The sequence below is a fragment of the Pempheris klunzingeri genome, chromosome 11 (assembly GCF_042242105.1).
Source record: "Pempheris klunzingeri isolate RE-2024b chromosome 11, fPemKlu1.hap1, whole genome shotgun sequence".
Lineage (NCBI taxonomy): Eukaryota > Metazoa > Chordata > Actinopteri > Acropomatiformes > Pempheridae > Pempheris > Pempheris klunzingeri.
Genome location: NC_092022.1, coordinates 22,760,014 through 22,830,972, shown reverse-complemented (window position 1 = coordinate 22,830,972; position 70,959 = coordinate 22,760,014). Strand labels below are relative to the sequence as shown.

The 70,959-nt window shown below is 42.5% G+C and overlaps 6 protein-coding genes across 7 annotated transcripts; 3 read left to right on the top strand and 3 right to left on the bottom strand.

Moving 5' to 3' along the window:
• The first annotated feature begins 9,245 nt into the window (after positions 1 to 9,245).
• LOC139209330 (uncharacterized) lies at positions 9,246 to 14,140 on the top strand. Its single transcript, XM_070838979.1, has 3 exons — positions 9,246 to 9,252; positions 9,354 to 9,368; positions 13,449 to 14,140. The coding sequence occupies exons 1-3, from the start codon at positions 9,246 to 9,248 to the stop codon at positions 14,138 to 14,140; spliced, it is 714 nt and encodes a 237-aa protein (XP_070695080.1).
• Positions 14,141 to 19,026: 4,886 nt separating this feature from the next.
• On the top strand, positions 19,027 to 20,405 carry LOC139209329 (uncharacterized). Its single transcript, XM_070838978.1, has 2 exons — positions 19,027 to 19,060; positions 19,584 to 20,405. Exons 1-2 carry the CDS (start codon positions 19,027 to 19,029, stop codon positions 20,273 to 20,275), a joined length of 726 nt encoding a protein of 241 aa, XP_070695079.1. The 3' UTR covers positions 20,276 to 20,405.
• A 3,623-nt stretch (positions 20,406 to 24,028) lies between these two features.
• Positions 24,029 to 25,559, bottom strand: LOC139209328 (zinc finger protein 791-like). The gene is given in 2 exon segments (XM_070838977.1): positions 24,029 to 25,281; positions 25,388 to 25,559. Coding segments are annotated over 2 exon segments (1,425 nt in total).
• Positions 25,560 to 26,716: 1,157 nt separating this feature from the next.
• hsd17b10 (hydroxysteroid (17-beta) dehydrogenase 10) lies at positions 26,717 to 31,642 on the bottom strand. Of its 2 annotated transcripts, none has more exons than XM_070839742.1 (6): positions 31,567 to 31,642; positions 30,068 to 30,232; positions 29,252 to 29,416; positions 29,034 to 29,162; positions 28,519 to 28,627; positions 26,717 to 27,159 (listed from the first exon to the last, which is right to left on the bottom strand). In XM_070839742.1, the coding sequence occupies exons 1-6, from the start codon at positions 31,588 to 31,590 to the stop codon at positions 26,969 to 26,971; spliced, it is 783 nt and encodes a 260-aa protein (XP_070695843.1). In that variant the 5' UTR covers positions 31,591 to 31,642; the 3' UTR covers positions 26,717 to 26,968. The 2 variants fall into 2 exon arrangements, with proteins under 2 accessions (XP_070695843.1, XP_070695844.1); XM_070839743.1 differs by having other exon boundaries at positions 31,577 to 31,603.
• Positions 31,643 to 41,112: 9,470 nt separating this feature from the next.
• On the bottom strand, positions 41,113 to 63,002 carry fam120c (family with sequence similarity 120 member C). The gene is made up of 17 exons (XM_070838896.1): positions 61,476 to 63,002; positions 58,578 to 58,824; positions 58,298 to 58,380; positions 56,108 to 56,236; positions 53,986 to 54,088; positions 53,764 to 53,837; positions 53,142 to 53,416; positions 49,045 to 49,207; positions 48,833 to 48,916; positions 48,459 to 48,630; positions 46,505 to 46,754; positions 44,929 to 45,043; positions 43,920 to 44,129; positions 43,325 to 43,577; positions 42,824 to 42,959; positions 42,434 to 42,497; positions 41,113 to 42,277 (listed from the first exon to the last, which is right to left on the bottom strand). Exons 1-17 carry the CDS (start codon positions 61,989 to 61,991, stop codon positions 42,023 to 42,025), a joined length of 3,129 nt encoding a protein of 1,042 aa, XP_070694997.1. The 5' UTR covers positions 61,992 to 63,002; the 3' UTR covers positions 41,113 to 42,022.
• A 3,881-nt stretch (positions 63,003 to 66,883) lies between these two features.
• On the top strand, positions 66,884 to 69,908 carry LOC139209974 (isocitrate dehydrogenase [NAD] subunit gamma, mitochondrial-like). The gene is made up of 7 exons (XM_070839913.1): positions 66,884 to 66,941; positions 67,095 to 67,227; positions 67,337 to 67,470; positions 68,163 to 68,265; positions 68,443 to 68,589; positions 69,356 to 69,511; positions 69,627 to 69,908. Exons 2-7 carry the CDS (start codon positions 67,123 to 67,125, stop codon positions 69,726 to 69,728), a joined length of 747 nt encoding a protein of 248 aa, XP_070696014.1. The 5' UTR covers positions 66,884 to 66,941; positions 67,095 to 67,122; the 3' UTR covers positions 69,729 to 69,908.
• Positions 69,909 to 70,959: the final 1,051 nt, after the last annotated feature.

The following is a 70,959-nucleotide window of genomic DNA, read 5'->3' as shown; positions in this document are numbered from 1 at the left end:
TATCCTATTTTAAATATGTTTTTATGATGTATTTTACAAGTATTTTGAAGAAGTAAATTAGTAATCTTTATGTTTTTTTATTTAATAAATACACTCCACCTTGATTAAACCATTGATTTGTACTTTTCACACGTCTATTACATACACGTTTACATATTCACATATACATTTTCTACACAGCCATGTAAAATGCTTTTGATGGGCCTGGTTTAACCTGTAGTCTAATTCACAAATGTTCAGCACAAACATCTCTTCTTCTTTTTAAATGCACGTTAAGGTGCACTGACGAAACCTCGTGTGCCAGCCTGCAGTCTGGCCTTTGACTTCTATGTGAGATCGGTGCTAGAGGAGGTTCTAAAGAAGAAATACAAGTAGAGAGTAGAAATACTGTGATGCATTCAAACTTTTATTTGATGATCTTGAACAATTATATTTTCTTCAATTATTCAAAATGTCTTAGTGTTCACAGAAGAGCAGGATCTACTCTTAACCAATATAAGAAACCTGTGGAGTTATTTTAAATCTAAGTTCAATTGATGGCTTTATATTCTTTGTTATCTAAAATGCACACTTCAATGTCTTTTCAACATAAATGTGTATCCCCGGTGTCTCTAGAGACAAACAACATCCTCCCTGCTTTTCTCCTGCTCCATCGTTCAGCAAATCACAGAGGGATCTGTTGAACATGTGACCCCTTTCAGCCCTTCAGCAGCGTCCCCTCAAAGAGACTTGAGGGGGGAAAGAGCAGTATGCTGTAAGCACAGTATGAGAAAGAATAGCGTTTTACCCATTACGAATATTTAGATTTTTTTTAAAATGGCCCATTGCTCATAGTTTTGCTTTATAAAGCTTCTCTACCCTCCACACACACGTTCTGTTGTAGCACCACAATAAGGAAGCGACTAACTGTGACAGAGGCACCTGATGTCAGTTTGATCTCTTTTTAGATCTGAGTTTGTGGTAACAGCCTGTAAAAATCTGCTGAAGGAGACTACGTGAATATCTGTAAGATGTATTTTATTTAGTTAAACATAGCAGAATTTAGTTATAAGAAAAAAAGATATCAGTTTGTACAAGCCAGACATCTTCTATTTGTCTGGTAACAAAGTTTTAAATATAAACTGAATGAGCCTGTTGACTTTCACTGAACTTCAAAAGTGACAGGGGATTTGGGATTTAAAGACGTGAACATCGACATTAAACTTCTCCCCTTCATCATCATCATCATCATCATTATCATACAGTGGGTGTAGACGAGGCTACTAACTCACAGCTGCTCACATCTAGCAGCTTCCTGATTGGTCACACACTCTCACAGACTGGAGGGAGTGAAGTGATAAAAGCACTTCTCCTGCAGCTTCAAGAATTTTCTTCATCAGGATTAACTTCAGAATGAATATCCACCATGTTCTCCTCTTCTGCTTCTCATCAGGTGAGGACTGATTACCCGAATGTCCTTGAGTACATTTGTACATTCAAATGTTAATCACAACAGTTTTGTTCTGTGATGCATCACGTGGCTGCTGCAGCGTTTCCATGATTTCATATAATCATAATTATTATCCATCATGACTGAGTTGCTGCTCCAAGTCTCTCTTATACCTTTCCTCCAAGGTTACAGTGTTTTTGAGATGAAATTCCTTCTTTTTGTTACTATTTCCCTCTGCAGTTCAAAGAGGAAACATGAGGTGGGTTTCCTACTGCTTGTGTGCGCATTTTCAGTTAGCGCATAAACAAACCTGAGTGGAAATGCAGAAAATTTGAAACAACTGAAAAACATGCGACTTAAATGTCCAACGAAGAGAGAAAAACATCAGATCTCTGTGGAGCAAGCCCTAAAATCAGTGCATGAAACAAAGATAAATATCACATTTCCATCATGTTTCCTGCATATTTGAGCTATTTGAGGTTTTGGCCCTCTTTTAAAACTGCAACTTATTTTGGAAACACTTTTTGTTATATTGGTTTAAATTCTCACACCAACCCGACCACAATCAATAAATTAACTAGTTTGACATAAAAGAAAAAATCCGGTGTCTGTGGGTGTCACAGGACTAAAATAAAAGAACAAAGTGCACCCAAAATTTAAATCACGGCTCAGCGACAGACTGTCATTTAGTGAGCTAACAGCACACAGCTCATCCTCTGAGCCCAGTGAGCAGCTGCTATGAGCTGAAGGTAATGTTATCTATCCGATGGCTGAATTAAAAACCTGTTGATTTTAAAAATAAGGCAAGATCAACTGTACAAATCCAACACAATACATTGTTGCTGATGTCTGAATCATCTCTCCTCCTCTATAAAGCGGTTTTAATCCATGAAGTCCTCATCATCAGTATTCACTGTTCACCTTTTCAGCAGCACTGTATGATGGAAACACTGGGCTCGTCAAAGCAGAAACACTCATCCGTTCTGAAGGAAGTAGTGTCATCGTTGCATGCCACTTTAGTCTCTTTGGAAGAAAAAAGTTCCTCTGTAAGGACGAATGTAAAGACGAAGACATTCTCATTGAAACAGTGGGTGAGAGAGCTCAGAGGGGCAGGTACGGCATCAGCTACAGAGGAGGGACCTTTCCGGCATCTTCTACAGTCCTGTATGTGAGCATCACACAGCTGACCAAGTCTGACTCAGGACGGTACAGGTGTGGTTTGGAGAGACGTTTCTTACCCGATTCATACTGGGAGTTTGACATCAGAGTTACAGATGGTGAGTTTCTACTGAAAGTAATTTGTGCACATTTGGTCACATCCAGAATACAAAAACACAAAATGCAAAACAGTCAGTGACAAGGTATTTCAAATCCACTTTTTTTTGGTAGTGTGTAAGCCAAGATTTTTAGGTTTGGGATGAATCATGTTGGTCAGCCCATCACTTTGGCCCAAACTAAGATATCTCAACAACTACTGGATGGATTGCCATTAAATTTAGTTCAGATATTCATGGTTCCCAGAAGATGAAACCTAGTGACATTGGTGATCCCCTGACATTTCTAGAAGCATCTCCATGAGGTTGACATCTGAGGTTTTGACTTAAATATCAGAATTTTCAAAACATTTATGTACTTGCTAGCAGTCTTTACTCGTGCGTCGCTGCGTCTGCTGGTGCAATATTACCACCTGTAGATCAGTGGAATCATGGGAAATGACTGCATCACCTGTGCGACAACGCAAACAAAATGAGGACCCACTCTTAAAGTGGACTAACTACTGAGCCCACAGTCCGTTATTCCGAAACCCCAACAGTCTGAAAAATGTGTGTTATCCTGAAAATAAATGCCCCTTCCTCTGAAGGTTGTAGTGTCTGATATGTGCCTTTAGTGAGTATAAATATGAATGTAGTGTTTGGTATGTGCCTTTAGTGAGTATAAATATGAATGTAGTGTTTGGTATGTGCCTTTAGGGCATATGATGTTGGTAGTGGTCAGTGTTTCTCTGTTTTGGATCTGTGATCAATTACCTGGAGACGAGAGGCTGGGAATTGCTTGACCTGGCCAGGGGAGATCTGACCTTTGCTCCCCCTTACTAGATACTGGGGGATGGTGTCCTTCTAATATATCCTTGTACCCCTAAAACAAAGACTAGACCTGTCATATGGATGAAAACCAGATGTTGGGATGTATGGTCAAGGGGGTATAAAGAAGTGACCAGAGAGGTGGCTCGAGGAAGACGAGGACAGAGAGACAGCAGATTCGGCCGGGGGTTACACTGTCAGTTCCTACAATTGGCTGAACGTTTTCCCAGGCCTCCATGGTGCCTGTTAGACAACTGACCTTTTTGCAATAAACCTATTTTATTCACTAAGTCGTTGTCAGCGGAAGTTTCCTTTCATCAACTGCATATCATCATCATCAGAGAAGATACGACAAATTCCATTGCTCAGAAAATACACCTTCTCCCTGCAGTTGTCACTGGTGCAGTATTACAGGTTTCAGTGGAGGTTTTGCCCTTAACAGGCAATCATTCACTTACTCCAAATGACATTTCAAGTTATTTTACTGTCATGGACGAATGTCCAAAGTTGAAATGAAATCACTAGAGTTTTACCTCAGTTGCTGTGATAGGCTGCAAGGTAAGGCTGCATTGACACATTGCTGTTGATAGTGGTTAAGTCTCTGTGGGGTTTGGGGTTAGGACGGCTTTAGATAACAGGCTGTTATCTAATGCACTCTTGGTCCCCTGGGACACTTTTGGGATTTTCGATTTGGACCGCAAGGTAATTTCAAATGTAGTCACTGACATGCTGCTGAAACACCGGGTTTGGTTTCAACCAAATTTTAGCACAGTTTTAATCTAGATATTTTTTAACTTGCAAATTAACAAATCAGTGCTCACTGTGAAATGAAGCGAGTACAGGTGGCACATATGAGAACTGTGTGGTTTAAAGTGCATCTCATTTTCATTTCCCTTTTCTGGTGAAAGTTTTCACAGTTGACACACAGCTGCGTATGTTTTGAATATCCTGACATATCAGCAAACATATTTAGCGCTGCATAAATCATCAGTGCTAATGTCTATATATGACTAATTGATTTTCGATATGTCTTTGTTATTCACAGCTCCAAAGACCATGAAGGTGCCGGAACAGCAGCAGACTGAGAAAACAACAACTGCAGTTCACAGCGTTAAAGGTTCAAGATGAACAGAGAGACAAAACTCTGCCAATCAATGTCAGACAGCTCTATACGAGACAAAATTCAAATATTAGTAATATTCAAATCAGCAAATGTGTTAAGGTCATGTGCAGTGGGGCAAAAAAGTATTTAGTCAGCCACCAATTGTGCAAGTTCTCCCACTTAAAAAGATGAGAGAGGCCTGTAATTTTCATCATAGGTACACTTCAACTATGAGAGACAGAATGGGGGGAAAGAATCCAGGAAATCACACTGTAGGATTTTTAATGAATTAATTGGTAAATTCCTCGGTAAAATAAGTATTTGGTCACCTACAAACAAGCAAGATTTCTGTCTCTCACAGACCTGTAACTTCTTCTTTAAGAGGCTCCTCTGTCCTCCACTCGTTACCTGTATTAATGGCACCTGTTTGAACTCGTTATCAGTATAAAAGACACCTGTCCACAACCTCAAACAGCCACACTCCAAACTCCACTATGGCCAAGACCAAAGAGCTGTCAAAGGACACCAGAAACAAAATTGTAGACCTGCACCAGGCTGGGAAGACTGAATCTGCAATAGGTAAGCAGCTTGGTGTGAAGACATCAACTGTGGGAGCAATTATTAGAAAATGGAAGACATACAAGACCACTGATAATCTCCCTCCATCTGGGGCTCCACGCAAGATCTCACCCCGTGGGGTCAAAATGATCACAAGAACGGTGAGCAAAAATCCCAGAACCACACGGGGGGACCTAGTGAATGACCTGCAGAGAGCTGGGACCAAAGTAACAAAGACTACCATCAGTAACACACTACGCCGCCAGGGACTCAAATCCTGCAGTGCCAGACGTGTCCCCCTGCTTAAGCCAGTACATGTCCAGGCCCGTCTGAAGTTTGCTAGAGAGCATTTGGATGGTCCAGAAAAGGACTGGGAGAATGTCATATGGTCAGATGAAACCGAAATAGAACTTTTTGGTAAAAACTCAACTTGTCGTGTTTGGAGGAGAAAGAATGCGGAGTTGCATCCAAAGAACACCATACCTACTGTGAAGCATGGGGGTGGAAACATCATGCTTTGGGGCTGTTTTTCTGCAAAGGGACCAGGACGACTGATCCGTGTAAAGGAAAGAATGAATGGGGCCATGTATCGTGAGATTTTAAGTGAAAACCTCCTTCCATCAGCAAGGGCATTGAAGATGAAATGTGGCTGGGTCTTTCAGCATGACAATGATCCCAAACACACCGCCCGGGCAACGAAGGAGTGGCTTCGTAAGAAGCACTTCAAGGTCCTGGAGTGGCCTAGCCAGTCTCCAGATCTCAACCCCATAGAAAGTCTTTGGAGGGAGTTGAAAGTCCGTGTTGCCCAAAATTACAGGCCTCTCTCATCTTTGGGTGGGAGAACTTGCACAATTGGTGGCTGACTAAATACTTTTTTGCCCCACTGTATAAGGGTACAAACATTAACAAAACAGTTTCTTTTCACGTAATATAAACACAACAATATTCATCTGGACTCATATTTCAACATATGAAACCATTTCCTAGATGTTGTATTTATGCACTTCTAATTTGTACTAGTTCGTATAGTGAAGACATCATGCCACATGAGTTTAACACAATCATGAAACCAAACTGGCAAGTTGCAAAAAGTGAACATGTTAATAAGGTATTGAAATATTTGATTTATCTGAACTATCTGCTTATATCCACCAACTGATATTTACAAAGATCATTGTCTAGGTTTGATATTGAACAAGACTGAGAGTCTGCATGTGTGTGAGCGGCTCTGTGAGGCTGGTTTCTTTGGGAATGTGATTCATGTTGGACCACAGTGGTGGACCAGGCATTTCCACAATTCCCTCAAAATGTATTTGGAGAAACAAAAAAAGTAGCATATGCATGTCTGTTTTATAGGACACATTTATTATGTTGACCACAGTACAATACAAAGCTCAGGGAGCTCTTCGTTTATGCCTCCACATAACCTCTCTCTCTCTTCTTTCCCATTCTCTTTCTAAGTCTCTCACCCAGGTTACGTCCTGCCTCTGGTTGTTTGTGTCACTGTGGTCGTTGGTGTGTTGTTTGCTGTTGTTGTGTTGCTCCTCTACAAATTGAAGACAAGTGAGTTACCCTCCAGCTCTATTTACGCTGTCGGTAAATATTCATTCACAGAGATGAAGCGTCTGTGTTTTTATATGTGCACACTGTGCTGCACAGGTGTGACCACCAGAGGGCAGTCAGATGACAGAAACATGCAGGTGGCTGTTTTTACTTCATCAGGTTCTGAATGGTGATGACACCAATGCATTTGTATGTGTTTCGTGTTTTCGTGTACTGTCACCTCAGTAAAGGTCCTCTCTCGTTGCAGTCTGCCACCCATGAGAAGTGTTCTTCAGTCTTCAAATGTGTGGACTCCTCCTCCCCAGCTGTATATGAAACCAGCAGCGATCAGGACAAAATCTACTGTAACCTCTAATCTTTTATTTCATGTCATTATTCTGTTTGATTGTATTTGCTGTAATTACAAGGATGACATCATGTTCCCTGCTGAAAACAAGTGCACTTGTCATTATTGTTTTATTCTTCACTTCAATGTACTCAGTGGTGGAGGAAGTATTCGCAGCTTTAATTCAAGTAAAAGTAGCAGTAACTAATGTTACAAGTCCTACATTCAAGATTTGACTTTAAAAAGTAGTTAAGGTACTGAAGTATAAGGTCCCTTTCACAGAGTTATGGTATTCAGTTACATCACCACCACTATTACTATATAGTTTAATCTATAGCATCGTACAATATTTCATAAATCGATCATATCTGTAAACTCTTTCACTATGCTTTACATGTATGTTTACCAGCATGTTAGTGATTTTTCTTTAAAATGATTTCATTTCCTTATTTTATTGCAATTCTTTCTAAAATGTTCCCTCTTGAGATGCTCCCACTTGTGGCGTATCATAAATATGTTGTTGGGATTTATTTTTACTTTGAAGAAGATGATTTTTGCCTGAATCTTAAAGATGTTGAGTTTTTATTTTACTATTTTTATTTATTTTTTACTATTTATTTTACCATCTTGATTAAACCATTTATTTGTAAGTTTCACAGGTACATTATTATTATTGTTGTTGTTATTATCATTATTAAGTGCATGTTTTGAAATGCTTACATAAAAAAGCAGTGCTTGATGTAAAAAGTCTATTTTCTTCAGGCTAAACTAAAATAGTGTTTAACTTCAGTGTATTGCTAAACGTTATCTGTCAAGTACAGGTTATAATGAATTTGGACAAAACCACAAAAACAATTAGCAAACCCAATAATAACAATGAATAGCTGAACACTTCCATCTGTGTGCAACAAAATAAGATGTAAGATGCACAAAACATTTAGGTGAAGAGAAATGTTGTATTCTTTATGGGTCAGAGTCATTTTTAATGTTGCTGTTGATTTTGTAATGAAATTTTGTGGGTGATTAATTATTTTATATTAAACATTTATTAAAAAGAGGAAGGTAATAGATTTGATTTTAGTCTACTTTTCTAAGACAAGGAGTATTGTGGGGATGGTGATACGATTCATTTTTAAACTGACATACTGACTTTGTGTGGGAGATCAGCGTACACAGGTATTACAGTATCAGGACACACACAGACATTAAGACTAGAGACAAAATCTACCACTTCCTCCAGGTCTTTGTTTCAGCTCTCTGCATCAGAGGGGAAATCCGCAACTGAACCACAATGAAACAGAGTTCAAGCTGAGTTCAAGGTCGACGGTTCCTGTGTAGAACATACCTACACTGAGTTTGCATATACATGTTGCATAATGCTTGACAGACACTGAGACTGCTCAGTGCAGATGTAAATCTTTGCTTGTACTCCTTGCTTGCTGCAAGTAAAACTTTGAACTGAGATCTCTGTCTCTGGGAGTTTATCTTGTGTGTTGGGAAATTAATGGTACGAACTAACAGCGAAAATACAGTTCTTGTCTTACAGAAATAATTTCCTGACACACACACACACACACACACACACACACACACACAGAGACACAGTGACATGCAGGGAGGAATTCCTTGCAGTTTGGTGTTTACATAATGGGTCTGCAGCACTTACATTGAGCACACACAGCATACCACACATCCTATTCACCAGGCTACCTCAATCAGGTTAGTAATCAGTCATGTGAGCCTGTTAAATCAGTCTCTCCCGTATGTGACTGGGGGAGACGTTTGCTCGCAAGCAGTAAAGGATTCTTAGAAACTAAGACAGACATTGTGTTTGAGTAGAATGCATGAACACAGGACACTCACAGACAAGCTAACTCATTTCAGTGCAGTACACTAGTGCATGTGAGCATCTGCTGTTAGCTAGTTTCATACTTTCAGTTTTGCTTTCAATCCCCTCCTCCTCCCTGAGCTGGGTGTAGTCCAGCAGTAAGACTGAGTGCAAGCTGCAAGTAACATCTCCTGCGAACCAAGTCAGTAAGTGATCAGTCAATTAAATGCTATCTTCAATCTGCTGTGTCTCATTTTAATGTGGCAAATCTGATTCTCAGAGTACGGAGGAGCTTCTCATAAATTCTCATCTGCTGCAGACATTTCCTCTCTCTCTGTCTGGGTGTAACAGGCTCCATAATGTCAGGTAGGCAAACATCGTCTAGCAGGATAACATCCTGTGTGCTTTCCTCTGAGAAATATAGCAGTAGACTTCAAATAGCTAAGTTTCCCTTGTCTTTCTTTCAGACTTTGAAGGTGAAAGTAAGTAAATTAATTTTCACATCCTTTTTTTTGTTCTTTATCCAGCGGGACTGATTGTCATCTTTAGAGGAAAAAATATCATGAGATCATTAGAATAAAGTCACAATTTTGCAAAAATAAAATGTCATTTTGAAAATAAAATGTAATATTATGTGAGTAAAGAAAAGAGTTTTGGGTTTGAGAGTAAAAATGAAATGTTTTTTTTCTTTATGTTTTTTTTAATATGTATTTCACCAAAAAGAAATTACTGTTTAACACACCAGCACCTCAATATTATAAGATTTTATGCCTCTGAAACAAAGGGGCTGACCCACTCCAACCCAACAAACTATAATGAAATCCAGTATATCTGGATATGAGAAGATTGACAAAAATAGAGTGAAAAACAGGATTTTGCAGTAACAGAAACTTCCTTCAGACAGAGTTTATGGCAAGTCAGTGTGCCGTTGTCACATTGGAGATATTCTGAATGTGATATGTTTCATGTGACTTCACCAAAACGTCACCAAAATCAGCAAATAATAAAGCTCCCGTTTTCTTTCTCTCTCTCTCTTTCAGTCCTTAAAGCTGAGGGTAAGTAAGGAAGGTAAATTACTTTGATCGCTGATTTTTATTTTTTGCAATATTTTGAGAACAAATTAAATAATTGTGGGTTTGAGAGTTAACATGAAAACACGAGACATCCGCATTCATTCTTGTTTCACCAATAAAGAAAATACTGTTTGATGAATCAGCGCCACAGTAGAAGGTTTCATGGCAGTGAAACGATCTGACCCACCTCAACCCAACACGTCAGAATGAAATCCAGCATATCAGACGGTCTTTGTGGACTGATTTCTGTTTGGAAGTCCAAAAGAAGACTTTTTCTGTAAAATCATATTTTTGAAATGGAGCAAATCTTTGAATATATGAAATATGAAATGGCATTTTGCCATCTTCTAGTATATCTTTTTTTCAAAACATCACCTTTTACTTGTGACATCATTCTTTGAAATGTCTCTTTGCTTGCAGTTTTGAAAGCAGCTTCCAGGAAGCGGAGGCGCAGTCTGAGCGAAACCTACGACCGACCTTGTAAAGTTTTTGCTACTGATGGTTATTGCAGGACATTTGCAATTAGACATGATGATGAAGAGGGGAGAAGCAGTTACAGCTCAGGAGTGTATGCTACTGCAGGAGTGGGCCTTGCTCATATAGAATGGAGCCATTTTGAAGCTACTGCCAAAGGGCCCAACATCATTGCAGGAGCTGAAACCTCTCAGTCAGGTACCAGCGCCTTTGTCAAGGTAGAAGTGGCAAGTGCTTCAGCTTCTGCTGGTCCGGATTGTGAGGCTGAGGTCAAAGGTCCTAATGTTGGGGCGGAAGTCACAGCCTCCACGGACTCAGGCAGACTCGCTGTCAAAGCAGAAACAGTCAGCTGTTCAATCAGTGCTGGTCCATGTGCGGCTGAAGCCAAAGGACCCAACGCCACAGCAGAAATTGAAGCATCTGACAATTCTATCAAAGCTCTTGTTAAGGCAGAAGTGGCCAGTGTTTCAGCCACTGCTGGTCCCGTGACGGGTAAACTCGGTCTGTCAGCAGACACCGGCGCTTCCATCAGCCCAAAACATGTAGAGGTTAAGTTTCTGGGAACAGGCTTCTCCGCCAGTAATAAAAAAATAAGCCTCTCTGCGTTTGGCACTGGGCTTGAACTTAAATTCTGGTAGACGGTGGCTTCATGCCAAATACACTTCTTTGTGCCAAATACGCTTTTGAAATGACAGCATTCGAAATCTTCAGCATTTATAATTGAAACAGGATGTCTGTATGTCTTCACTGCCAATAATAAGTTTGAACTTGATAAGTGATTTGTCAGTGTGTACAGCTTTTAGGCTGCACAGAACGGACTGATGTACTCTGTCCAGCATTGCTTCATGTTCCTCCTATTGGCTTCCACTCAACTTTATCATGATTTACTGGCATTAACCTTCTTATTGTCTGTATTTCTTTTCTCTGTCTTCATGTAGTTGTTTTTAGCACAGCTGATCCTGGACAGTGCCAAAGGCTGATGTTTTAAACTGACCTTTCATACGAAGCAGCAGTAGATGTTTAACAGATGAACTCAAGTCTGCTTCGGACTTCATTTCACTTGGTGGTGTGGCTCAGGTCTGACCTGGGTTACACCAGCTGTTAGTAAATCCACTACCAACATTGTTTTAAAGTGGCTGATTAGTAGTAATTAATGCCTATATCTATGTATCCATTATTTGACTTATAATGCACTTGTCATTTATTGTATAAAATGCCAGATACCCATTAAAGACTACCTGGGCCAGAATGTTGTTAAGGTTTCTTAGTCTGCTCAGCAAACACAAATCCAAAACAAAATATTAATTGTGTGACATGAAACCAGCTTCACATAATGCAATCAAAGCTTCTACTATTTTTACCACGATTTATCAAGGTGAGAAAAGGAAGAACAATCATCATTTCTAAATAAGAAGAATAAGAATACGAGAGACTTCATTTATCCCACACCGGGGATATTCACCTGTTACAGTGGCAGAGACTCCACAGACAGAAAAGGTGAAGAAACAACATGTCAGTGACAGAAGTAGTGCAAAACCAAGGGATATAAAGAATTTAAAAATATAAAAAATCTAAGAAAAATATACACGTGTGTGTATTGCACAGGAGAAAAACAAGTGAGACCAGCAGACCACAGCATAGAAGATAGCTGAAGCTACCATAGAGCATGCAGGAGACTTTGGCCCCTCTTGAACAGGGCGTGTGTGCTGCCAGTCCAGCTTAATGTTCAGGTGAATGGCTGAATCATCAGAGAACCTCTAGGTGTGACCGTCTACAGTGTTGTGTCTGACGTCCGAGGTGTAGAGGGTGAGGGCATTTTCTCTGACATTGGGAGTCCTTTTGAAAGCAGATCCAGGCGGGTTATTGTAATATGAACCAGAAGTAGGAAGTGTGGCTTCAGCTCACTAAACAGTCAAAGGTGTCCCCTTGTGGCAAAAACACTGCACACAGTAAGTAACATTTCCACTGGAAATATCCTTCACTGTGGAAAAACCATATTCTGGGCGAGCGGCTGATCTGCCAGGATGCTGGGAATCTTTTTCATGATGTCAGCCACCGTTGCATCTGGGAAAAAAAAGGTTGCCACAGACTTTTTCTTAATGTTCCTCAAATCAGAGTCTCTGATAATGAGCGTGGTTGGGGAGGGAGTGATCTGTGTGGATAAAACAACCTGATCTAAAAGTGTAGCATAAAAAGTGAAAATGTCAATTTGTCACAGAGTTTGCAACAAACAGGCACCGACACGGAGGTGAAATGGACTTATTGAATGTAATATTACACAAGTAAAACAAAAGTACTGTTGCTAATAGTGTTATATGTCCTTTCATATGACTGCACTACTCACATTTCACAAGATACTGACTTCTCATCTTTCTGGCAAACACAACAATGAGACAAAAGAACATTCATTTAACAGCTCAAACACTTGTACAAAGAATATCATCATGTCTTCATAAAAATGTACAGATCGTACAGGAACGTGTGGGAACTTTGTAAGGTGTCGCTTTCAACTGGTGGCGTTAAATCAAAAGTCGTGTGTGTTTAAGTTCACTGGAAGATGTGTACATCTACCTCTGTTCACTCACCAAGGAAACTTCATACTCTTTTCTTATTGGCTATTTTAAACAAACAGCTGTCTTTGGCACCAAAAAAAGCAGTGATAACACCATACATTCGTTTGTAAGGTTTGTTTTGGGAATTAGTACTATCTTGACCTATGATCAATATCTCCGTCTTGTCATCATTTTGCTGTGGGAAACTGTGTGGCATCTACTTTTGTATGTCATGAAGCCAGGATAGCAGATTGACTGTGTTCTGATATGTTATTTGCAGGGTCACAGCTGCAGTCTGCATAAAAATGGAAACTGATATGTTTGCATATGAGGTGGCAGAGAGGGAGCATGTAAATGGAAAACAGGATTGGACCCAGCACTAAGCCTTGGGGCACCCCACAATGAACACCTGGTGCGGCTTTTACTTGTGACATCATTCTTTGAAATGTCTCTTTGCTTGCAGTTTTGAAAGCAGCTTCCAGGAAGCGGAAGCGCAGGCTGAGCGAAACCTACGACCGACCTTGTAAAGTTTTTGCTACTGATGATTATTCCAGGACATTTGCAATTAGACATGATGATGAAGAGGGGAGAAGCAGTTACAGCTCAGGAGTGTATGCTACTGCAGGAGTGGGCCTTGCTCACGTAGAATGGAGCCATTTTGAAGCTACTGCCAAAGGGCCCAACATCATTGCAGGAGCTGAAACCTCTCAGTCAGGTACCAGCGCCTTTGTCAAGGTAGAAGTGGCAAGTGCTTCAGCTTCTGCTGGTCCGGATTGTGAGGCTGAGGTCAAAGGTCCTAATGTTGGGGCGGAAGTCACAGCCTCCAGGGACACAGGCAGACTCGCTGTCAAAGCAGAAACAGTCAGCTGTTCAATCAGTGCTGGTCCATGTGTGGCTGAAGCCAAAGGACCCAACGCCACAGCAGAAATTGAAGCATCTGACAATTCTATCAAAGCTCTTGTTAAGGCAGAAGTGGCCAGTGTTTCAGCCACTGCTGGTCCCGTGACGGGTAAACTCGGTCTGTCAGCAGACACCGGTGCTTCCATCAGCCCAAAACATGTAGAGGTTAAGCTTCTGGGAACAGGCTTCTCCGCCAGTAATAAAAAAATAAGCCTCTCTGCGTTTGGCACTGGGCTTGAACTTAAATTCTGGTAGACGGTGGCTTCATGCCAAATACACTTCTTTGTGCCAAATACGCTTTTGAAATGACAGCATTCGAAATCTTCAGCATTTATAATTGAAACAGGATGTCTGTATGTCTTCACTGCCAATAATAAGTTTGAACTTGATAAGTGATTTGTCAGTGTGTACAGCTTTTAGGCTGCACAGAACGGACTGATGTACTCTGTCCAGCATTGCTTCATGTTCCTCCTATTGGCTTCCACTCAACTTTATCATGATTTACTGGCATTAACCTTCTTATTGTCTGTATTTCTTTTCTCTGTCTTCATGTAGTTGTTTTTAGCACAGCTGATCCTGGACAGTGCTAAAGGCTGATGTTTTAAACTGACCTTTCATACGAAGCAGCAGTAGATGTTTAACAGATGAACTCAAGTCTGCTTCGGACTTCATTTCACTTGGTGGTGTGGCTCAGGTCTGACCTGGGTTACACCAGCTGTTAGTAAATCCACTACCAACATTGTTTTAAAGTGGCTGATTAGTAATAATTAATGCCTATATCTATGTATCCATTATTTGACTTATAATGCACTTGTCATTTATTGTATAAAATGCCAGATACCCATTAAAGACTACCTGGGCCAGAATGTTGTTAAGGTTTCTTAGTCTGCTCAGCAAACACAAATCCAAAACAAAATATTAATTGTGTGACATGAAACCAGCTTCACATAATGCAATCAAAGCTTCTACTATTTTTACCACGATTTATCAAGGTGAGAAAAGGAAGAACAATCATCATTTCTAAATAAGAAGAATAAGAATACGAGAGACTTCATTTATCCCACACCGGGGATATTCACCTGTTACAGTGGCAGAGACTCCACAGACAGAAAAGGTGAAGAAACAACATGTCAGTGACAGAAGTAGTGCAAAACCAAGGGATATAAAGAATTTAAAAATATAAAAAATCTAAGAAAAATATACACGAGTGTGTATTGCACAGGAGAAAAACAAGTGAGACCAGCAGACCACAGCATAGAAGATAGCTGAAGCTACCATAGAGCATGCAGGAGACTTTGGCCCCTCTTGAACAGGGCGTGTGTGCTGCCAGTCCAGCTTAATGTTCAGGTGAATGGCTGAATCATCAGAGAACCTCTAGGTGTGACCGTCTACAGTGTTGTGTCTGACGTCCGAGTTGTAGAGGGTGAGGGCATTTTCTCTGACATTGGGAGTCCTTTTGAAAGCAGATCCAGGCGGGTTATTGTAATATGAACCAGAAGTAGGAAGTGTGGCTTCAGCTCACTAAACAGTCAAAGGTGTCCCCTTGTGGCAAAAACACTGCACACAGTAAGTAACATTTCCACTGGAAATATCCTTCACTGTGGAAAAACCATATTCTGGGCGAGCGGCTGATCTGCCAGGATGCTGGGAATCTTTTTCATGATGTCAGCCACCGTTGCATCTGGAAAAAAAAAGGTTGCCATAGACTTTTTCTTAATATTCCTCAAATCAGAGTCTCTGATAATGAGCGTGGTTGGGGAGGGAGTGATCTGTGTGGATAAAACAACCTGATCTAAAAGTGTAGCATAAAAAGTGAAAATGTCAATTTGTCACAGAGTTTGCAACAAACAGGCACCGACACGGAGGTGAAATGGACTTATTGAATGTAATATTACACAAGTAAAACAAAAGTACTGTTGCTAATAGTGTTATATGTCCTTTCATATGACTGCACTACTCACATTTCACAAGATACTGACTTCTCATCTTTCTGGCAAACACAACAATGAGACAAAAGAACATTCATTTAACAGCTCAAACACTTGTACAAAGAATATCATCATGTCTTCATAAAAATGTACAGATCGTACAGGAACGTGTGGGAACTTTGTAAGGTGTCGCTTTCAACTGGTGGCGTTAAATCAAAAGTCGTGTGTGTTTAAGTTCACTGGAAGATGTGTACATCTACCTCTGTTCACTCACCAAGGAAACTTCATACTCTTTTCTTATTGGCTATTTTAAACAAACAGCTGTCTTTGGCACCAAAAAAAGCAGTGATAACACCATACATTCGTTTGTAAGGTTTGTTTTGGGAATTAGTACTATCTTGACCTATGATCAATATCTCCGTCTTGTCATCATTTTGCTGTGGGAAACTGTGTGGCATCTACTTTTGTATGTCATGAAGCCAGGATAGCAGATTGACTGTGTTCTGATATGTTATTTGCAGGGTCACAGCTGCAGTCTGCATAAAAATGGAAACTGATATGTTTGCATATGAGGTGGCAGAGAGGGAGCATGTAAATGGAAAACAGGATTGGACCCAGCACTAAGCCTTGGGGCACCCCACAATGAACACCTGGTGCGGCTTTTACTTGTGACATCATTCTTTGAAATGTCTCTTTGCTTGCAGTTTTGAAAGCAGCTTCCAGGAAGCGGAAGCGCAGGCTGAGCGAAACCTACGACCGACCTTGTAAAGTTTTTGCTACTGATGATTATTCCAGGACATTTGCAATTAGACATGATGATGAAGAGGGGAGAAGCAGTTACAGCTCAGGAGTGTATGCTACTGCAGGAGTGGGCCTTGCTCATGTAGAATGGAGCCATTTTGAAGCTACTGCCAAAGGGCCCAACATCATTGCAGGAGCTGAAACCTCTCAGTCAGGTACCAGCGCCTTTGTCAAGGTAGAAGTGGCAAGTGCTTCAGCTTCTGCTGGTCCGGATTGTGAGGCTGAGGTCAAAGGTCCTAATGTTGGGGCGGAAGTCACAGCCTCCAGGGACACAGGCAGACTCGCTGTCAAAGCAGAAACAGTCAGCTGTTCAATCAGTGCTGGTCCATGTGCGGCTGAAGCCAAAGGACCCAACGCCACAGCAGAAATTGAAGCATCTGACAATTCTATCAAAGCTCTTGTTAAGGCAGAAGTGGCCAGTGTTTCAGCCACTGCTGGTCCCGTGACGGGTAAACTCGGTCTGTCAGCAGACACCGGCGCTTCCATCAGCCCAAAACATGTAGAGGTTAAGTTTCTGGGAACAGGCTTCTCCGCCAGTAATAAAAAAATAAGCCTCTCTGCGTTTGGCACTGGGCTTGAACTTAAATTCTGGTAGACGGTGGCTTCATGCCAAATACACTTCTTTGTGCCAAATACGCTTTTGAAATGACAGCATTCGAAATCTTCAGCATTTATAATTGAAACAGGATGTCTGTATGTCTTCACTGCCAATAATAAGTTTGAACTTGATAAGTGATTTGTCAGTGTGTACAGCTTTTAGGCTGCACAGAACGGACTGATGTACTCTGTCCAGCATTGCTTCATGTTCCTCCTATTGGCTTCCACTCAACTTTATCATGATTTACTGGCATTAACCTTCTTATTGTCTGTATTTCTTTTCTCTGTCTTCATGTAGTTGTTTTTAGCACAGCTGATCCTGGACAGTGCCAAAGGCTGATGTTTTAAACTGACCTTTCATACGAAGCAGCAGTAGATGTTTAACAGATGAACTCAAGTCTGCTTCGGACTTCATTTGCATAGTTTCACTTGGTGGTGTGGCTCAGGTCTGACCTGGGTTACACCAGCTGTTAGTAAATCCACTACCAACATTGTTTTAAAGTGGCTGATTAGTAGTAATTAATGTATCCATTATTTGACTTATAATGCACTTGTCATTTATTGTATAAAATGCCAGATACCCATTAAAGACTACCTGGGCCAGAATGTTGTTAAGGTTTCTTAGTCTGCTCAGCAAACACAAATCCAAAACAAAATATTAATTGTGTGACATGAAACCAGCTTCACATAATGCAATCAAAGCTTCTACTATTTTTACCACGATTTATCAAGGTGAGAAAAAGAAGAACAATCATCATTTCTAAATAAGAAGAATAAGAATACGAGAGACTTCATTTATCCCACACCGGGGATATTCACCTGTTACAGTGGCAGAGACTCCACAGACAGAAAAGGTGAAGAAACAACATGTCAGTGACAGAAGTAGTGCAAAACCAAGGGATATAAAGAATTTAAAAATATAAAAAATCTAAGAAAAATATACACGTGTGTGTATTGCACAGGAGAAAAACAAGTGAGACCAGCAGACCACAGCATAGAAGATAGCTGAAGCTACCATAGAGCATGCAGGAGACTTTGGCCCCTCTTGAACAGGGCGTGTGTGCTGCCAGTCCAGCTTAATGTTCAGGTGAATGGCTGAATCATCAGAGAACCTCTAGGTGTGACCGTCTACAGTGTTGTGTCTGACGTCCGAGGTGTAGAGGGTGAGGGCATTTTCTCTGACATTGGGAGTCCTTTTGAAAGCAGATCCAGGCGGGTTATTGTAATATGAACCAGAAGTAGGAAGTGTGGCTTCAGCTCACTAAACAGTCAAAGGTGTCCCCTTGTGGCAAAAACACTGCACACAGTAAGTAACATTTCCACTGGAAATATCCTTCACTGTGGAAAAACCATATTCTGGGCGAGCGGCTGATCTGCCAGGATGCTGGGAATCTTTTTCATGATGTCAGCCACCGTTGCATCTGGGAAAAAAAAGGTTGCCACAGACTTTTTCTTAATGTTCCTCAAATCAGAGTCTCTGATAATGAGCGTGGTTGGGGAGGGAGTGATCTGTGTGGATAAAACAACCTGATCTAAAAGTGTAGCATAAAAAGTGAAAATGTCAATTTGTCACAGAGTTTGCAACAAACAGGCACCGACACGGAGGTGAAATGGACTTATTGAATGTAATATTACACAAGTAAAACAAAAGTACTGTTGCTAATAGTGTTATATGTCCTTTCATATGACTGCACTACTCACATTTCACAAGATACTGACTTCTCATCTTTCTGGCAAACACAACAATGAGACAAAAGAACATTCATTTAACAGCTCAAACACTTGTACAAAGAATATCATCATGTCTTCATAAAAATGTACAGATCGTACAGGAACGTGTGGGAACTTTGTAAGGTGTCGCTTTCAACTGGTGGCGTTAAATCAAAAGTCGTGTGTGTTTAAGTTCACTGGAAGATGTGTACATCTACCTCTGTTCACTCACCAAGGAAACTTCATACTCTTTTCTTATTGGCTATTTTAAACAAACAGCTGTCTTTGGCACCAAAAAAAGCAGTGATAACACCATACATTCGTTTGTAAGGTTTGTTTTGGGAATTAGTACTATCTTGACCTATGATCAATATCTCCGTCTTGTCATCATTTTGCTGTGGGAAACTGTGTGGCATCTACTTTTGTATGTCATGAAGCCAGGATAGCAGATTGACTGTGTTCTGATATGTTATTTGCAGGGTCACAGCTGCAGTCTGCATAAAAATGGAAACTGATATGTTTGCATATGAGGTGGCAGAGAGGGAGCATGTAAATGGAAAACAGGATTGGACCCAGCACTAAGCCTTGGGGCACCCCACAATGAACACCTGGTGCGGCTTTTACTTGTGACATCATTCTTTGAAATGTCTCTTTGCTTGCAGTTTTGAAAGCAGCTTCCAGGAAGCGGAAGCGCAGGCTGAGCGAAACCTACGACCGACCTTGTAAAGTTTTTGCTACTGATGATTATTCCAGGACATTTGCAATTAGACATGATGATGAAGAGGGGAGAAGCAGTTACAGCTCAGGAGTGTATGCTACTGCAGGAGTGGGCCTTGCTCATGTAGAATGGAGCCATTTTGAAGCTACTGCCAAAGGGCCCAACATCATTGCAGGAGCTGAAACCTCTCAGTCAGGTACCAGCGCCTTTGTCAAGGTAGAAGTGGCAAGTGCTTCAGCTTCTGCTGGTCCGGATTGTGAGGCTGAGGTCAAAGGTCCTAATGTTGGGGCGGAAGTCACAGCCTCCAGGGACTCAGGCAGACTCGCTGTCAAAGCAGAAACAGTCAGCTGTTCAATCAGTGCTGGTCCATGTGCGGCTGAAGCCAAAGGACCCAACGCCACAGCAGAAATTGAAGCATCTGACAATTCTATCAAAGCTCTTGTTAAGGCAGAAGTGGCCAGTGTTTCAGCCACTGCTGGTCCCGTGACGGGTAAACTCGGTCTGTCAGCAGACACCGGTGCTTCCATCAGCCCAAAACATGTAGAGGTTAAGTTTCTGGGAACAGGCTTCTCCGCCAGTAATAAAAAAATAAGCCTCTCTGCGTTTGGCACTGGGCTTGAACTTAAATTCTGGTAGACGGTGGCTTCATGCCAAATACACTTCTTTGTGCCAAATACGCTTTTGAAATGACAGCATTCGAAATCTTCAGCATTTATAACTGAAACTTTCAGGATGTCTGTATGTCTTCACTGCCAATAATAAGTTTGAACTTGATAAGTGATTTGTCAGTGTGTACAGCTTTTAGGCTGCACAGAACGGACTGATGTACTCTGTCCAGCATTGCTTCATGTTCCTCCTATTGGCTTCCACTCAACTTTATCATGATTTACTGGCATTAACCTTCTTATTGTCTGTATTTCTTTTCTCTGTCTTCATGTAGTTGTTTTTAGCACAGCTGATCCTGGACAGTGCCAAAGGCTGATGTTTTAAACTGACCTTTCATACGAAGCAGCAGTAGATGTTTAACAGATGAACTCAAGTCTGCTTCGGACTTCATTTCACTTGGTGGTGTGGCTCAGGTCTGACCTGGGTTACACCAGCTGTTAGTAAATCCACTACCAACATTGTTTTAAAGTGGCTGATTAGTAGTAATTAATGCCTATATCTATGTATCCATTATTTGACTTATAATGCACTTGTCATTTATTGTATAAAATGCCAGATACCCATTAAAGACTACCTGGGCCAGAATGTTGTTAAGGTTTCTTAGTCTGCTCAGCAAACACAAATCCAAAACAAAATATTAATTGTGTGACATGAAACCAGCTTCACATAATGCAATCAAAGCTTCTACTATTTTTACCACGATTTATCAAGGTGAGAAAAGGAAGAACAATCATCATTTCTAAATAAGAAGAATAAGAATACGAGAGACTTCATTTATCCCACACCGGGGATATTCACCTGTTACAGTGGCAGAGACTCCACAGACAGAAAAGGTGAAGAAACAACATGTCAGTGACAGAAGTAGTGCAAAACCAAGGGATATAAAGAATTTAAAAATATAAAAAATCTAAGAAAAATATACACGTGTGTGTATTGCACAGGAGAAAAACAAGTGAGACCAGCAGACCACAGCATAGAAGATAGCTGAAGCTACCATAGAGCATGCAGGAGACTTTGGCCCCTCTTGAACAGGGCGTGTGTGCTGCCAGTCCAGCTTAATGTTCAGGTGAATGGCTGAATCATCAGAGAACCTCTAGGTGTGACCGTCTACAGTGTTGTGTCTGACGTCCGAGGTGTCGAGGGTGAGGGCATTTTCTCTGACATTGGGAGTCCTTTTGAAAGCAGATCCAGGCGGGTTATTGTAATATGAACCAGAAGTAGGAAGTGTGGCTTCAGCTCACTAAACAGTCAAAGGTGTCCCCTTGTGGCAAAAACACTGCACACAGTAAGTAACATTTCCACTGGAAATATCCTTCACTGTGGAAAAACCATATTCTGGGCGAGCGGCTGATCTGCCAGGATGCTGGGAATCTTTTTCATGATGTCAGCCACCGTTGCATCTGGGAAAAAAAAGGTTGCCACAGACTTTTTCTTAATGTTCCTCAAATCAGAGTCTCTGATAATGAGCGTGGTTGGGGAGGGAGTGATCTGTGTGGATAAAACAACCTGATCTAAAAGTGTAGCATAAAAAGTGAAAATGTCAATTTGTCACAGAGTTTGCAACAAACAGGCACCGACACGGAGGTGAAATGGACTTATTGAATGTAATATTACACAAGTAAAACAAAAGTACTGTTGCTAATAGTGTTATATGTCCTTTCATATGACTGCACTACTCACATTTCACAAGATACTGACTTCTCATCTTTCTGGCAAACACAACAATGAGACAAAAGAACATTCATTTAACAGCTCAAACACTTGTACAAAGAATATCATCATGTCTTCATAAAAATGTACAGATCGTACAGGAACGTGTGGGAACTTTGTAAGGTGTCGCTTTCAACTGGTGGCGTTAAATCAAAAGTCGTGTGTGTTTAAGTTCACTGGAAGATGTGTACATCTACCTCTGTTCACTCACCAAGGAAACTTCATACTCTTTTCTTATTGGCTACTTTAAACAAACAGCTGTCTTTGGCACCAAAAAAAGCAGTGATAACACCATACATTCGTTTGTAAGGTTTGTTTTGGGAATTAGTACTATCTTGACCTATGATCAATATCTCCGTCTTGTCATCATTTTGCTGTGGGAAACTGTGTGGCATCTACTTTTGTATGTCATGAAGCCAGGATAGCAGATTGACTGTGTTCTGATATGTTATTTGCAGGGTCACAGCTGCAGTCTGCATAAAAATGGAAACTGATATGTTTGCATATGAGGTGGCAGAGAGGGAGCATGTAAATGGAAAACAGGATTGGACCCAGCACTAAGCCTTGGGGCACCCCACAATGAACACCTGGTGCGGCTGACCTGGTCTCAGCAAAACCTACACAAAACTACCTTTTAGATACCATTGCAGAGCAACCCACCAGGTTACCAGATGGTCCCAGAGGATGATATTGCGGTCAATGTTCTCGAATGTTGCTCTTAGATCCAGTTTCTAGATTCCAGTTTCAGCACTATGGTAAATGGTCTGTATCTGTACAGCACCTTTCTAGTCATTTCGACGACTCAAAGCGCTTTTACATCACATCCTCATTCACACATCATTCATACAGGAGGAATAATCTAGGTCGGAGGAGACTATTCTTTCACACCCATTGTGCAAGTCTCATTGTCGTCACTAAATCATTTAGCGTGGATGGGGGAAATTCAACAGCTCACTTGCAGAGATAGGAGACTCCAGAGGAGACGTGAAAAGCAGCGATGAATTTAGCGGCAGAGGATGAGTTCTAGATCTGTATTTGGAGACTGGGCTACGGTTAACACAAGACAACACCATGTTGAACACAAGGTAGTCGACACATTAAAACAGTGACAAGGCGATTTTCCTTTAATCAGAACAGGAAAGGCTTTAAATACCAAAATAAATAAAACAAGCAATAACGTAAAAAAAGTCAAATATAATGCAGTGGCCACCCCTGGTTAGCAATAGTATCATGCATGAACAGTAAACACATTGTGCAGTAATGCAAGTGTAAATATATATATATATATATATATATACGCATATCATAAGAACATATTATAGATAAATATGAATATAAACATATATATTGTAATGGACAAACAGCTTATCAACACATAATAAAGAATATATTTACATACAGTAATGTGTACAGCAACACTTTAAATAATCAGCTAATCTTTAAAGTCCTTTAAAGGCAAAGTAATTGGTCAGACACATAACTGAGGTAGAGTTAAACATGAACTACAGATTATGTTTCTTTCAAAGAAGTACTGTTGCTAATAGTGTTATATGTCCTTTCATTTGACTGCACTACTCACATTTGTAAGATACTGACTTCTCATCTTTCTGGCAAACAACAACAATGAGACAAAAGAACATTGATTTAACAGCTCAAACACTTGTACAAAGAATATCATCATGTCTTCATAGAAATGTACAGATGTAGTTTTTGCAGAAGTGGATTTTATTCAGTAGGTGAAAACGTCTCAACAGGTCCGGTGATTTTTTTTTCCCCCAATAAATATGATTAGATTAAAACATTTCCCACAAGTGCTGCAGTTATGTGGCTCCTCACGTCTGTGTGTTCCTTTGTGTTTAGATCATGAACCACAAGAACTGAGTCGTCTCCCACATGATCCCACAAGTATCTTTTCACCCAGTTGTTGCAGTGATATGGTTTCTCACCAAGCTGGGCTCTTCAGTATCTGGTCGCCACTACGTCCAAAATCTCTCCCACATGTTCTGCTAGTTTTCACCTGCGTCAATCTTTCTGTGATTTTTCCTGCGTCCATCAGAATCTTCTCCCACATGTTCAGCAGGAATATGGCATCTCATCGTGGATTCTCAGGTGCCTTTTGAATGCTGACATGTGACAGAATCTTTTTCCGCAGGTCTTGCAAAGGTACGGTTTCTCACCTGTGTGGATCCTCATGTGGACTTTCAAGTATGTGCTAGATGTGAAATCTTTCCCACAGGTTTTGCACAAATGTGGCTTCTCGCCCGTGTGGATCCTCATATGACTGTGCAATGTTGATATCTGACAGAATCTTTGCCCGCAGGTCTCGCAAAGGTACGGTTTTTCACCTGCGTGCATTCTCTGGTGCTTTCTGAACGCAGAAATGTGACAGAACTTTTTCCCACAGGTCTTGCAAAGGTGAGGCTTCTCACCCGTGTGGATCCTTATATGAGCTTTTAGTACAGACCTGTAACTGAATCTTGTCCCACAAGTTTGGCAAGAATACGGCTTCTCTCCTGTGTGGGTTCTCATGTGGACTTTCAAGTCACTGTCAAGTCTAAAATCTCTCCCACATGTTTGGCAAGAATATGGCTTCTCTCCTGTGTGGATTCTTATATGATTTTTCAGTACTGACATATAACCAAATCTTTTTCCGCAGGTCTTGCAGAGGTATGGCTTCTCACCTGTGTGGACTATCTGATGTATCTGCAAGTTGTTCTCACATTCGAAAGCTTTCCCGCCAGTGTCACGTGTGAAAGGGTTGTTATCTGCCTGAATATGACTGTGACCCTCTGACATGTCAGGGTTGTATATATTGCGACTCCTTCTCTGTGGTCCTTCCTCTGCATCTCTAGTTGATCCCGAGTCTCCAAGCTCGCCTCCTCTCAGATATCGGCTCTCGGCTTCATGAAAGTTGTGAGAGATGAGCTGCTGGTCACTGCTGGGATCTGATACCACCTCAACCACAAACTCTTCCTTTGCTGCGCTTAGAATTTCATCAGGATTCCAGTCTGGAGTCAGATCTTCATCGTGGTCACTTTCTCCATAGACAGGTGTGAGCATGAAGGGATCAGCCTCCTGCTTCAGCACAAGCTGCTCTCCCTCCTGGCTGCTGGACGGTTCCTGCTGTTCCTCTTTGATCTGTGGAGGCTCTGGGTGCTCCTGGTCCAGACTGGACTTCCTCTCCTGGATGCAGAGCCGCAGGGCAGCGGGAACCTCCTCCTCCTCCTCCTCCTCCTCCTCCTTACAGACACGCTGCTGTGGGAGCTCTGGAGGAGACACAGGACAAAAGGGACATGATGCTACAGTGATGCTAAAGACAGCTGAGCTAATCAGTGTGTGTTTAAACTACCTGGATCATTTCGCTTTACTCACCTATTCTGTGTAACTTCACTTCGGGTTTCCAAACGATATCCAGCAGTCTGCGCTGACGGTCGATCTCTTCTTCGTACTCGACGATGGTTTTTCTAAAAACTCGGAATATCTCCTCAGCAGCAGCGGCCAGTCGCTCGCTGACAAACTCTCTCAGACACTCAACTGAAGACATCGTTTTTTTTTAATTATCTCTGGAATAATAAGCAGCTCCACGACTAGAAAAAAAAAAACCTTCCAGCTGACTCAGTACATGAATGCAGTTGTTTACTTCCGCTGGGTGTCACACTGTTTAGTTCCGACAGGGAACGTGCGGGAACTTTGTAAGGTTCCGCTTTCAACTGGTGGCATTTAATCAAAAGTCGTGTGTGTTTAAGTTCACTGGCAAATGTGTAGATAATTGAAGCTCCAGTGGTTGGTCGGCAAGACATATAAGATTGAAGTAGCCTTGTACTGGCAAAATATGTGGGAGACAAGTCAGTTCTTGTGGTTCATGATCAACCAACCCCCCCCAAATAATCATCAGAGGATCAATAAACAGTAGAAATCATCAAGCTGAAACTCCTGCAGAGATGTGTTCACCTGCTGAATGAAATCCACATGGGATGGGATGTCTATATCTATCTATAAATATAAAGTAATACAGTCACATGAAGGGACATTTTTCACTATTAGCGTCAGCATTTCCTTGAAAGAATCATAAACGGTTGTTCAAAGTTCAAAGTTAACATCCATGTGCCTCAGATAGTAGAACAGTTCTACATAAGACCTTGTATAAATGTTTGCAAGAAGTCACACTTAACATTTCATCTTTTAAATTGTTAATCAAATAGACTGAACCAAAACATTTAAATTCTAATAAACAGAGATGAATCTCTTCCCTCGAGACTTTTTTCTGTAGTTTTCTTTGAGTTGAAAATGCCGTCAGGTTTTTGTGTTTTCTTACCTTTTGTTCCAACAACTAAACCTCTGTTGAAGCTCTTTAAATTTGCTGACTTTTGTATAGATTATGCAATAATGTATTTCTACTCTGCAGCCTTTTCATTTTGACTTGATTTGTCAGCGTGTGGTCAAACAACACAAGTGCTCCATCAGCCCTTCAACACTTAGTAAAATTTAAAAAGCCCCAATGTGCAGATATTGAGAATGTATCTTAAATTCTAGTGGTTGTATCAAAAAGACAGCTGTGTTCGCTGCTACTGCTTAAACTCTGATATTTAGTGGTCTGAAAGCAAGACTGAATGTTCCTACATCTGGGTGACACATATGCACATAAAAAGTCTACATTTTGGGGTTTTAAGAAAGAAAAAAAACCTTCTTGGAGCAGATAACCAAACCCATTTGTGGTTTATTATAATCTGGATTAGTTTACAAAACAACCAAAGTGGAGTGCATGAAGTACTGCAATGCTCTCAGTGATGTACACTCACACACACACTTGATAAAATAGTGTTTGTGATCCATAACAGTGTACACTGTATTACTGTATTACATTTTCTACAACATAAACCAGGCATCCACACACATAATTCACACTCAATGTTCTCTCTCACACACACACACACACACACACCCCAATCCGCCTCAGGGTTGCATGCGAATGGCTCCATCCAGTCTAATGACCTCTCCATTAATCATGGGGTTCTCGGCCAGTGATGTCACCAGGTGGGCAAACTCAGCGGGGTCTCCCAGGCGTGAGGGGAAGGGCACCTGGCGGGCAAGAAAGGAGCGCACCTTCTCAGGAAGACCAGCCAGGAGGGGGGTGGAGAACAAACCTGCAGGAAGATGGAGACTGAACTGTCAGATTGAGACTGATGAAATGCCACTTTCCGATCAGTGAAGTCAAGATCATTTATTCAAGTCTAGGTACCAACACATTTTACAAAAAAACACTACGAAATTCTATTTTAACTCATAATCTTGAAAGTGTTCACATAAAGAATTGTCTGTTAGGTCACCATCTATTGTCAAGTGAGTTAACACGGAGGTGACTGATAAAAGCCTTTACATTAGCAGCAGTCTTTGGTATTATGCGATAAGGACAAGCACACAAGTGCTGCTTCCTCTCAAATGTTTATAGATTCATCATCTGCATGTTTAATCCTTCCCAGAACGCACCGACATTGAGGTGAGTGTTTTCTTCAACCAAGGGGAAAAACGGAAGAACACAAGTGAGATGGTCCTCGATAAAGCCTGCGGTGGCTTTACCGTTACTTTAAGTTAAAGATTCACTCATGACTGTTGGCCACCTGGCAAATACTACATAGTAAAGGGGCATAAGTGTACACACTGATCAGGACTTCCTGAAACCTGGACTGAATCTGATAGCACTTTGCCGTCTGCGAACCCATAAATTTAATCTGACAAGAAATATTTATTACCTTAGTAGAGAGATGGTTCTTAGCCTACTGCAGATAGCTTTGGTGCTAAAAGGAACATTCTGGTAATACCCTGTGTTTTATAATGTGTATAGGTAACATATAAATGGAAAGAGCAAAACCAACAATGAATTATTAACAATATAACAATAACTGTTATACTCCGTTCTCTCCAAAAGCCATTCAAAACACATCAGTGAGCCGAGGTGACATGTTCCTTCATGTGTCTTCACTGTCCTGCTGCCCCGAAAACACCAAATCATTCCATCATTCACCACTAAAAACTAAAAACAGTCCCCAACAAACACACTAGTTCCTCCTCTTTGAGCAACATTTGCTAAAAACTACAGCGTGAGGCTGTTTTAGGAGTCACTGAGCTCTTTTTTTAAAGCTCAAATAAATAGTTGTACCTTGTTTATAAAGGAATAGTTAGTTACATTTAGTGAGGTACCCTTATTCAATTTAGACGACCTAAGCTACAGCTCCGTTAGCTTAGCATAAAGACTGAAAATTGGAAAAAAAAACCTCCTGTTGGTGTCAATGTTCTCCTTGATTTATAAACAGATGTTGATTTGCTGTTTCTGTGGAGGTGAAGGTGGGACACGGTGTGTGGACCAGACGCTGCTGCCTGCTCCTGTTCATGTAGGAGGAGGGGGAGGGAAGGCCAGCTTCTTCTGCAGGGTCCTACCTACCTGTACATCTGTCGAGATCATGTCTCTCAAGCTCCCATAGCTTACATTGTTTGAGTAGACTAACCGGGTGCGATGGTGATCACCCTGATGCCCATGGGTGCCAGATCTCGTGCGATGGGGAGGGTCATTCCAACGATGCCCCCTTTAGAAGCTGAATAGGCTGCTTGGCCCACCTACAGAGAGAAAGATGATAAACAGAGCGGCCAAGGAGGTTATGTTTTCTGTGCCGTTTCTTTGTCTGTTTGTCAGCAGGATTACAGCAAAACTACTGGCCTGATTTTCATGAAACTTGGCGGAAGTGTGTAGCATGAACCAAGCCTGAAGAGCCTACTCAGTTTTGGAGCAGATCCGACTCATGAACAGGTATTTTAAATTCACTACACTGTAACACCAGTGTCTATGGCAAAGTGAATGGTGTGGTGCAACTTAACACAGATTTGGACACAACATTTGGGAATATATTCTGAAATATACAGTGGTTGTGCTCCCAGTTTCACATTTCATAGAAGACTGGGCTACTGGCCTTGGAGTGCCCTTCTGGTTTCTTTTCTGTGTGTGTGTGTGTGTGTATCAAGTGACCTGTCCATCAAAGGCTGCCACGCTGGCTGTGTTAATGATGCATCCTCTGTGTCCGTCCGCATCGGGCTCATTCTTCCCCATCGCACCAACAGCAAGGCGGATCACATTAAAGGTTCCTGCAATGTTCACCTGCAGAAAACACACAAAGAGAAGACAAACAGCAGTGACTAGTAGTTCTTCTTCTACTCTCAGTGTCTGCGTCTGTCTGTCCATCTTACATTGATAACCCGCTGGAAGTCCTCCAGGCTGTGAGGGAGGTCCTTCTTGACGTTGTAGGTTTTAACAGCGACAGCAATGCCGGCACAGTTAACTGCCAAGTCCAACTTCCCAAACTTCTCTCTGGCAAGGGACACCGCTGACTGTACATCCCCCTCCGACGTCACCTGGGATAAGACAAGGCCTATTTTAGCCCCAGGGCCACTTTTTAACATCACATTAGCACGTTGGATGATGTGAGAGTGGCATCTACTGAGCTGAACGTGTATCACGCCTCCAGTTACAGCTGCAGAATCAATCTGTATTTTGTGTCTCTCATAATCAAAAGTACAAAAGTGCAATTATGTCATATTTTCACATGTTTCCAGATTGGGCATTTCTTCAGCAAAAAGCTATTCAGTACATTTACATAGAGTAAAAACCATATTATATAGTACTTTTCATTGCATCATGCATTAAACTGGACTGGCAGTCACTGTGGTAATGATGGGTGTTGCCAAATAAACCACAACTGAAATTTTAAGTATTAAGCTTAAGATTGACATGGCTGATTTACCTACATCCACCTGAGAAACCAGGAGACAAACTCAGACAGGATGAGAAAGGTCAACAGTCTAGGTTACAGCAAAGTGTTACATACTACAGAGAGAGTAAAGACCATAGAGGACACCTCTGTATTAACTGAACTGCATCATCCGTTCACTTCGATCTGAACATGTTCACTCATAGAAAGACAATATGTGTGTGTGTGTGTGTGTGTGTGTGTGTGTGTGTGTGTGTGTGTGTGTGTGTGTGTGTCTGGTGAGTTTTGGACTCACGTCTGCAGGAGCGAAGGCACAGCGGTCACCCAGGCTGGCTGCCAGAGCCGGTCCATCAGAGGAGGGCAGGTCCAGTATCACAGCACACGCTCCGTTCTGCACCAGACGCTCCACAGTGGCCCGGCCCAAACCGGACGCACCGCCCGTCACCAGGCCAACCATACCCTACTCACACACACACATGAGCAGGGATGGACACCAGAGGGAGGAGGGTAAAGTAGAGAAAACATGGGTCACTGAGAACTTACTCAGAGCCTCACTGACTTCATCATTTAGGAGAAGGACAGTTGGGAAACAAGGAATATTCTTATTATAAGATGAATCATTATTGACAAAGAGTTAGTTAATTACAGCCCTAATCATTTTAAGAGTTCAAAGGGTCAGTCAGTGCCTTATAAACAGGAAATAAAAATAAAATATAAATAAAGACGCTGTTGTTCCTGAAAACATGGTTTTAAATCTTTAATGTGTTTCTATGACATTAAAGCTACAGTTTTTGACCTCCAGCAGTGCTATGGAGCTGTTTTTCTATGTCCGGGTTTTGGTTATCTAAAGGACACACCTGTACACACACCTGTACACACACCTGTACACACACCTGTACACACACACACACACACACACACACACACACACACACACACACACACACACACACACAGTGTGACAGTCCTAACAATGGTGTGCCACTCAGCAGGTGCCAGCTACGCACAGAGATTTGGAGAAATACTTCAGCAAAGGCAGGGAAGAAGAAGACTGCAAGCTGGTAAATATGTATCAGGACGATGCTGGATTTGAAAGAAAAACAGCTTTTCAAATGTGTTATGTGGGAAAAAAAGAGCTCCTGACACCTTTGTTAGACCTCCAGCACACACACATGGTGCTTTGGTGAGTAATTCTGACAATAAAAGTTCACAGGATCCCTTTAGATATTCATGAGTGCATGAGCAATAAAAAAAAAAACACCAGAAGTTTCTATTTATTCTGACTTTAAGAGTCAAATCCTCAGGTAACTTCCTTCATCAGGACTTTTGATTAAGATGTTGCTCAGCTCTGATGTGGAGGCAAACATTTCTCCACCTGTCGGACCCCACAGCTCCTGCAGGGGTCTGATCAAAAAGGGGGTTTCAGGGGGTTTAAAGCTGTGAGAGGAGCCTCCACTCGTGTCCACTGAGGTCAGGAAGGGACATCTCATAACCAGGGTGAGTTCAGCTCAAACTGTCTGCAGGGCCAGCTAGCAACCAACAACTCAGTGTCACCCACGATCCGTGTCACCCGAGACACGTCTGAGGGCGCTGTGAGCACCCACTGACTCCCAACATGTCAGCCACACAATGAAACTTCAGAACTACGCGGAAACCAAACTAGCAGGAGGGGAAACACTCGCACACATCACACCGAGAGCTTCTGTAAAGTCTTACGCATCGTATTCTCTCAGACTAGGTGGTGCACACGTCGCAGCGTGGCTCGCGGACAGGTTTGTCTCTTTCTTTGCTCACCTTGACGCACCGAATGTTCGCCATGTTGGTTCGTCACTCCACAGATCGTGTATTTGACAGAGGGGTCACCAGCTTCCTCTTCTTCAGGTGATTTGACGTTTGACAAGCCCCGGACTTCCGCACTACCGCCACCAACTGGTTAATGGTTCATATTTAATGATGAAGACACCAAATGATCCAACATTCATCAAGTAGAAAGTACAAATGGTGAAAGACGCATTCAGATCACTGTGAAAATACTCTACATACTTTAAGTATTATCAGCATAAATGTCATTTAAGCATCAAAAGTAAAAGTAAAGTAAAAAATGGTCCCCGTCAGTGTTTTCCTGTCATATCTGATGTGTCTGGATTACTGCTGCATTATATGCATGTTGTATTTTACTGAGGTCGATGTTAAACATTGTGCTAATTCTAACCACTTAATCTACTGTTAGTGTGCTGTGTAGTTTAAACTACAGCAATGCTTCATGGTCTACACGGTCATCACATGTATGTATGTATGTATGTTTCACTGGACAGGATGAAGGACTGCAATCTGAAGAGTAACTTAAGACAAATGTGGTGGAGTAAAAAGTACAAGGATACAAATAGTGCTGGAATGAGTCATTTAATTCAATGCATGATGTAATAGTTATATACAAACAATACAGTGTTATGACATATAAACAGAACTCCATCTGTGGCATATCAGATTATGGACTAAGAATACACAAACCTGATTATGAATTACTCTAAATGCAACCTTTTTTGTTGGGAAATACCAATTAAGGGCGGCGTAATACTGTAAAATCTTGTCAAAGTCTCACAATTGATGAGGCATCCGAAACACACACAGAGTGAGAGCTCTTTTTTATTTCTACTCCTCTTTGGGCACAGCGTGGATGATGCAGAGCGGAAGAGCATCTAGGCCCCGCCCACCCCGCTCTGACCAATCGTTGAGCGTCTCAGGGAACGCCCCCTCACGGTTTGGACTGATTCGCAGAAAAATGGGGGATGTTGTCCAACCACAGCAGGCAGCCCTGCAGCTCACCAAGGTCAGCTCAGGCGACCAACTGATGCTCCCCCAGCCTGAACTGAGACACTGACGCTCCGTCAGGGAGGGGGGGGAGGGTTTAATGTCTCCAGTTAATACAGAGGACATTTAAACTTTTAGCAAGGCAACTGATGACAGCCTGCTCAGTGTTGGTACTTGTATAGATTTGACAAAATAAGTGTCTGTACATGACATATAGCAAAACACACAAACAACATTTACAGTTATTAGAAATATATCCTTTATTTTGAGGTGGATGCAAAAATACAGCATTTAAAATATCCAATCCTCTGATCGTTTAACCATCAAATGAAGAGCCTAGAACACATGACGATAAAATGAATCAGGATTGGTTGTAGGATCATTGGTTAATCAGTTGTTTATTTTCTCGATGAAGCGATTCATCTTTTGGTCCAATAAACAGCCTGAAACCCAAAGATATTTGGTGTAAAGCTGGAGAAATAAGTCGATATACAGAAAACTACTTTGATAATCGATCGATGGTTTCAACCAGAAGCTCCAGCCATTCTGTGGTTGCAGCTTTTCCAAAGTGAGGATCTGCTGCTTTTCTGCTTTACATCTGTTAACTGAATATTTTTCTTTACACGACACCTGAAGGCACCACGCTGGGCTCTGGTGATCTGCCTTTTTATCCCAAACAATTAACAGAGGACATAATCAGGGTATTAAACAGTGATAGTAACAACTGCTACAGCTCTAATTTAGCTTAAAATCACAGAGTAGAGTAGTGCATAGGGGTACTCGCACTGGAGAGGCTAAAGCCACTAAATATTTTGGCATTTTAACAGTGAATTATCAAAATAACAGCAGATGGAATTTTCTGCCAATTGAAGAGTTCTTTCAGCAAAAACCAATCATATAATACACACTTTCTACATAAAGTTTACTAGCTTATCCAACACCTACGTCGATTGGCTGTCAAAGACTGGAGGGATGCACACGTATGCGCACACGCTGCAGAAGCTGGAGCGTAGTGCATCATGCTGCCATATTGTGGAAGGCAGTAAGTTGTATAGTTGTATCTCCAAAATTAGGTGCTGTAATATCCCACACCCCACAACAACACAACTTACTACCTCACCACAGCACAGCTACAAACACATCTGCCTCGGCCATGCCACAAAAAAAAAACACACCAAAGCATTTCCCAAAACATCCCCTGCAGTAAGTCTGAATCTTAATTTGAAATACATACAGTTGAGCTGCAATTTTAATGGGAAAATAAATCACTAATGACTTGCATGCATCTTTTCCATGCTTGCAGCAGGAGATTCTCCTTTTGTGGCTGAGAAACTGAAGCTAAAGAAACATGAAGACGGAAAATGATATTAGTCGGATCACTCGGGACGTTGTCTTCCGACAGATGTCCCATTTGTCAACAAGCCAGGGACACACCAGCACAGCACAGTATAGAGTATGACCAACAAAATGAATCCAATATTCATGATGTAATTTTGGAGCTACTGTTGGTCACCAACGGCAACTGGGGCTTCAGTCACCGTGGCAACTGAACACAAGATGTGGATAGGCTGGCAGTCTCCGCCATGTAGGTGATGGTTTGGTTGCCGTGAGAAAGACAGTAGGTTGTATAGTTATCTCCCAGATCTGGTGTGATCCTAAAACTATACAAACTACTACCTCATCCCACAGCTCCCCCTTCTTCTCTGGAGTCCAAATCATCAAATATCTTCACTCCTCTAAATTTAAAACAGCAAGTGAACCTGCCCCTGATAACTTGTCATTTATGCCAAGTCACACACATCTGACAAAGCAAAGGAGTGAAAGGATAGGAGGGGAGGTAGCAGGAGAGGTGATCATCCTCTGAAAATGATGTAGCCTACTTCAAGGGAGGCTTCCCGTCTTGGAGGAGGGTCTCCGGCGCCAAACGAGTACCTGAGGACAAAAAACATACTATAAAAAAAAAAATAAAAAAAAAGGAGCAGTACACGACGAGGTGGCCTCATCACCAACGCACATCAAACGAGCCCACAGTGGGCATTAAACGGCCGCTATCTTTTTCTGCTGATAGCTTGTATCCGACATCAGGTGAGGCTAACAAGCTAGTTACCAAAAGCTGCTGGGTTTAAGCAAACGAGCCCTTGTCGACCTTACGACGCTATCTATTATATGAGGGAGAACGATAGCTAGCTGCTGCTACAGGGTTCTTAATCTAGCTGTGAACGGCAGCAACACCAGCAGCCTGCCTCGGAGCCAGCTCGCCTGCTAGCCAACAGTGGTAACAAGCTAGCTGGAATTGGCGGTTCTCGACCTCTCAGTCCGCCTGCTGTCACATCCGCCGTCCCGCACGTCCCCCGCAGGCCCCGCGGCTGTCCGGGGTCGACTTTGTCTGTACCGGCAGCGGTGTTACGGTCGAAGCAGACCACTCGTCCACAGTATCGACCTTTCAGAGCAAAAGTATCGCAGCTAGATGTTTCCGATGCCTCGCTTCACCACGCCAAAAGTCACGTGACCGCCCCCCAAAACGAGGCCTCGCTACGTCACGCTGGTGTCAGAGAGGTGTCGCGGTGATTTTGAATGCGGGATAGTAGCCTGCCTCAAAATATAAAAGAAACTGAGCTGTGCGCAGTTGAAAAGTTAGCTATTTTATAATATAGCAGCATATAGCAGCAAGAATGAAAGCATTAAGTCCACTTGAATTCCGACTGCTGTCACGCTTAATTCATCCACACCAATGCAGGACCAACGGTTTGGCCAGCAGATGCCGCCATTTTGACTGTATCAAGTGTTTCAAAACCGTTTTCAACACAACCCCGTCAGAGTGATACAATGCTTGAAAAGGCTTCTTTTCCGTCAGCACTATGTCAAGAATCGTTTTTTACCAGCTGGCTGACAGCAGCAGTTTACCACGAACACAAACCTTCCTGTAGCTCCGCCGATCATTCACACCTTCTCTCCATCTGGCAGGAGCGGGTGTGTGGAGGCTAGTGCTGAAATATCGCGAGATTTGCTGACTACTTCGCTCAAGCGCAAATCTCAGCGTGACTTTGTCACCACTGCTTATTTATTTATTTAGCGTCATTATTAACGATATATTAACCAGCTAGACGTTACAAGATAAACCTTACACCTCATATCACCGCATATTATGTAAAGCTCAGTCTTGTAAGGTTTTCTTACAAAAAACAAACAAAAAAAAAGATTTAGTTTACAGTTAGCAATATATACATACCTGATACATTAATACATTCTGCAGCAGGCAGGACTTTTTTTTTTTTTTATCTTACGGCGGAAGATTAATCAACACTGAATACATCATGTTGACATTTAAACACCACTGATTTATGAAATATTCAACGTCAAATTGCTTTTTTTTTTTTTTTATCAGGAGTTACGTTCCGGACTATTTCCTGGATGAGATGAGTTACCAGGCAACCAGCGGAGACAACAGGAAGTACTAGTAAGAATTCGTTTTAAAATATATGTTAAATGCCAAAAGTAAAAGTAATGGCGCATATTACTGTTGTACCTCCGAATTGTACTACAATACAGTACTTCCGTAAAAATAAAAAAAAGCGAATAAACTTATTATGAAATTATTGTGGGATTTCCAATCTGTCTTCAAACTTTTAAACAATCAAAGCCAAAGTAAAACTTAAAAGCAAGACACTGGACACATCAATTACTTTTTTTACTAAAAGAATAAATTTTATTTCAGCACTGTAAGTCATTTCCCAACCAGTACAAACATGACTGCCATCTTTGTCTCTTTCTGAACCATTCCTCCCCTCCCTCTGTGAGATCAGACCACCAACAGCCAGACAAATTTAACAAAAAAAAAAAAAAAAAGCTTTCTTATTCTCGTCTTTCCACAAACAGTCTGGTGCTTCCATAATGCTAACAATGATGACAAATTATACCAACCATAATTATAACAGCAATAATGATGATGATAATATTTCTATAACAATAATATTATGGATAAATTTGAACCCTTTTCACTGCACAGGTAGTTTTCGGTGGCCCTGGAGACTGAAGTACATGCATCGGTACACTAGTGGCTGAGGGCACGATTGACCAACTTGACTAGAAATGACCCACAGTGATCAACTTGTGCCCCTTACAGTGACTCAGCAATGGGAGGAGGGGGATTATACTGGAGCCTGGGGGGCTTTTGAGGGGGGGAGTGGCAGTGTAGAGAGAGACAGACAGAATAAGGACCTTTATTCCAACTGGACAAAATGCTGTGAGAATCCTGCGAATAGATGAGGACAGGTACAACACAACGGATGACTCCTTCCCACATTCTGTATGACAGACAATAACACTGTTTAACGTCCACAACACTACATAATACATTTCGAGTCTGGGACTTTTGGTTCTCTTTACATTGTCGAGCTCCCATTTGCAGTGAGGCAGACTGCTTTTACCATTTCATCAGTCAGAGAGAGTGCGAATTTTCCTCGTGACACTTCGGCTGAGATTTGTTTTTTTGCCGTTAGACAAACTCAAAATACATCTGAAATTAATTTTCATGGATTATTATCTGAGCCAAGGATTGTCAATTTGTCAACAAGGCCACGGTAGTAGGCATTTTAGGGCTGCAATGGATTTCATTGTCCATTAATCTGTGCATTACTTTCTCAATTATGTCATCTATAAAAACATCCGAAAAATGCCCATCATAATGTCCTGGAGCTCCGGGTTATGGATTCAAATATGTTCAGTTTACTGTCATATACGGCAAAGAAAAGCATAAAATTGTCCCTTTTCAGACACTGAAATCAGCAAATGTACTTATAAAATGACTAAAATGGTTGATTTACTTTCCACTCTTCTACTAACGGTGGCAGGTCTGAAAGATCTGAAAGTCTGGAGGGGCTGTAGGTACAGATTAATCAATTTCTAATCTACAAGTCTCTTTTTTGGTTTGTTTTACCTATTTCTTCACCATGCAGGTCGATTATTTATTATTTCCAGCTAATCTCAGATTTGTGTTTTGAGGAAAATTCAGCCACAGCCTCCATATGCCCACATATGAAGAGACTCAGCGAAGCACTGAGTTGCTCTATCAATCTGAGTCTGAGAAGTTAAAGGCAAGTTTGAGAGAGCACAACAATTACATGTTAGAAAAATGCAAGAGGGCGCCAAAACCCCAGCGTGACCGAAAGCATGTTTGTCAGGTGTCGTTCCTTCCTGTGTGTTCGTGTAGATCTGATGTCGGCGGGTCACACAGCTTAAATTCAGTCAACAAAGAAGTGACAACTGAGCTTGAGTGAGGGACGGGAGTGGCGAGTTTACCCACAATGCCTGAACACTTGTCTAAACACACCCACTCGTTCGCCCGCTCACTGTCCACACAAACACACTTCCTCCTTCTTCCCTGTCTGTCTGCGTCTCCACGACAACCACGGTGTAAAAAAAAAAAACCTTTATCTCGTAGACTTGTCTGATAAATCACACGTGCTGTAATGTCATAATATATATAATCATACTCATGAGAAAACTTGTTACTCGGGGGCAAACCATTGACGTCGGGGGGTGGGGTGACTAAGGGGGCTTTATGGGTGATAGAGGGGGATGCTAGGTGTACTTTGGTTCTCAGGTGTTTACAAGAGATGTTTCGCTGCTTTGTGCAAGGGCGCAGAGTTCAGCTTCGATTGATAATGAGTCGACCACTAAATTGTTATCAGGGATATTATGAGAATCAAACATAGTGCAGACGACGATTTTCAATTCGAAAACGGGCAATATTTACTTACGTACATAATAAACGGTGGTCTAAAGATGCCATATAAAATACAGGTAAGGAAAATCGCAATCATTACAGTTCAAATCTCTAGGTTGGCTAAGCGTATTTCAGTACTAACTGAAGCAATGGTAGAAGGATTAGAAGATGTAATAACATTAAAAATAGTAAGAAAAACACATTTGCACAATTGAATAAAACCGTTTTGATTTTTTTTTCAGATTTTTTTTTCCAGACTCTGGCTAGATACATACAGAAACTGATTATCAACGTTAATATAACCTTTACTGTTAGTTGGGTTGATTAAGGGGCGGGGCAGCCCAAAGAGAAAAGAGAAAAACGGCCAATAGAAACGGTCCTAGGGGCTAGAGGAGAGGCAGAGAGGGAGGCGATAAGAGTGAAAGAGAGAACTGAATTACAAGGGGAGGGTTGACCTGTGTGTAAAGTATCTGAGTGGATCTGTGTGTGACTGCTGGGCACGGTGAGTGTGAGTGTGTGTGTGTGTGTTTGTGTGTGTGTGTGTGTGAGTGGATGCATGTACGCTATGAGGAAGATCTGAGGGCTGAGAAAAGAAGTGAATGAATAGTCCTGGGGGTGTGTAGAGAAGAGGGCGAGGTGAGAAAAAGTGTCATAGCGGGGAGGAGGTGGGTGGGGGGGGTGTAGGATAACAAGCATAAAAATCACTGATCAAATATCTATCGAACTAAAACAGACAAGGACAAGAGAGGGACACTACATCATGTATTGTGTTGACTTTTTTTTTCCATACTAGCTACTGTGTAACTCAGGGTTTAACATCTATGTATCTGTGTGTGTCTGTGTTCATGTGTTGTGTGTATAAATGGTTGCTTCTGTGCCTGCCGGACACCGCTAACATGTACTTTTGATCTGTCCGTGCAAACTTGAACGTGTGGGATCTTTAGAGTCAGTAGAATGTGTTACCAAATGATCTCTGATGAACTGACGACCACTCCACTGGGAACTGAAACTGCACAAAATCACTTCAGCACAAAAGCAGAGAGAATGCTGCTGGTAACAAATGCAACTGAATGTCTGTCGTCTGTGTGTGTGTGTGTGTGTGTGTGTGTGTGTGTGTGTATGTGTGTTCATAACTGTTATCTGGCGAGCGAATCGAGAGAGGGCATCATTTACCAGATCACACTCTGGCTCGCTGCAGAAAAGCCATCTTCTAACAATGTACTGTTGCGATACACATATTTGTACTAATGTCAAAAGTTGAAAGCAGTTAAGTATATGACTCCTAGTAATTCTATACTTAGTATTTCGGCCAGTGGAGCTATATTCTCTAGCCTAGTCTTGGTGTCTGTGTATTACAGTCCTGTGTTAAGCCTGACGCGGTTACCTACTCTTAACCTATAAACACCTACAGCACTCGTATGCTCACTCCCTACCAAGAACGGCTAACAAATCCGAACCTCTGATTTCATTTGGTGTTGGTGTAAGAGACGGCGGCGCGGACCAGCCCTGTGACGATGAGCGTAGGCCTACACTCATGGCTGGGTGAACTGTCAGCGGTTCACTGTAATGGTTGAGTTCATAACTGAGGGGATGTCTGACGCGACTACATTAACACTTACATATATTGTCAGGGTTTTTTCCTTCAAAACGGCATTTCATAAGAGCTTTTTCCATGTCAATTTTGTGGCACATGATAGAGCACAAGTCATCAACATAGTAAGAAAATAAGGTGCTTCTTGTTGACTTGCCTTTTCTTTAACATAGTGAGCTCATTTCAACCTCTCTTAGTAAGTTCATAGAGTTTACAATGCTCATGGCCAGCATCTCTCAGGCAGTTATCTGTCAGTCTACTGCTTTTACATTTGCAGTTGTGCTACCAGTAGTTGGTAAGTTGTATTTCCGTAGTCAGATGAAACTATGGGGGACACATCTCATTCGCTTTAAACATAAGTGCTCTAATAAAACAATTCATTTTCTTAGAAGTCTCAGATTGTGAGCGGCACACTCAGGTCCGCCGTGAGGCCTCTCTCTCTCTCCTGTCATGTGACATGTGATCCAACCCATAAAGCCTCTGCCGCGTTTGGCTGAGGTACTTCAGGGCAGGGAAGTGCTTCCTGCTGGTCTAAAGTGACACACCAGAGCTCAGCGGGGCAACAGCTCTTAGTGTTGGGCTATTGTCTTGACAACTTGCTCAATCACCTCCAGAGGATGGAAGGATCTTTGAGGCTTTGTTGTCACGCCCCTGTTATATCACTGGCTGCCTCAGTCGGCGAGCCTTATTAAAATACACTTTGGAAATAACTTTTGAGAAACCGGAAATGATTCCCAGGAATCCTCAACATGGAGACTCATGAGTCCTTTCAGCTTCATTGCAAAGTTCTTGATTGAATGTATGAGGCCAGTCTGAAGGGAACTCTGCCTGGCAGCAGTTACCCAAATCCTCACCATTCATTTCCATCTTTTGCTGGGCAGCGTTATTCTTTTCTTTTTGGCCTTAACTCCAGAAGGTGCCTCAGAGTTTTTCATTTCTTTATCACCTGGTAGAGGACTGTCCAGTGTGGTTTAACATTTTTAAAACAAAGTGCTTCTTTGTCTGAAACCACTATGTTCACATTCTGACGTCTCTCAAATAGATCTCTACCTTTAAATGTAGTTTTACATGTCATAATGATTTATTTCTGCGCTGGGGACACCCCTCACAGACTGTCAATTCACCTGTATGGGGGGCTTTTTCAAATTCTTTATATTTAAATACAACATTAAGTGCTTCTGTTGGGATAATACAATCAAAGCTTTGGGAGAATGGGACGGGGGGGGACGGGGGGAGAGAGAATATAATAATGCACTTTTTTTTGGGAGGAGCGGGGTAATATCTTGCATACTTTGGGGCTTAAGGTGCATAAATTCATGGGAGTCTTAGCACAGCTAAGCACCAGGCTATGCTACATCGGTCAAAGTAAGATAGCACACTAATACCATGGTGGTGCAGAAGTGCTCCTGTGATAGATAACCAATTAATCAATAAAGGGGGTTAGCAGAGCTGCTAGCCTGCAGTGTTTTGGGGGACAAGGGTCACTGCACAGAAGAATGATACATCACTTTACTAAATCTTTTCCACATATCCAGAGTCTAACTCTGAATATCACTCTGAGTTCATGTAAGACAAACCTCACACGAGATGGCTATGGCAACAAACCGCATCGACACACAACTACCGACCATGGCGGCCAGGCCAAGATGCTGTAACCATGGAGACCACATCCACATCTGTCACCGTAACCGCAAGCTTAACATCTGTGTGCAGAGATTCAAACAACGGGACCATTAAAAACACAAAATAAGAAATTCAAACTGTACAGATACCCATACGTAAGAGGGGGCTCATTTAAGTGGTGGGTCGTAATGGGGGTGGGGCTTCAAGCTTCTTTTGCTCTGAGTGCGGGAGGGAGGCATTTAGGATTTTTGAGGGGTGGGGCGCTTACAGACTCATGGAGAAAACCTCTCTTCATAAAACAATGTAAAACCACATGAGAAAACTAAAAAGGAAGTAACAGCTAACTGCTTTAGCCTATCACATGGAGCAGCAGGGAGCCTCGCTTCACTTCCTGCTCCATGTGATAATGTGCACAGCTAGCAGGCAGGGCTACAAAAACAGGGAAAGGCAGTCGAACACAGAGAACTCTCTCAGAGCAGTGCACCCTGGGAAGGATGCCATCACTCCTCCTTCTGTAGTGCTCCGTCTGACGGGCAGTCGTCAAGGCAACAGGGGGCCTCCACTTCCACCCCCTCTGATTGGTTGTCTCTGCTGGCTAAGGCACACGGGATTGGCTGAGCCATGGGGGCCAGCTCCAAGGGCTGGCCGATGGCGGAGGCCGCTGAGCTGCCGTTCAGCTGCTGAGTCGCAACCTCTGGCATGGAGCCCGCCTCCTCTGAGGGCTTTGGGGGACTGCTGGATGGGGGGGATGACGTCTGGAGGAGGAAAGTCAGACAGAATTTTAACAGAACAGGAGGCATGATGGCAAGTAAGAAGAGTAATGTCACTGTCACATGTCACTGCATGTAGGAGAACGTACGACAAGCTTAAAGAGCTTAGAGTAAAAGTTTGGTCACTTGATTGAGTCGTACCTGTGTTCTGTTGGCAGGTGCCTTTTTCACCCCCCTTACTTTTGCTGGAACCTCTTTACCCCTCCTGTGAAGACGAAAGAGAAAGATGTTAAGATGGAACACAACCAGTATCAGCGGTCTGTTTCAGGGCTCATTCCCACTGGACAGATTTCACACAGAATTGGTAACCAAGTAAATCCATGCAGGCGGTTCACTTCAAGTTCAACTCTGGTGAACTTAGACAAACAAATTCAGACTCTCAACCTCTTTACGTTGTGACCATCAATTCAAAAGTGAAGTCCATATTCAAAATCTACTATTTCTCTGCTAAAACAGTGTAGAGCGCACGCGCACTTGAGTTACCTTGTAGTTCATCTTTAAAAAATTAACAATTGAAATCATCTCACTCACCCTTTCCCTGCTCCCACCGACACCACCTGCATGTTGAACCCCCCTCTCCCACGGATTGGTTTGTTCCCAGCCCACTGGCCAACAACCATGCCAGCTATCTCCAGTTTCCCTCCCTGAGGGGGGATGGACTGAATGCCTGAAGAAAGAAGAAAAGAAGTGACTACTGAGACACACTTTATTTATAGTCAAGTCTCAAATAAGAAACAATAACTCTGTCCCATTTCCATACTACATACTAAATGTATACAGTAAATGATATTCTTCGTTTACTTGGGTTTGCAGTTAGTATGCAAGAAATTAAGATACTTTACTATTTTATACTAGCAGGAAATTATACATGTGCCACTACATTCGGTGAAACGAACTCAGAGAAATCATTTGTGTAAATCAAAACTGAAGACGTCTCTGTTTGCCACTGCATTTTATCTGATTACCCAAAGGACTGTTTACGCTACACTGCAGCTGCGAGTAACAACAGATGAAAAGAAAGCATCTCTGTACCTGGGAAGGCTCTGGGTCTGTGCTGAGCAGGGTGATGTGGATGATGTGGATGATGTGGGTGGTGATGATGAGGGGGCATGCCACCCATGGGGCGCGGTGGGTAGAGTGGAGGCATGGGGTAGAAAGGCGGCACCATGGTGGGGGGTAGGAAGGCAGGAGGTGGAAGAGGAGGGGGAGGAGGAGGAGGCCGGGACAGGTTGATGCCCTCGAGGATTGCCTGACGCATCTTCTCGACTTTGGACACCAGCTCCTCCTGCAGAGCAGAGAGACAGCTGTAAGTGAGCCTTTCAGCTGCAGAGTTGCTCATGTGAAAACACCACACAGCCTGGGAATGTGTGAGTGGAGACGATGAATAGTAGAGACGTCCTGAGTCCATCCCAAGGACGATCCTTTCTTTGCTTACTCTACTGCATTTTTACACTTCTGCTTGCTAGTGTTACTAGTGTGCAGCGCTGCTATCCATGACCACAGCTCCACATGCAAGTGAAAATGAGAGCACGTGAGCATGTGGTGAGTCCAACACATCCCTAGTTCATTTCTGGCTGACACCGCGCGGCCATAGCATTACATTCACAAAACACACCCAGGTTCGTACCTGCCCCTCACACATGTCCAGCAGGGCGGCCCGGTCGCGGGCGGCCCGGGCCAGTTTGCTCTGGAACAGTTTGCCATCAAAAAAGCCCCAGGGACAGCAGTGTTCCCATGGCAACGGCTGGCCGCACACATCATTGATGAACAGCGCTGTGTCGACGCCAGCCATAAAGAGAGACGCCAGCTGCACGCCACGGGCATCCACCTTCTCCACCTGAAAGCAAAGGCACCACATTAAAAATGAACTGAGATACAACTGGAATACAAATTCAAGCCACTGTTAAGGTTACTGGCCAAGAAGAGGAGCCGTCGGCTAGGAAGTTTTTCTCATTTAAAAGCGTCTCTTGTTCTGTTTCCCATTCATCCTGACAGATGCTAGCAAGTTAAATTAGTGCAGTACTATTAACTCTTTTGAGTTTCCTAAAGTCAAACTGGTAGATAAGGTGAACGGCTGTGTGTTGTGGCAATCACACAGAGTTAAATTATCTTTGGTTCGAGGCAACAAATTAACAACGTTTGGTAGATAACTTGCAGAAGTACAGTAAACACTGAGGGGTTAAATTGGGATTGGAAACGGAGCGCCCCAAAGGCTTGGTGCGCCGCTAACGTACCCTAACATGCAGGCACAGGAGTGCCGTGCCCATCTGTGCTGCACACTCAGACAGCCTTGGGCCAATGTCACTGTATTCGATGGTGCCAGGATCGTTCTCATTGGTGCATAACATTTTAATGTTGATTTTAAAATTCAAAAGTCAATGTTATGATTGAAGCTTCAAAGCTTCGAACAATTCGGCACAGCCCTGTGAAGTACTGTGGTATGGTTGGTATGTTCAGTGGTTGTACCGCTGAGTTTGAGGACGCTGTAGGCTTGTGATCCTACATCGTATGCACATGGAGACTTAAGAGCAAAAAAAAAAAAAAAGAATCAAAATGAGAATTGTGTGCAGAAACGTGTATTCTGTGGAAAAACCCTGATCACTGATTATCCTACAAAGTAAGGAATGGCTTCTTACCTTGAGCTCCTGTAGCTGGTCGGGCTCGTAGAGCTGGCTGGAAACAGCCTGAGCCAGAAAGGCATCTAGCTCATGTCTCTGGAGGATCCTTCCCCCAGGCCACTGCATCATATACCTGAGAAAGAAGGCATAGCTCAACTTTAAGCTAACTTTAGAGCCGCGAAACAGCGGGTGTCTCCAGTTTACAGACAGCTCCAAACAACTGAACTGATAATCTGAACTGTTCCAATTTGAAATTTGACCTGATCAAAAGAAGCCAATAGTTACAAACTACGGAACTGGCACTCTAAATTCAGTGTACTCTGGTGTACAGGAACGAGGACTGTGCGTAACGGCAGACTAACAGAAATCATAAGTACCCTGTACATCCACTCAGTTTGGCATTAACACCAGCAGAGCACTAAATCTAAAAACTGACAGGTCATGCAGTGTCACCCACCACACAAACTTGTAAGCTATTCCTTTTACAGTTTTTCTCTGTTGTCAAGCTTCATCTCTGCTTATCAGCGTGTTCATCAAAGTGCCTGTCGATCGGCTGCATGTTTACTGACCTTACACAAAGCAGTGACTTATTCATACATTCGTTTGTGATGAACTTAAATTTGACTTTGATGTACAGTGCATATTCTCATGGATCAAGAGACGCAACACTATGATAGTCAGCGCAATATTAAATTTGTTCCATCACTCATCGTGATAAGAAAGCAGAACAGTTTACAATTTCTGCAGCACAATTACACAACACAAGACATTTTGTCATGTAACAGTAGGAAAAGATACCAACAGCTGCTGTTCCAAGAATAAAAAGCAGAACACCAGCTAACTGTACCCCAGGTTTGTGCTTCTCAAACATACAATAGCGGTTGGTTGCACATTAGCAAGGCCAGTAAACGCTGGAGGAAAAATGAACATGAGATTTGTTCCTCTGCAGTGGCAGTAAACATAACATATGGGCCCGCTGATAACAGTGACAGATTCAGAGCTTAACAAGATATTTATGGCTGATGAAGAGTGACATTATCCAACATCCAAAACAGTACAGTCACTTCCAGGAGTTTGATCGCCGACTGATTTCTGTTTATTTGCATTATTTGCACAGGTAAACGCCCGTGTGCTGGTGTTACTGGGAAAACCATCTGTTGTGCTAACTAGTGCTTGCTTGTGATAACTTGGCTCACAGTAAAGTACAACCGATAGCTGGAATCAAATAACACACACATTTTCAAATTAGACGATTTCCTCAATGACATTTGTCCGGTCTCTGTATCGTATCACACAGCAGCTACAGTGACTGTATCCTCCATTACTTTCTGTGGGCACTCTGAGCTCTATGCCACAGATTTTCCAGACAAGTTGAAAAATTCAAACTCTTGCAAGTGCACAACTGATGCCTCATTTGCATCGACTTTGTAATTGCACTGTGAAAAATTGGCTTTGCTGTTGGTGTGAACACGGTCGCAGTGGAGCTATTGGCTTCCTGTTGAACAACTAACCAACTAGTCATGACAGCAGCAGTGCACACACAGATTTTAGGTAACTGAACTACACCCAGGAGTGGTGTAGCACACTGTCATACCTGAGCACGCAACACATGAGCAGCAGATGCTGTGGGACCTGTGCTGGGTTGAGGAGGGCTGGGCAGTCGGAGCGTAGGCAGGCCAGGAAGGCCCTGGTTCTCCTGGAGCGGTCCTCACTGGCACGACCCAACCACAGCCGCCGCAGGTTGGGGCAGGTCCACTCCCGGAAACACAGGGCCGGAACCAGCTCTGGAGTCAGGGCTGACTTGGCTTTACCGCTGCTCCATTCTTTGACAATCACTGGAGGAACTGTAACACAGAGGAAAGAGAATTGCGTTTGGTATAAAAATGCTTGGACTGATGTGATGTTGGTACTATGGATTCATTAGGGACGATGGTGTTTCAGTGCCAGGCTTGGTGCAGCCTGGTATATTAGGGATGTGATATTATTCTAATCATGTAGCTGCTAACCATGAGAGTGCAGGAGTTCAACTCTGTAACTTCCAGTTATGAGACTATCTATTAAAGTCCTGAAATATATGAAGTGGTTTAATTCCCATGGTCGAGGGAACTTCTAGAGAACTGAGCTTTCTACAGCACATATTTTCACTTTTCATTTCAGGAAAAGTGCGAGTGTAATTGATACCAAAAAGGAATGCTCTATTACATTTAGATATGTCAGTAAGTCATGCTCAGGTGCCAGCATGCACCATATGAGGGCCGTTCGACCGGTATGTCCAAATGGAACAGGCTGCTGACGGTGACGACGTCAGCTGAACACTGGACAGCAGCAGAGGAGGGTCAAAAGTAGTTTAGCACCAGAGCCGAGAGCATCGGACCAGAGGACGTTAGACTGGCAAAATCAGTTTCATCTTTTAACTCCCATCTACAAACACACTTTTACAAACAGGCTTGATTTTAGCTCCACTCACTTTTATGTGAAATTTCCAATCTGTGACTTGCATTGTTTGTGTGTTTAGAGTTGTATCAGTTTTACCTTATATGCTACCTTTATGGATACGGTTGTTGTAGCTGTTTTATTTCAACTTTGTTGTTGTTTCTTTGAGGTTTTATTGTGTGTAAAGCACTTAATGAAAACGATTATACTATAATAAACTATTCTTTAAAAAAAAAGCATACTCGATAAATCAAGCTAAAAACAAATTTTGAGACAAAACTCAGTTTCTAGAGTTTACACCCAGCCATGCTGTTGCTTCCTGTGTTGCTGTGTTCAGTGATGCAGCTAAGAAGACAATGATTCACACAGCTTTAGGTCAAGGACCTTCTTTAAGCATTAGCATATGCACAAGGTGGCCCAGTAAAAAAGGTGAGCTTTACTTGGATAGAAAACTTGTCTAAGACCACAAGGAGATGTTAAGCCAGTGGCTCCCCCACTTCTGGTCCACTAGTTGTTAGTTCTCTCTGTATTTTGGCACAAATGGTTTCTTTCACTGGTTTTTCTAAATAGCTGAAATGTGGTACTAATATTTTGCCAGCAGTGGTGCTAATATATGCTGCATCTAAATGTACAGTTGCTACTCCATGTTCCCTCGTCAATGACTTATACTTATGTACTTATTACAAATATTTAACGTATTATCTTATATCCCCATAATCTTGGGTTACATGACAAAATAAAAGGTGTCCCTAAAAATGAGGCCACAATAGCTAATTCGCTAGCCAACAGATTATAATCTAAACATATAAGAACAAACAAGACACCTAATCTTGAAGTCGTCTGACTGCCCAGGCGACTACATCTCAGAGTTCAGGTCAGCATCAGTAAGACTGGCCTGATGCTGAGCCACTGTCATCCACGACCCACTACGGGGAAACATCTAAATAGTTACAGTCTATAACATCTATGTTATAGATGTGTGGAAAGCATGACCCTCTGGCTTTTTTCCGGGACACAAATTAAAGCATAAATGTGAGTGGATGTACAGTCTATATACTCTTCACAACCAGCAATGATCAATATGGGAGTCTACTCTACTCAGCTCCAGGACCTACCTTCCAGGGGAGCCCTCTTGCGGAGTGCAAGCCTCTCCAGGCGGCGGTGTGTTTCAGCCAGACTGAAGAGGACACCGTAGGCATACTGTCTGGCAGCACGGAACAGCAGGGAGGCAGGCGGCAGCTCAGAGTTACACTCATCCTCTATACACACTGGCATCTTCATCTCTCCCTGAGGGTGTAGTGGGAGGAGGGAGAAGTAAGGACACAGGGCTCTGATGAGATTGATATATTGCCTCTATCACCTTTTTATAACCCGTCTTTAGCTACACTAGGTGACTTGGGGGCATTGTAAAGACAAAGTACCTGCCTGCAGAGACAAATGAAAAGACAAACAAAACAAAAATGTCATCAAAGAGTGGAAAACCGTTTACCTTGGTCAATATGTGGAAAATCTGGGGGTACATCAGTCCTCTTCTGTGTCTATGCTCGGCTACACGAAGAACCTCAGCACTGACCTACAATGAAAAAAAACCAAAATAACATGTACCTTTGACCAAAACGACAAAATACACATTTTCAGCATGAGCTGCAACTGTTCTGTGTTACTTGGTTTGAAAGTATGTTTTCTTTACCGGACACACACCTGAGGTAGAGGGGGTGTGGTTATGTCCATGTGACTCCGCGTCGCCATAGACAACAGTGACGGAATGTTTGACCCGCTCCCGTTGCCTTGGGAACCGTCTCCAGAGGCCGAGCCCCCCCTTCCAGCAGGATCCTCCCACCGAGAGGGCTTCTCCGTCAAATGGCTGAGAGAAAGGGGATTTTAATGGGAGTATTCAGTCATCCTGGCCTGGCACTTATCATGTGTGTTTACACAGTATCAACATTTCTGCACAGAAAGCATTTCCTCAAACACGTTGTGTGCTGTTGAAACAAGTTTGTGTTCAATGCTCACTTTGTTTCAATAGTTGCTATTGTAAGCCCAACACTTAACACACTCGAAAAAACTCCAAAATGTTCCCACCTTTTAAACTCAATTTGGAAGATTAATGAGTCAACAAAACGTGAGAAGAGACAAAAATTCATCACAATCACATGTGTATCCCCTGTAGATGGTTTTCCCTGCTGCTCAGTCACTGTAATCCCTGAGAGCTCTAAGCTGCAGCGGGGCTACTTTACACCTTAAGCTTGTTGACAAAAAGTCAGCCAATCAACACATGTACTTATGTGCTGTAGAGCTGCTATGGATGCACTGCATTGCAGGAGACGCTCATCGCGTATTAACCTGGCTTTAGGAATGTCCTGATCAAGGTTTTTGGCCCCGCTTCCAAGACCAATCTGATAAATATCTGACACATCAAAATAAAAAGGTGTGACCTACTAAATTTAGCACCCGTTTTTTTTTTTTTCAGCTACTTCATCCAAATACTGGAAGTCCATATTCAAAAATATGAAGATTATATTCTTAAATTACTAAAAACTGGGAGGATGCCACTCCTTGAACGCAGTGACGCAGTCCACTATAGAAAAGATGTATCACCCTGTTAGAACAACAAAAACACTCGTGGAGCTTCTTCCCTCACAATCAATCTTTGGCCCAGAGCTTGCAGAGAGCACTATAAGCACACACCATACAAGTTTAATGTTGGCTTGTTATCACGTTACTCGTAGAATTAATTAGCAAGGGCTGATTTGACCTGCCTGCAGCAACGTTTGACATTTTAACCAGTGAAAGTGATGGTCCGCATCAGCTACAAAACAAACTGGTGGCTTGTTCTCATTACTTCACTGAAGTCTACTGTGCTTTTTCCACCTCTTCCTGTTAATGTTGAGGCCCTGTCCCCTTTAAGACACACAGCAGGGATTCAGGAACTGGTTGTTGCTGACTTTATTATTTAATATAGCTATAAACTAAGAGGCAGTGCCCAGCAGATACATGACTTGCATTTATTTGCAGTGCATGGTTCAGCTGCATTTCTTGCTCAGTCATGTTTGCCTCATGGACTGTATAAAAGTGGACATAAACTCCGACTTGAAAAGTGAAGCCAATGTGGAAGAGCCTTAAACCTGCATTCTTAGTAAAGGCCAGCAGGTGGCGAAAAAAAAGACTGGTTGTATGGAAGCCTATGAAAAAATGGGCCTGATCCTCCCTTGATTTATTACCTCAGTGAACACTAATGTCCTAATAAGTTTGTGGTCTCAAATGCTAGATTCAAGTTTTCTTCAATACAGCATGACAGTCATTTTTTAAATGATGGCCCCATGTACAGTTATACAGATGATAAAGCAGGGTATGTTTTCAGACGGGTCAACCTTGTGACTACTCTTATCAGAGACGGGTCATGTCTAAACCTAACCAATCAGAGCCTATGGATTGAAGGTGGGGAAGAAAAAAAAGAAAAAGACAAAAAAAAAAAAGCCAAGCATAACTTCTGACTCCATTAACTAAGATGATGATGGCCAAAATACTAGAGGATTCAAAACAGCCGTCCATACACAAATGGGTGGCGTCACAGTGGCTATGTTCACTTCTTCTATACAGTATAAGGTTTGCCTTAATGTCAGTCTCAGCTCTATGAGAGGGTAAACGTGATGGTAAAGCAGGACTTGATATTGATTTGAAAGACAGAGCTCTTTCTAATCCCTCTCAGACATGAAATACATACAGCAATATTGCTGGCTTCATCTATCTGACATGCGGGGACCGTTATGGAGAATGGCTCAATGCTTGCACGATATCTGGGACCTGGTGTGTGAGAGAAAACAGTGGCACAGCTGGAGAGCAGCTGTGAGTTGAAAAGCAAAGCCCTGTATTGATAGGAAGAACAGTGCTCTGTGGCGGATTATTATTGTGTCATTGATGCCTTAATTAATGACCATTTTGAGTGCCATGGACTTTCACCCCCCTTCTCACAAGTGAACCCCCTGAACTTAATCATGTAGGAAAGTTCTGCTGCAGTGCACACAAGCAGACGTTAACTTATTAGCTCACATGCTAATATTCATATATTCAACCACACAGCTGACATGAATAAAAATAGAAAGTATCTAGAGCAAGTGCTTGTGTGATATTATAGTGGTTGTGCAGGGGAAGTGGTGTTCCCCTGCATGACAAAGGGAAAAATTATTTATATAAACTTATGTGATGCAAGAACCTCCCTAACAATATAAATTTGATTTATTTACAGTGTTTCCTTGAGAAAAATGTATGCATTATAAGCACTTTAGTTTTCTCAGTGCATAAGAAACGACAATTCAGACGTAAATTTAACATAGTGCTCTTAATACCCATATTAAGAACATTGTGTGTTCTTAATATGGGTTGCAATCAACAATTATTTTCTCAATTAACTCATTCATTTCTCTGTCTATGAAATGTCCGAAAAACAGCCATAAACCAAAAGACAACTGTACAAGACAAAGGAAATCACCTAACAATTCAATTCGAGAAGCTGAAACAAAATAAATTTGGCACTTTAGGCATTAATGCATTATCATAATTCTTGCCCATTTGTTTTCTGTTGAGCCTTTAATTGACTAATCATTGCAGCTCTAAACATAACCTTTCTAAACTTTCTCCCCGTGTACTAAACCTTGTGCTGGGGCAGTAAATATGTAACGTTAAATTACCATCACATTGCAGTAACAAGCAGCTAGTTTGAAAGTGACTCTTCTCTCTCATATTCCAGCATTTTTGTTCTGTTGTTAACAAAGTGGGCCACAGCAGTAAAGTCACAACATGTGGCATTAAACAAATAATTAGCACAAAAGTCACTGTTTCCCAGGAATAAAGTGGCCTTTGAAAAATAATTTGACTAAACAGCAAACTCCCACAAATATCTGAGCGCTTTTTAAAAGTCAATTTCCATTTTCTCCACTGTCTCCATTTTCATTGTGGACATCACTGTTACAAAGTGTACGCTCTCCTTGTGATTAGTTAAAAAAGGTGCCACGCACTCACAATGCTAAAGTCCCCCTTTTGCTTACAGGAGACATGTTATACAAAACATTCAACATAAGTGCGTTAAGTGCAGGGCCTGTTGAACATGTGACCTCCTTCAGCAAGCCTGAATCCACACCACTGTCCACCAGTGTTGTCCCCTCCCTAACACTGACTTCAGTAAAACTAAAATGTTGAAGATGTGATAAAAACACATAAATTGTTCTGCTGTTGGCTGCAAAAACCAAAACAACGGTCTGCATGTCCTCCCACCATCAGAGCAAGTGAAGACCCAGCAGCTTTACTTCAGTTAGGATGGAAATGAAACAGAAATGTCCTCACAAGTACTGCAAAACTGCAAGAAAGTGGGCACACACACTTTTTTAACGAGGGCTGTTAAAGGTACAAGCTTAATAATAGATGAATACCAGCTGTCCCTGACCCGACTTCAGACATGGAAGCTTTATGTTTTGCCTTGTTTTATGCTGTTTCGCTGTTAATTTGGCAGGTTAGCATGTTGAACTTGCCGTCAGCATGGTGCTCGGCTAACGTAGTCCCCTTTAGAGACACCTGCTGAGCTGATGCAGGAGTGGGTGAGGGGTGCCTGCTCAGGCTGCAGTTAGCTGACCAATCATAGCAGACTGGGCTTTCAGACAGGCTGAAAACAGCTGGAGCAGCCATGTCCAGTACCCCCAAATGAAAACATGAACCAGAAAATGAGCATCCTTTAAATATAATAAGGGAGCTAACAGTTTGCTAAAACCTGAATAGTGTAAACACAACTTTCCTTCCTGTCTTACTTTGCGTTGTTATCGTTGGGTTCATCTCCATCCGATGACGAGGAAGGAGACGGAGAGGGACCAGACTGAGTACCAGTGTGATGATTGGGTAATCGATTTCCCCCCTGAGTGGAATCATATGGAGCTGACCAATCAGAGAAGCCCATCTTGCCCGTCAGTGAGTCGTTGCAGTCTTGGGACGGTGGCGGTGGGTTCTGGAACAGAGGGGTGGAGCCAGGTCCATATGGAGCATTTGGATAGGTTGGCTTTAACCCCGGAACCTGGGGAGGAGGGATCTGTGATTGGACAGAGGGGAGAGGAAAAGGAAGAAAACAAGCACAGGAGCAGACGGGGAAAGCAGAGAGGAGAGAGGGTGGTGTGAGGGGTGGGCTGATACTGTCCTATTTTATTTCACATCACACTAGAAGCATCTAATAAAGGCTGGTGGGAGGATTTGGGATGGAAAGGACTGCGCCCCCCTCCCCTAGCCAGTTGTCCCCCAAATGAGCACATGCCACAAAGGGATTTCAAAGAGCAAAAACACTTAATCCACTCTGCTACATGTAGATTTACGTCGAGCAAGGAACAAATTACACACATGTCAAAGGGGAGAAAGGATTACCAACCAGGCGGAAGAGTCTACCTGATTCTTTCCAAGGTGCATCGGTCCCATGTGGCCAGGTGGTCCCCCAAATGGAGTGGGTCCAAACCCAGGTACTAGACAGGGGCGCACGCAAAAATAAAAACAATAAAACCAAAAAACCAAGTATGTGAATTAACGTTTTGTTTCATTCATGCATGTTTAGGAAGCCAACCCTTATTTCATAATTGCGCAGACTAATGTGATCTAAACTTTACTACTCACAGATGAAAGAGGAGGGCCCCATGTTGGGCGAGCGTGGTTTGGAGGCAGCTGAGAAATACTCCACAGCTTTCTTGAACCGCTCCACCTTGTCCTCCATACGAGACTGAAGAAGAAGGAAACACAGCATTACGTTGACTACATATCATGCTGGGATTCTAACTGAGCAAAGTGCTGAGTAATTACTGAGTAATTCCCCTTCAGACCAAAGCAAGGACTTGTAATAATCTCAAGTTGGCCATTGGTGATCATTTTCCAAACTGAAGCGACTCAGCATTAATATGAAGGTGTAAACACAGGTGCCATTAATAACTACAGCATCAGCACGGTTGGGTTTTAATGATCCACTTCATTACAGATCTGGATCTAAATCAGTACAATACCTAAATGTCTTAATTACAGAATATTTCCACCCTTATCATTTTCCTTATTAATAACAAATCCCATGGAAAAATCCCCAAATTAACCACGTTAGTCTGACATGTCTCAGCCACAAATCCACTTGTTCCTATTGATGACAGAAATCTTGACACAGGTCAAATATATACTTGCATTGTCAGAAAGGTCTTACTAATTCCCAGGGCTCTGTAGTTTTAAGAAAATTTGATTAAACCACAAGTAAATACGGCATTTGTTGGGGACTATTTTGAGTCGCAGATTCACATGCATTTGGTGCTCTACAGAGTATTTGTATGATGGATTGAGTCAGAGTTAACAACAGTGCCCGTGTTCATCATCATGAAGGACATGTCACCCAGTAGAATGGTGTGGCTCACTGGTGTATTTTTAATAGTTTTTGGACAACAATGGAGCTCCATGGCACGGAGGAATAACACATCAGGCTTTGGAAACACAGCCAGTATGAGCAGTTTATCACCAGACTTATCCTTTAATGTCCACGTCCAACAAGTCACTCTACAACTCACAATATTCTCACAGCAAAAGGGAGCATTTTGGGAGTCATTTGCTTAAACAGTTTTTATACCATAGCTGTCAAAACGTTTTTGTCATTAGCAGAGCTGTAGACAACCAAAGAAAAACTTGGCTGACTGAAACTCTACCTACTACTCAAACAATTGATTGGTTATAATTCATTCTAATTAATTCCCTGCACTGTCAACACACAAACACACACTGGTTTTCTTCTTTCTTCTGCTCCACGTTCTTCTTCTTGCACTCTCATATCAATCAATCCCCTCAAATCAGCACCATTCCTCCAATACCGGTGAATTACAGCATTGCAGCAAAAACGCATACATACAAAAAAAATTGAGAAGGTTTTTCTCCTTATGAAAACAACACCAGTAACTATCCGACCAATGAGAATGTGGTCGGAAAAAAGCATATCAACTGACTGACCAACCAACCAGAAGGTGTCACATGTGAGCACATGCTGGGCCGGTGCCACCAGTCTTTAGGTATGCACAGTACGGTACACAGCTAAAGCAGAGATATATTCAGTCGATTTTGGCTATAGGATTAAGTAGAATAAATATTACTGATTTCATCTTCTTGACTTTTATCAAACCTACAGTTCTTAGCCCCAAGAGATGTTCAGTTTACCGTCACATGTGACAAAGACATGCATCAATCCTCACATTAGAAAAGCTGAAACCAGAGTTTTTTGTATTTCAGCTCAGAAAATTACTCAAATAATAAATGATTAATCAATTAGCAAGATAGTTGATTTTTTTTACCTGTAGATTTTACAGTCTGTTGTCTTTACAGCTACTGCAGTTTCAGCTCAGCCACAGACGTGAATGCCACTGGACTCCAACCCTACTTGCTCAGTCAAAATTTGTGTTTTACGTGTAATCAGTGCTGTACATACTGCAGCAGCTTCATCTGATGAACCAAAACTAGATAAAATACATGGATCTATATATGGAGTGGTGTCATCCTGTGGTTTAGCACTGATGTGTGAGGAAGTGCAAAAGCTGACTCAGGTCTTGTGTCAACAGTGATGACCTACTTAACCATCAGCAACAGTCTGGTGTGTGAGGTCAGAAATGAAGTTAAAAGCATGCTTGTTATCCTGTGTAATACATTTTTCCCCCCAATAAACATGATACCAAAAACCAATCAGTAATAATCATTGAGAAGGGGCAGTGTTCAGTTGGCCAACCTGTGACTGTTTGAAGACATCTCTGGCGATGGCGTCGAGGTTTCCCAGGTCTTTGATGGAGGAGACGTACTCCGAGACGGCCTTGATCACCACCTCACAGGGCGGAAGCACCAACTGATGGGCTCGCACCTGAGACAGCACCAAGGTTATTAGTCTTAGTGCCTGTTTGGCAAGGCTTAACACTGGGATATAGAGTCACATGAAGATATTCATCTGCATTATTTATCATTTTATTTGAGAGAGGTAAGCAAAAGCCTCTTACTACTTATTGTACCGTGAGATGGCTGATCAATTAGACCTCAGCTAAAAAGGCAGGACTTCTTACCACCACTCCAATTACAAGTTGATGGCTAGATTTTGGCATTGCTCTATTAACAAAGACAATTCCATTATGGAAGGCATTTGTGCTGTATTTTGACATACAACTAAATCTCTAGATCTAAATGAGACCTTTAAACCTGTGAAAATGGAACTCCTGGGGGCAGCCCCAAACTGGCCAGGAGAGATCTTTGTTTGCATAATCCTCTTTAAACTGATAAAAACAATAATACAGCTCGAGAATTCATTCTTCTTGCAGCTTTGCAGACTTTTATTGACTTTCATAGCCCTTTAGCTATGTTAGCTATATCTAGCTCGAAATATTGGTGGTTTTATTAATGACTCCTCCAGTCCAACTATTGAAGAATCCTTGGGCAAGATACTGAACCCAAAAACACTCATGAATGTGCTGTGAATAGTTCATTTCAGAATGATGGCCATATTGGTGTATGAATGGTGTGAATGTGAATGCAGTGTTTCAGCTTTGGGTTCAGTTCAATTCATTAAATGTTAAATCTTTTGTTCATGTTTTTACATTCAGAATCAATTTGGGTCGATAAGTTGTGCACTTTAGCAAAACTAAATGGAAAAAACATGACTGATTTTTGTTTCTTTATTTATGATACAAATTCAATAATGCTATCAATTATTTTGGTTTATTGAGTTACATAAGCTTTTAGCTGAGGTTGTGCAGGTTTTCGGGATATGAAGCATTTGAAGATACTCCAAGAGCACAAGCACTGGCAGACCTTGTATATTGAAAGTTCAAAGGGTTAAATAAGACGGGCTTGTTAAAATTTTCTGAATGTAATTTAGAACTCTTCCAAAGAGAGAAATAACATTCAGAAGATGCCTTCACTTCAGACTTTCTCGCTAAATAAGCTGCATCCGATTCTGCTCGTCTCACTCGTCGAGTTGTATATTTAATTCATCTGTTTGGTCTTATTAGTCATGACAGAGGAGACTGAATTCCTTCTGTTGCTCCAGGCATTCACTCATTATCAGTGTATCTTATAGGAATGGATGAAGGCTCCAGATTGATATACTCATATTCTTGGTAAGCAGCACCGTCTAAACTTACTGATAAATGCCACATGTCCTCTTCTATCAAATTCATCTGAGGCAAAACGCCTGCTATGAAGTGTGTGTGTGTGTGTGTGTGTGTGTGTATATATATATATATATATATATATATATATATATATATATATATATATATATATATATATATATATATATATGTGAAAATAATGGGCAAAATGGAGGCGAGGAATGCCATGGCAAGCAGTTTCGGTGCCCTGTCCATTGTTTCCAGTCATCACACCACCTCCAAGTCTGTTATCAAACGTATACCAGGAACCGCAAACAAATAGTCAATTTTTGCACACAATGACCACGGCAATTTGCCTGGTGAACATATTGAATACTGAAGATTAAAACATCAAATTCTTTTTTTCTGGTGTGCGATTGCGATTTTAATTATCTATAAACAAAACTGTATTTTCTTCCCATTACTGACTCATTCATTCAAATCATTTTTATCAATTTCATGATTTTAAAATGTTGTCAATAAAAGTCAACATTTCTTGCACATTTCACAACAAAAGCCTTCTATTGATAGGAGAGCATTATGCCTCTAACCCACTAACATGACCTTATTGTGAAATAGCAGCACTCAGCAACAGAAAATTAGCACAGTAAATGGAAGATGATGAGAAAACAGGGGAGCATGTAAAGGTCTGGTTCAGTTTACATGTGAAGTAAATCAGGGCTCATGTCATGTCAACTAATTGCAGTTTTGCATGGTTACTGGAGCTAATCATTTCCTCGAGTAAGCTGTGGTGCGCAGAGGACTTTAGACACATTTGGTACCTTGAGAGAAGCTAGTGGGTGTTCTGGTCCCAGCAGACTCCAGTGGAAGGCAGCCAGGTCCTCATCAGGCAGAATATGATTTCCTGCAAGAAAGGAACTCTTAAAAGCTTGCTGTGCCAATGAACAAAGATGACAGATAAATACAGGTGCCGAAACCACAAGTCACAAGTAGTGGTGCGTCTTTTAGTGAGAAAACATCAATGAGGAACGTGGGATACATGTTTGATTTTGTGTATTTGTGTGTGAAGGCTGGCGTATGTGACAGAGTGCTGCTTGTTACCCAGCAGAGCAGCGAAGCAGGGCAGGTGCTGTGTCTTGAGCCCGAGCTGCCTGGCGGCTTCAGACAGCAGATACTGGTGTGTGGTCAGGTTCTTGCCGTTCCAGCTCAGTTTGAGCGCGTGCGAGGAGAAGTAGGCGGGTACGTTGCAGAGGGCGAACTCAGAATCCTGAGCAATCAAGCCTGCAAATCCAAAGTCCCTGTAGAGAGACAGCACTTCCTGGTGGTGGTCCTCCAAAGTCTGTACAACCTGTGGATACAGAGTCAACCAACTCAGTCTGCTGGGTCACAAAAACACAAACTCTGGATCAGAGCTGCAACAATTAGTCTATTAATCCATTTGTTGTCAGCTGTAAGTTAATTACCAACTATTTTAATAATCAATCTATTCATGTCCAAATTCTCTGATCTTAGCTTATCAGATGAGAACAGTATCTGATTTTTAGTCCTCGGTGTCATCATCTTAGGCTCTGGGAAACTGATCACATTCCTAAGCATTTTCTGACATCTGAAAATGATCCGACAGATTAATCCATAATGAAAATAATCGTGAGTTGCAGTCTGAAACATAGCACCTCCTCCTGAAATGTTTACATCCTGCTAGGAGAAGCCTAGTTTGGCATGTATCCATTATGATGTTCATATTTCAAGTTAAAGCAGCAGAGTTGTGTAGAGCTGCAACGATTAGTCAATGAAACAGAAATTTTAACCTGCAAGTACTTGGATAATTGGGTTTTTTTAAGTAAGAGTGCTAAACCTTACCCAGTTCCAGCATCGTCAATGTAAGGAGTTGTGGCTTTTCTCTTTATTATATCATAATAAATGGAATATATATATTTGCATTGTGGACTGTTGGTTTGAAAAAAATAAGTGATATGGGGACTGTGGAAATTTTTGATTTTCACTATTTTCTGACATTTTATGGACCAAATAATTGGCAAATCAGTCAATAATAAGAATAATAATTTGTTGTGGCCTGACAGTAGTTGTTGTCTCTATAATTGAACTATGAACATGAAACAACACACCTAACTGAGTCAAATATGGACATGCATCTGAGAAACTGACCAGCCACCATGCTAGCTGTCACTGCAACACACTTCAGTGTTGCAGTCGGCCACTGGTGCCGACACTCCGTATACCAGCAAAATACTTCAGCTCCACAGCCCATAAAAGTAATTAATAAACCACTGTTTGCTCGCTTGCAAAAATGAATTTGGGGGAAAATTGTGCTGCACCAATCAGTTCCAAAGCAGAGGTAGTGATGCAGATACGTGGACGTAAGGCGACACAGTTGCTTTAGAGCACACTCATGCTGAACCCAGTTGGTGGGTGAGGTGTCTGGTTATGCCAGAGAGAGCAGGACAGCTTCACGATTCGGACAGAATTGTTATGCTAATCTTTTTAATCAACGTCAGTGTTAATCAGTGTGAAAACTAAATAATTACAATCAGTTACTTCATTAAAAATCTATTTAATGAGCTGGTAATCAAATCTCTGTCTTCAAATGAATGCAATAAGGGGTAGGATAGGCAAAGCTGATAATGAGAAAACTGTGTCACGAGACTTGTTCAAACTGCTTGATCTTATTTGTGTTCCTCACCGATTATACTGAAACTAATAACCAGTGTCAACAATCATAATAATATATGTGCAATCATTCCAAATAGACAGACTGAAAGACTGTGTGCGCATGTGTGTGAAGCTGAACAGGACACCAAAGCAAGAGCTGCACAATGACTTTAGTAAAGGTGTAATTCAAGCAGAGGTGAGATACTTGAAGCTGAAGAAATAGGAATGTTTCTCAGAACGCAGGTAATAAAACAAGTAAGTACACATGGGAACTGTGAGTAATGATACCACACATGCACAAGGAGCATCTGAATGTGTTGCACTGTATCATGGGTGGGAGTTTTCTATTCCAACTAACCTCTCACACACTACGGCATTGTGCTTTTCTGATACTAGCATGCAAGCAGATGGGAAGGCAGATCAGAGGCAAAAGGAGACAGCTAGGTAATGCTGAGAGGAGGCAACAGTGAGTGAGAGGCAACCAGCGGATTTGCAGCATTTATCGCAGCTTTTCAACATAACATTATGACTCACATTTCCTTTTTCAAACACATCGTGTTAAGTTTTTCTTTTCCACGTAATGAGATGTCACCACAGGAGAGTTGAATGACAGTCTTTATTTCACCTTACTGTATTATATTCTGCAGGCTAATAATAGCAGAGTAAGATGGAGTAGTAGTGCATACACCTACATTTTTGTTATCAGACCAAATATTATTTTTCATTGAAATATTCTCAATCATCAATCAAATTAAAGACATATGTCATTATTAATGTTCCAGTGTCTGGCACTTGGGAACTATAAATAGTCTACCCACTCAGCACTTGTTCAACAATGTATGCAGGGTTCATTGAGTTCATGTTATGTAATATATAGGCTAGACTAGGTCATGTTGTCCAATGCATGTTTGTAAGCCTTCTTAAAGAAGGGTGCACAAACTGATTTAGCAGCCACCTAGAAGACAATCTGTTGCACTGGATACACTCCCCCTCCCAGCAGACCATCCCAAATACATCCATGACAGAAGAGCAGCTACAGGCACCAGCTAGAGACAGAAATCTCTGCTCTGCTGGCTAGAAAGAGCCAAAGCAGCACAGCTCGTTAGCCTGATCAGGTCTGTATTTGTGAAAACATTAATCAACTAAATTCCGAACTGCCTCGTTTCAGTGGTTAGGGCTGACTGTTGCACTTGACCACCAAGTGGAAGGAGTTAAAACAGCGCTGGGTGGTGTAAGCTACTAAAAAGGCCGTGCAACCAGAAGGGGCAAGTGTTAATTGAGCTGCACCACAACAAAACAACTTCACACAGCCGTGATCGCATTGCTCACCCGCACTCGGAAGCGGAACATGGCGAGGCGGACGCAGTGGCTGAGGCAGGCCGGGGGCAGGAACCATGCCCGTGGAGGCGGGGTGGCCTTGCTGCCGACGTGGTTGACTATCAGCTGCGCCGTCTGTCGCTGGCCCTGAGCTCGCCGCGCCCACTCGGGCCAGCGTTCCTTCCCCAGAGTGCCGTTAAAAACCACGACCAGCTCCAGGCCACCCTGGTACAGGCACGCCTGTGACAGGGCAGCCAGGTAGCCCAGCATGGCGTTCCACTCGCCCCCGCACACCCAGTCCGTCTGGTAGCCGCCGTAAAGGCGCTGCAGGCCGGAGTCAGCGTCGATTAGGATCCTGGCAGGCGGGGGCGGGGGAGGCATGGGCCCTGGGTGATGTGGGTGGTGGTGAGGGTGATGGTGGTGAGGGGGCTGGCGGGCCGCGGTACGGGCAAGCTTCAGGAGGTCCACCGGGACTGCGGCCCCGGGACACCGTTTCTCTAAATACTCTTGAAAGCCCTGCACTCCCATGACGGTGTTGTTGAGCCTGTGTGTCTGGCCGGGAGCGGGCTCTGAATACGTTCTGTACGCCGTGTTTGTAATGTGATGTGGGGCGAGACTGTAGCTAGCTGTGCACTTCAGGCAAGCTAACTGGTCTCCGATGTAGTGACTAACTGTAGTTTGGTTAACCCTTCAAAACAACTTATCTGTCACCCAGACTAGTGAAATGAGTCACCATGCACCGCTGTACAAGTGTGCCTGCTAGCGTTACTTGTTCCGAAATCAAAATGCCAATTCCTCAGTTTTGGTCGTGGGTGCTCAGTTTAGTGTCCATCCCTATGGATTTTTGGTTAGATGCCAGCAAGGCCAGTGTAGCTACCTACAACCAGAAAAAGTTCAACATATTTCCTGCTCCCATAATTTGGCTTTGACATAACCAGCTTCAAAAATGTTGTAGGCAGCTTATAACGGAAATGCAGCAAGGTGGTGGATATTGTTGAGAAATGCCTACAAAATTATTATCCTGCTGGTTTGTGCACATGAAACAGATGCAATACTGCGCATTAGTTAGCAACCCACAGGCTGGATGGCCAGTTCGCGGACATGATGTTACACCGAGAAGCTTGCAAAATCGGTATTTTTATCTGACAGGTAAAATATCTGACATTTAATCTGCACTACCTCAGGCCAATTTCGGCACGTTTGTAGCGGTAGCTTGTTGGCTCGCAGGTGTCAGAACATCAATTAAAACAAACTAACAAGCTGTGTGCCTGGCTAGCTGAACTAACGTTTGCTAACTGTGTGGCTAGCTGTTAGCTGCTGGCAGGGTCCCCGGCGTGATTTGACGCGTCAACTCCCGAAGACAAGTCCGGGGCGGACACGACGCGGAATGAGATGGATGTTTGACGAAATAAAAGAAAAGTAACTAAAAGAAAATAAAAATAAAAGCCCGATGGTGCCTCCCTCGCTTTCTTCCACACTCACGGCTTCATGTTGCAGAGGGGAACGTTACTTCCAAGCGACATCAGCCATCTTGCGACTTCCTCGCGGCCCAGTGGAGTGGGAGGGAAGGCGGAGGGAAGGTGGAGGGAGGAGGTGCGGCCCAGGGACGCCGGGAAATGTAGTCCGATAGCCACATCACGTCAGGATAGGAAGGCTGCAGCGAGGAACAGAAAGAAACTACAACTCCCAGCACAAGGGTACAGACGTTTTGGACGAGGATGAAAAGCTGGAGAGTAGAATTTCTCCAAGTGGCCCACAAGTGATTTAAGTACAACCTCCGTTATTTGTTCCTTGGTCAATCTGAATACAGCTCTGACCACCTCTCCTGCATATCAAAATGTTAAAATTCACAATATAACGCAAGCCAACTGCTCCTGTGGGTAGGTCAATGCTGATGATACAGTCTATGCCTAGTGGAACTACTTCTCAAGTACTTCAGAAGTAAATTAGGAAGTATAAATAATGAAAACGCGAATTAAAGAACGAATTAGTCGTTACTTGAGAAACACGAAAAATGATTTTGAGTGGTGTAACAGGTAGAATGGCGCTCTCCCGTACATGTTACATCTTCGTGTGTATGTCGCCTCCCTGTGGTTCAGATGAATGCTGGCGGAAGGAAAAAGTGCTTCAAGGAAAACGGGACCAGGGTGAAGTAGGCCACCGGAGCCTCGAGGCTGTCTGTTTGAGTTGCCATGGTGACGCGAAACTAGTTTGGAGGAGTGCAACTTCAGCCGTTATTTGTGTCTCCCCCTCATCCTCTCTTTGTGGATAAGTGTGTGTGTGTGTGTGTGTGTGTGTGTGTGTGTGTGTGTGTGTGTGTGTGTGTGTGTGTGTGTGTGTGTGTGTGTGAGAGAGAGAGAGAGAGAGAGAGAGGGAGAGATTAAATTAACCGGGAGCGCGCAGCACGCTCTCGCCGCTGTGTCGTCCATCCATCCGCCGGGGAGAGTGAACATGACGGCCCGGTCTGTGCGGTCCCTGTGCGGAGTCCTGAAGCCCGTGTTCAGCAACCGGTTGTCCAGGGTAGGAGCAGTCTCTGAGTTCACCAGCAGATGGTTAACTGTTAAACAAACTTGTTTTCTCTTTTGAAGTGGTTTAACGGCACTGGTTAATTTACCGGAACAGCGGTGAGTGAAGCTAAGCTGATTAAGGGCTGGTTAGTTAGCTAACTGAGCTGTAGCTAGCTGGGTTTGTGTCGCTGTCCTTTCAGCACCGCTCCGTTTGCTGTCAACTTCACGTCAACTGGAAAAGCCTGCAGAGGAAATTTGCAGCCACTCTAGCAGCATTCCTCACTTCCTCCCAAGCGAGATGAGGCTGGAACCGCTCAGTTAAACTGCTCCCTGCAGAGCCATAAATTATTCAGACAAGCGCAACAGTACTACCGGCTCCTAGTGAACCACCACAGAAAAGGACCAGAGAGAAAAGTACGACTCAAGATCCACAACGAAACTTTAAGATACATAAAATATAGTTACTGCACGAAACAAAAGTGGAACGTAGCCTTTTACTGGTCCACATGAACAGCATACACAAGCATTAACAACCAGTGGCGGATTCCCACTGTCTGAGGGGCAGGGGCCAAAAAAATAAAAGGGCACCAGCTGCATGTGGTGGGGCAGCAGCATGCAGAAAGATCAGAAGCTTTTATTTTGAAACCATTCCAAGCTATGGTTAATATTAAAACCGTTTAAGATTAAAACTGACTCAGGTTTAAGTATTATTACTCCTCCTCCGTAATTAAAACACTCAGGAAACTATTTGCTGTTAAACCATTTCTGGGCCACCTAAGTTTCTAACATGTAGAGCAGCCAATATGGAGGCATCACGATTTGTCCACGAGGGCACCCAAGCCTGGAGGAAGTGTACAAGGCTTTGAAGCCAGTTTTACATTGTGGCCAGACTGTGTAGTCACAACAATGGCATCCTTCACCTAATTGAGAAATAAAACTGTGGATGAATCAGTAGTGAAAATAATTGTTAGTCGGTGCCTTAAACTTGCTTTTTCCTAACTGTACTGATAATATAATCTTATCAACTCAAAAAAGAATGACTGAACTCGCAAATGAATTTCAGGACATTATGTAGATTTAATATGTAGGCTTGTGATTTTTTTATTTGCTGGTTAATCAATTGTTTTTAATTTATATCCTCTCTGCACATAACCACCCTCTCTCTGTATTCACAGGTATATGGTGCAGCGACATGTAATCAAAGACACAAGTCCACTTACACTGTAAGTTGTACAGGATACAAAAAAAATGCCTCAAAAGAGAAGCTGTAATTTATCACTTCAGGAGCTCAGTCAGCACACCCACACTAGGTTTACCTTATGACTCTCCGAACCTGACAACCCTACTGTTACCCACAGGATATTCTGGGTATTCAACATGTCTTTGCTGCACGTCCACAGGAGTACCAGTGTTGTTTTGTCTCATCGCTGTGGTTGTGATGCCACCAGGAAGCTACTGGTCATCACGTGTCTCCCTCTCCTCTTTCACCTACTAACCTCCCTGTTTTCTCTCCTCCATTCCGAAAACCCTCCTTCCTCCGTTCACCCACATCAGACCATAGTGAGTATGGCTGCTGACGACACACGCAGACAGCTGTGTAGCATAAGTCATGTATTAGAATGTGCATTAGAATAGCCAATAGATTACAAGTTGGCACCAAAATGAGTCTTCTCATGATGCATGTACCAGGCTGCACAGGGAGCAGTTTGACTGTGTTGGTTTGTGCGCTCACATTGCAGCCTCCACCGGCGCGGTATGGAGGCCGGCACACTGTGACTCTGATTCCCGGAGATGGCATCGGACCAGAGCTGGCCAACCATGTGCGTGAACTATTCCGGTGAGAGTTCACACCTCCTGTACAGACACACACATACAGTGTTAGACTGCAGTCCGTAACCGACTCGTACAGTCACTAAATGGCTCAGCTGTATTATATTGAAGTAGGTTTTTTATTTTCAGGTTCTGCTGTGTACCTGTGGACTTCGAAGTTGTCAATGTGGACTCATCTATGGCCTCAGAAGATGACATTGATAATGCCATAATGGCTATCAGACGCAATGGAGTTGCACTGAAAGGCAAGTGTTTTATGTGTGTGTGTGTGTGTGTGTGTCTCCGAGTATGTCAATCAATCAATCAATCTTTATTTATATAGCGCCAATTCACAACAGTGTTATCTCAAGACGCTTTCCATAAAGAGCAGGTCTAGACCAAACTCTTTAATTAAGAGAGAGACCCAACGATTCAGGAACTCAAAATTAACGATTCAAGAATCCCCACATGAACAAGCATCAGGTATGTGTGCGAAACATGTTCCTACAAAGGCTAGGAAAATCTATAAATATAGATGTAAGTCAGAAAATATCACAATGTCCCATGATGTGTATAATACAAAATCAGTTGCCAGTTTATTAGGTACTCATGTAAACAGTCCTGCAATAAATTCTCCTTCATGAAGGTTAAAGTGTTCAGCTTTTGTTGAAACTGTATCAGGGCCCCCAGTGGCTCACCTGGTACCATTAAGGCTCCAGCCTGTGGCCCCTTTCTCTCACCTGTATGTCCCGCCTCTCTTACACTGTCCTATCAAACAAAGCATTAAAAAAATGATAATAATCTAAATGAAAAACTGTTGGTATTGCACGTGTTGATTCATATCTATGATCATTACTAGGATGCAGTTTGTGGTGCAGTTGAATTGTGTTGCTTTATACTAACAGGTGTTTCTATCATTATGTCCACTCCATTTACATCAGCAGCGGTAGGTCAAGTAACAAACCTCTGCTTAAGGCAATACAGTTAAACAGAAACACAAACTGCAGACTGCAGGCAAAGATTTCACTCTGCAACATTTAGCTCTGCTGTGTCTATATGCTAGTTGTCATTCTTCAGGTGTAACTTTGTCTGTTTGCCCAGGTAACATTGAGACCAACCACAACTTGCCACCATCTTACAAGTCCAGAAACAACCTGCTCCGGTAAGTTCTCACCTTCCTTAAAAACAGTTTCAGCTGTAGCACTGACACACAGCAGTGGGGTTCAAGTGTCCTGAGCTTCAGCTCTTTGTGTTCGGTCTCATATTCCTTCTATTTGTCTCTGTCTTTCTGCCTCATGCTCACCCCTCTCTGCAGCACCACTCTGGACCTGTATGCCAATGTGATGCACTGCCAGTCTCTACCAGGAGTGAGGACACGCCACAAAAACATCGACATCATGATCATCAGGGAGAACACTGAGGGAGAGTACAGCAGCCTGGAGCACGAGGTGTGTGTGCTTCAGAATCACCTTGACAGTGAAATACCTGTAGCTCCGTCTAAAGCATAACAAACGCAGCCTCCGTGTGTCTCCACTCTTTCTCTCTCTGTCTCTGCAGAATGTACCAGGCGTTGTTGAATGTCTGAAGATCATCACCAAGACCAAATCTTTACGCATCGCTGACTACGCATTTAGGACTGCTCGGGCTAAAGGACGCAGACGTGTCACTGCTGTGCACAAAGCTAACATCATGTCAGTCTCTGACGGTCCCTGACTGTTTCATAGAGTGCTGCGGTGATGATGTATTTTTTATAGGCCACCCCATACTTTAGCAATGCCCTGGTTCCCCTCAACAAGAGGCCAGTGGGATTTTTCCTTTTGATTTTGGATAACTGCAGAAAATAAGCTCTCTTGCCAACAAAAGTTTGTAATAAATTAATTTAATTAAAGGCTGTAAAAGTGGACTAGTGAGTAGATGAGTGACAGACTACTCCACCGTTCAATGAAATCTCCCCGATAAAGTTCTGTAGTCTCATGTAGCCACTTGTTAGCAACCACCTTTCACCTCGTAACAAAATGTGAAAATCTCTTGTGTTAAGCAGCCATCTAACCAAAAACCCATTCAAAAAAACCAACTGACTTGAACGGCTGGGCATCGGAGGTGCAAAAATACTAACTCATGCCTGGGCTTTAGGACTCATTCCTGCAGCACTCAATTTATTTTTCTTATTCTCTGTTAAATAAACTTGCCATTAATAATAAACTTAATTTACACAGCATCTTTCATATACAGAATGCAGCTCCAAGTCCTTTATGAGAACGAAAGGAAAATAAAATCAGTAACACAGGTGCTGAAAGCACATTATACATCTAAATATATGTGTGTGTGTGTGTGTGTGTGTGTGTGTGTGTGTGTGTGTGTGTGTGTGTGTTTGTTGGAGCAGGAAGTTGGGTGACGGTCTCTTCCTGGAGTGCTGTAAGGAGGTTGCTAGCGGTTACCCTGAAATCAACTTCGACAGCATGATTGTGGACAACACTACCATGCAGGTAGCCTCAGCACGTCTCTTTCTATAAGAACACATGCCTCCAATAGTCCGCTGGATCCCCTTTGACCCTCCCTTAAAAAATCCTAGCCCACTTGTGTTCTCTTCCAGCCAAAACGCAAAAATGTTCAGAAATGATGCTTCATTTGTTTGTGTGTGTGTTTGTACGTGTGTATTTTAGCTGGTTTCCAGGCCCCAGCAGTTTGATGTGATGGTCATGCCCAACCTGTATGGAAATGTCGTCAGCAATGTGTGTGCCGGGCTGGTTGGTGGACCAGGCCTGGTGCCTGGAGCCAACTATGGAGAGGACTACGCTGTATTTGAAACGGTAAGAAAGATTCACATCAAGCAAGTGCGCGAGGAATGAAAGGCAGACATGACAGGACAGAAAAGAACAACTGAGAGAGTGAGAAATAGACCATATACCCTAAAAGAAAGCAGCAAAAGAAATCTGCACTCACTGATTTTTTTTTGTCCACTTCCAAGACACGGAGCACCATTAGCAGTTATTTTGTGTTTCTGGCCACCTGGCAACTTGAAGTCCAATATTCACTCTCCTTTAAGTTCTGTCTTGGTCTCCATCAGCCCCTGAAGGAAATATCTGGCTCTGTAGCTGCTAAATTCTCCACTGGATTCGGCAGCTAGTCGCTAGATCTGACTGTGTGTAATGTGGTGCTGAGCAGGCAGCGTACAGTGCGTTAAACAGGGTTTTCTGGCTGTGATAAACCTTCCTGCCACAGCTGGAAACAGATCAGAGAGCAATGACAGGGAACCAAAACATCAAAGTTGCAGGCTGGACAAAAAACAACAATGAGTCTAAATACCCTATCGATGAGGGTATGGGTGTGTGACACCTTTCACTTTACACCTGGTCACCTGATCCATTATTCTATTAAATAAAATACTGATTAGTGCACCTCTAAGTGTCTCCCAAGCCTTTATATTCATACTTTAGCTTTCACCACTTCTCCTTTTCCAACCATACTTACATGAATACTAAAGTATCTCCTAAGAATTCCTCCTCAGAGTTGAGCAGTAGTTCATCAGCACTGTAGTAATGATGCAAATACTAAATTGAACTCTGGTTGTTGCAGGGCACCAGGAACACTGGGAAGAGTATTGCTAACCGCAACACAGCCAACCCCACGGCCATGCTGCTGGCCTCCTGCCTGCTGCTGGACCACCTCAAGCTCCACGCCTACGCCAGCATGATCCGCAGAGCCATCCTCTGCACTGTCACTGAGACTCGGGTAGGTCCCATCGCACTCGACCGTAGAACATATCTGGCGTTGTTGTGATAGACCATGGAGAGTATTCTGCTCACGATGTTTTTTCTCTCCATTCGTCACCTCCTTTGTTGTCCAGCTGCACACAGCTGACCTGGGAGGCCAAGGCTCCACCTCTGAAGTGGTCCAGTCCATCATGAATGCTGTTCAGAGCACTGGGCCCCGGACACTGAGCATCTAGAACAAAAACACATGAATATGCAAACTCAGCAGAGATGTGTACATCAGTGTGCCTCTCTCTTCAGCGGGTCCTCTATGCAATTTCATAATAACAAAAGCGAGTTGTTTAATACTGAAATGACACTGTTTACACAAACAGTCTGTACCTATATTGTATCTATGCAGTAGTTTTTATCTAAACTTTGGTTGTCTTCACGCCTCCTAACTGTTTTTTGAAGTTGTTTGATCACTTTGTTTGCATCTCTACTTTACCATCATGCTGTTTACTGTATGAAATTCTACACAGTACTAGTGTTTGAGTTTCACCCTCCTTTTCATGTTTTTTAGTTTGGTTCATTGATTTATTATTACCAGTTATTCTTCATGCATTTGAAAATGTCACCTTATTTTAAACCATTCACAACTGTCTACTGAAACACAGATGTCCTGCTACTGAATGTATTACGTAACATACTGGACTGTTGACCTGAGCCCTTCATGTCTAATAATAAAGCCTGTGTCCATGTAGTTCACTCCTTCTCTGTCAGAATTCAACACGTATGAATGCACTGGCTTGTGTAGACCACAGGGAGGCCACATTGTCATGAGTGACCACAACATTCAGTCTGTTGTAAAACATTAAAACAACAATATAAAGAGCAAAAATAAAAACTTCAGAGCTGACAACAGATTAAAAAGATAAATCTTTATCTCTTTTTAAAAAGACCAAAGCTAAGGCGGGATTCTGCAGTTTAGAGCCGTAAAAACAGAAAGCAGCATGGCCACATTCCTTCAGGGAAACATTAGGGATGCATTAGTCAAAAACCCTGAATTCACTGCAACATTTAAAAAGATCTCTCAGGTAGCCCAGTAAAAACATACTTCAATAAAAGCATGTATCACATTTCCAGCGTCGTTTTCACTTAATCGATGTTCCTACGATGAAAAGATGTTTTTCATTACCGTGTTAAAATGGCAAATAAGATTTACATCAGAGTCTAAAATCTCTCCCAGCTCTGTAACGTGTGCTTTCATGTGATTTATACCTGGTTATCCTGTCTGCAGGAGGAAAAACACATGAGACTGATCAGCCAGATGTAATGTGATGTACTATAACGTGATGATTCAGACAGGTACAGGCCTTACAAATATGATTTTGAGCACTGCCACTAACTGAGTATGATGCAGTGTGGGCGTCTGAATCATAAATTAGTTTTACAGGTTAATCTACCAATAAGAACTACATGCCATTA

Excerpts from the sequence above, each read along its gene's own strand:
- LOC139209329 (XM_070838978.1), top strand. The coding sequence starts at position 19,027 with ATGTACAGATCGTACAGGAACGTGTGGGAACTTT. Across the intron at positions 19,061-19,583 it reads CAGGAACGTGTGGGAACTTT|TTTTGAAAGCAGCTTCCAGG; the intron begins GTAAGGTGTCGC and ends CTTTGCTTGCAG.
- hsd17b10 (XM_070839742.1), bottom strand. The coding sequence starts at position 31,590 with ATGGCGAACATTCGGTGCGTCAAG. Across the intron at positions 29,417-30,067 it reads GTGCCTTCGCTCCTGCAGAC|GTGACGTCGGAGGGGGATGT; the intron begins GTGAGTCCAAAA and ends GTCTTATCCCAG. Across the intron at positions 27,160-28,518 it reads GGTGATCACCATCGCACCCG|GTTTGTTCTCCACCCCCCTC; the intron begins GTTAGTCTACTC and ends ATCTTCCTGCAG.
- fam120c (XM_070838896.1), bottom strand. The coding sequence starts at position 61,991 with ATGGGAGTGCAGGGCTTTCAAGAGTATTTAGAGAAACGGTGTCCCGGG. Across the intron at positions 53,417-53,763 it reads TGCACCTTGGAAAGAATCAG|ATCCCTCCTCCCCAGGTTCC; the intron begins GTAGACTCTTCC and ends GTCCAATCACAG. Across the intron at positions 48,631-48,832 it reads TTTTCCACATATTGACCAAG|GGAGAGATGAAGATGCCAGT; the intron begins GTAAACGGTTTT and ends CTACACCCTCAG.
- LOC139209974 (XM_070839913.1), top strand. The coding sequence starts at position 67,123 with ATGCACTGCCAGTCTCTACCAGGAGTGAGGACACGCCACAAAAACATC. Across the intron at positions 68,266-68,442 it reads TGGACAACACTACCATGCAG|CTGGTTTCCAGGCCCCAGCA; the intron begins GTAGCCTCAGCA and ends TGTGTATTTTAG. Across the intron at positions 69,512-69,626 it reads GCACTGTCACTGAGACTCGG|CTGCACACAGCTGACCTGGG; the intron begins GTAGGTCCCATC and ends TTTGTTGTCCAG.